This window comes from Oreochromis aureus, linkage group 11, assembly GCF_013358895.1.
Source record: "Oreochromis aureus strain Israel breed Guangdong linkage group 11, ZZ_aureus, whole genome shotgun sequence".
Classification (NCBI taxonomy): Eukaryota; Metazoa; Chordata; class Actinopteri; order Cichliformes; family Cichlidae; genus Oreochromis; species Oreochromis aureus.
This window is the reverse complement of record NC_052952.1, coordinates 22,007,692-22,076,908: the sequence shown is the minus strand read 5'-3', so window position 1 is coordinate 22,076,908 and position 69,217 is coordinate 22,007,692. Positions and strand designations below refer to the sequence as shown.

The window sequence follows — 69,217 nt, the reverse complement described above, 5'->3', positions numbered from 1 at the left end:
ATCGTGTAGAAGTTTGAGCCAAAATTACTGTCACCCGTAAGAAAATGTGCGTATTGGCTCCGACTGACAGGCTCACCTGGTCGCGTGATATGTTTCATTCCTAAAACACAGTATTTTGTGCTAACGCTACAATACATTTTCTCTTAATATTAATGGTCCATTTGTATATTGAAATATGCACCAAACATTTAATATTCTTAGCAATAAATTGGAGGAATTCATTTGCAGTAAGTGAACAGGTGTGGCCTTGGTGTTGGGTTATAAATTGTGCTAAATCTGGCTTTTGCTAGTAGCAGGATAAGCACCGAAGAGCAGGCCAGACACTGTTGGGGGTTAATCAGGGAACAAAATGACCACCTGTTTTTGCAAAGTGATGAGGAAAGTCTCACTCGGCTGATTGGTGCATTTGTACGGGGACTATTTTGGGGGTGGCTTCCTGATTGCTCTCCTGGAGGATGGCGGCTTGAACAAGGTAATGTGGTTGTTCTGATGATTACACAGGATAACTACACTGGAGTTACTGCCCGCTGGCAGAGGGACCACAATTAAATGTCTGCTTTAGGAAGTGGACACTTACTGTAAATCCGCGGCCTCTCTTCTGTGTTTTTCACATGTATCCTCTCACAGATCAGTCATGCCACACACAAGCAGGCACGCTTAATCGCAAACAAACAAATAACTACAAGTGCTTTGGCTCGGATGCTGATAAATACACCTGGAAGCATTGTATGTGGACACATACAGCCAAGAGCAGCCATGTGTGCACTCGCACAGTCAGTCATATGGAAGGCACACATATACACACACACACACACAGATCCCACTTTCACACAAGCATGTACACACACTTCCTGTGTGTGGCTTCTGCCAGCTTTCTCCCCCTGCATGCCGACTGTGTGTCTGGCATCGGGGTTAAGGTCTGGAGCCACACACAAGCTGTGCGCTCTGCCTGGCTTTTACACACTCTGAATGGGCTTTATGAATGGCTAGGACTCAATGACTGAGTCAACACCAGGGGCCACACTCAACCCAATCCGACAACGGGTTTTGGAGATAAGTCAGAAACGACATTCTCCCAGCACAGCCAGGAAGCATGTTTAAATTAATATGCCACCAGGTTTTCTTTTGTTTTGCACTGCAAACATTGTGCTGTGGAGTGTGTCAAACCACAGATGTGTGGCTTGTTTGCCATTTCTGGCTGAGCCTAAGTGCTTTTAAACAACACTACGAGTGTGCATAGGGTGCAAGTGTGCACATGTGTTTGTGTTCTCATTGTCCCGTCAAAGCTGCTGGATCCGATCGCTGCAATGAATCCAGCTCTCGACATTGCGTGGAGCCGGTGACTTTTACAGCTGAACTGACAAATAACGAGCGATCACTCCTCACAAGTCCTCACCACTGCTCTATCATCAGGTCCAGCACTCGATTGACATTTAGATCTGAATCCAGGCTCAAGTCTGGCTCGACAAAGGGAGCTGCTGGGGGGGTCAGAGGGCGGAGGCCGGATGACAGTGTTTCAAGCCAGTCAGCAGCGTCGAACGGTGTTGGAGCCCGTCGTTTCCGTGACCTCCTGGTGGATGGCAATGGGGAGGTACAGATGGGCGGTGGAGGAGGAAGTGGGACTACCTGGCTCGGGTTTATTACAGCAGGGGATGGAGGAAGCTCCAACAAGAGAGAGGAGCAAAGAGGTGAAAGCAGGGAGTTGTCGTCCTTGTGGTGCTGCTGGGAAGCCTGGGACTGATCATTTTGAAGAGGGGAAGGAGAACGGGCTGAGTGGGCAGGAGATTTATGGTCAGACACGTTGACGGAGTCTGAAAGAGAGCCAGTACAAAGAATTAGACGATGAAAGCAATACGAGTGTTAGTCAAAAGGAATTCTTTATTAATTGTGTGAGACTCACCGACAGAAGTAATAGGCTCATCTAGAATGTCATCAATGGACTGCCGAGGGTCCATCTGTTTGCCAAAGAAAAGAGAAATACTTCATTTCACAGAACAAAAGATACTCCTTGTGATCTCCTGTTCATCCAAAGACTCCTGACCTGTGCTTTCTGGATAGCCTCCTGTAGCTCTTCCTCCAAGCTGCGAACAGAGGGTAAGGTCTGAATAGGACTTGCTGTAATCTGCACTGGCAGTTCAAAGTCATTGCCAATTGCATCACAGGGCTGGCAGCAAAACACCTGATTAGAAAGAAGAGATAAATTGTTTGACAGGTGGCGTATGCGCATGTTTGCATGTTTGAGAAATGCTCCTAGATGGAAGGCTGTTTAGTGTGCCACTGTGCAGAATAATTTATATCCATTTATCCAGGACGTGTGTGCTCTGTTTTGTATGTTTACCTGTGTAAACAACACCTCTGCGTGTGCACCTGTTTCTTGCTTCCCTTTAGAGCATCCCGGATCCTGTTGCAGGAACGGATGGAGGGATCCTCCACAAGACTGGTGGAAAAAGATTTTTATAAAGCAGTCACATCATTAAACGATCATTTCTCGTATCAACATCTGTCACACCAGAAATCTGAGTCTGTCTGTCCTCACCTCATTGCCAGAACATGTGGAGCGGTCTCTGGGCCTGCTCCTTATTCTCTCCCTCATCTCTAGCTCCACACTCAGCTCCTGCTGCTGTTGCTGCTGCTCCTTCTCAGTTCTCCAGGGAGTCCCACACTGTAGGGGTGAGGAGGATGACATGGGAAGACTGGGACTTGGAGTTCCCGAGGCAGTGCTGGCAGGAGCTAAGAAGACCGTGTTGGTGAGACTGCACGGTTCCCCCGCCAAACTGACTGATGCAGCATTTGTGAAACCATTTGGGACAGTGTTTAGAATTCCATTTGGAACTCTATTTGGAGCGCTGCTGAGAATCCCATTAGGAATTGCCCTATCCTGGATATAAAGCTGCTGGTTCGGGCTGCTGCTGGGCGAGTCTAGCCCAGAGCTGGAGCTGGAGCCAGGACTCTGGCTGGATGGCAATGAGGGGCAGGGGGTGAGTGGCTCTGGGCTGGTACCCAGCTGACAGAGGGGAGCCGGGGTGAGGCAAGCACTGGGAAGCTGGAAAGGACGAAGACGCTGCAATAGGGCAGGCTTTGTGCCGGAGACAGGAAGGCCGCGCTTACGCAGCTGCTGCCGTAACTCTGACACCTGAGGAAGAAGAAATGGAGGCTACTGTTGGAAAGATACTAGTGTAGGTACTTGGTGTCCTTTATTTGTGGATCATTTCTCAAACATTTTAAGCCATTTCAGCGTCTCTGTTCTCTGAGAAACATGGTTCATGGTTTCTTACTGTTAAATCAACCAGATTAGCAGGGAGAAGCTCAGGCTTCGATGGAGGGTTTGTGTCAGTAGGGGTGTGGTTGGTTGTGGCAGGAACAGGTTGGGGATTCTGTGGTATGGCTCCCGAAGACTTCAGATCACCAGATTCCCCACTAAAAGAACGACAGGAGCATGAACTCAAGTAAAGATCAGCTGAGTAGGATCATAATAAAATACCTGACACTGTATCACCCATTAATCTGTTTGTGTACCTGGGTACAACAGTGATCTGTTCTTGTGGTTGTTGCTGCTGCTGCTGCTGCTGCTGGTTCTGGAGGATTTGAAGCTGAAGGAAGACCTGCTGCTGTTTCAGAAGATCAGAATAGGCTGGGTCTAAAGACTGGGTAGGGTTAGGGCTCTTCTGTTTGGCTCCCACCCCTGAAAATACGTAAATATTCTGGCTAAACTCAATCACTTTATCACCTGAGCAAACCTTGATCTGACGAATGAGTGTTGCTCTTTAAGTAAACCAATTATATTGGTACCTCCTGTCCCAGCCCCTCCTCTCTGGTCTGGAGGAATGTACTGATGATATTTGAGTTTCCTCATTTTGGGCTTGGTGTCCCGCGGTTTCCGTGGGCGGGGGAGATGGGTGAAGTTAAGGGAGTGAGGCAGAGTTGAGGTGCAGGGGTTGTTGGGAGGCCGAGCTGTCTATAAAGACACATTTAGAAAACTTGTGAGTTATTTCAAGAACACTATAAACCATATGAGACTAAAAAAAACAAAAAACCAAACGAATCATTTCACATATGACATCATTAGCTGCACGCTACAAGAAAAGCTACATGAAATGCATAAATGCCTCACAAATCCCCCAGATGACAGCATGCGCAGGCTCCGACATATAACCAAGCTGCTCATGTGTGAATGCGTTAACCTCTGGGGCAAACACTGAGGTCCCCCAGAAGTGCAAATTGACATTAATGAATGCAGAGCAGTTTACAGCAGAGCATTGTTTCTGAAAAAAAACAAAAACACAGGAGTGACCATCCTGTTAGGTTAAAGACCTCTACATTCGTCTTTTATCTCTCATGTTGTACACCTGCTGTGAGTACCACTACAGCAAGCACATACACACAGGCGTAAGACGTAAACACTGTTTCCTAGATGAAAATTTTACATATGACAAACAGAAAATAATCAACTCACCAAATAGCACCCACGTAGGATTTTTGTTAGCTCTATGTAGCAAAATGCACATTTTTACACTTATCTTTTCAGAGCATGCAGAAGGTACGTGTTTTTTACACTTATGTATCATTGTTAGAAATTTTAAAAGTGGACTATAAGTAAAAAATAAAGAACACAAAAGAGAAACAATATAAGCAGAGAGTATTACATGCAAAGTAGCAATATTAGCGACATGACCCAGGTTATTCAATTATGAAACTGGTCTGAGGTCAAGGTCCATGATTTAGACTTTTAGGGTCAAAGGCGTAGAGAAGGGTTAATGTTTTGACAATGATGCAGTTTATGTCTCCCCCTCTCTGTGGATGTTTTATTACATCCATTCCCACATACAGTAAAGATCTGTGGTATATATGACAGCTCGAAGTGTACCAGCAAGAGTGAAAGTTTGCAAGATGCTCGTGAGACCAGCTGTTACATATGAGGTGTAGCCAGAGGCGGGTGAATTAAAAGTCCTGAGATTTGCATTTGGAGTGACAAAGATGGACAGGATTTTAAAAAGTGAGTACATCAGAGGGACAGCTTAGTTTGGATGGTTCAAGGACAAAGCACAAGAGGTGAGATTAAGTTGGTCTGGACACTTTCAGAGGGGAGATACTGGGTACACTGTCGGAGGAATGTTGGGAAAGCTGGAGGAGCTGGGTGAGTAGGAAAAAGGCAGAGGCAGAGAGGTTTATGGATGAGAGAGGACACGCAGGTGGTTGGCGTGACAGAAGGAGATGCAGACAAAGATGCAGAAGATTGGAAGGAATGGAAACAGATGATCTGCTGTGAATGAGAGCAACCGAAAACAGAAAATAGAAGAAAAAAAGGAAAGCGTCCATGACAGTTGCTCAGCATGTGTCCTTTATGGAGTACAAACTGTTGGAGATGCATGAATTGCATAAGATTTTAAAAATGAGGGTTTTTTTTTTTTATCATGCTATGTCGTGCATTTTGTTTTGTGGCTTGTGATAATTTAAGAATTTAAGACAGCAACTCAGAAGTTCAAAAATGTTACTTTTCCACAAACCGTCCTTTTTCAGCACCAAGATGTGCACGGCTTTTCTTCTTTGTTTTCATGTAGCTTAAAGCAGCGGGGCTTGTATGTGGAGGAGCATGCATTAACCCCAGCTTACCTTTGGCAGCAGGGGTGTGGTCTGAGAGGTCAGATACATCCCAGTCGGCCTCCCAGTCATTGCCATGGAGTTTGAGTCACTCAGCTTTACGCTCATAGGTTGTCTGATGCCCTCGGTTCCCGGGAGCACTGCCAAACCAGGCTGAAGGCAGAGTATCAGATTATTAGAGCTGACATATGAAGCTATTTATAAACTCAACAGTTACTGAATATATGCTTTAATATGTTTGTCCGTGGTTATAACTGAGAGCTCATATTAGACATTTTATCCAAAATATGTGTGTTTTTATTAAAACTATATACTCAGTGCCATTCCCTCACCTGAGCATGACAGGGACCGTGGTTAAGGGTCGGGACCAGAGCCGAGCAGTCGCTCAGTAATTGGTCACCTGAGAGCCTCGGCAATGAAGAAAAAGCTGGTGATTGGTGAGTGCTGTGCTGCTCCGTGGGTGAGGATGAGGAGGAGATGTCATCTTCGAAGACATCAGCAGTCAGAGGGAGGGAGGCAGGACCTGAGGAAATGAAAAGCAAATGGAAGTAAGGTCAAAAGACAAGGCTGGGGGGGGGGAAAAGTGTGCAGTGGTTCATGCAGATGCGTGTTGACTCACCGTTCTCCAGGGGCGGCGTGCGTTCGAGCTGCTGCTCCACAGGTCCAGGCGGGCGCTGGATCCTCTCAGTGAGGTCCTGCGCCTGGCGAGCTTTCTTCTGCCTGTGGGCCCCACACGCAGTCCGCTCTACGGGTGGGAGAAAGTGGGAGGGATGGTGCAGAGGAGAACGGGACAGATGGGAGATCAGTAGAAAGAGGCAAGATAGGAGAAAGAGAAGCAACAGGATTTCAGAACATATGCAATGTGAGCGTGCACAACAGCTTTGCCACAGGCGATCAGTCCCGATTCAAAGCAGCAGAGGCATCAAAAACAAGTAAACACTGCTGCCCATGGGGAAATGTATTCCCTTGGAAAGGAACGCAACACACACGCACATACACGCGCAATCACACATTTTTAAAATGTCACAGAAGGACTATTAAGGAAATTAGACATTTTGAAAAGCCAGATGCTATAATCATAGTACTTTAAAATTAAAAGGCAGGTTAGAGGAGAAGGAGGTGAGTGGCATGATGAGAGAGGGAGATGTCAGTAATAGCTGAAAATGATGACTCTGATTCCTGGATTGACAGGTTTATCACGTGCTGTCAATCCCTGATATGTCCTACCGGCTGCATGTGAAGCAGCGTTACAGTGTGCTACAAGGTCACATTTCAATCTCTCTGACAGCTGATGAAACACAAAGCCCTTTGTGAGATTTACACACTTCACATCTTTGCACTACTACTACTACTGTACGACAGGGAGCGGAGAACAGCACAGATATGATATAACGCAGACAGAGAGAAATGGACAGGAGGGGAAGTGTGTTACAGTGAGCTACGCTGGGAGCAAAGCAAGGAGGAGACAGCAACATTACTGTGGGCATGGTATCACCTTGTGCAGTTTCAGCGTTCAGACCACCAGGAGGCAACTTCTGAGTGGCACCGTCATCAGTTAGACGCTGCATCAGGAAACAGTGGGTCAAACCAACAGCCAAGGCCGAGAGGAAAGTTGAATAAAACTTTATTGTCAGTGCACCCTTATGACATATTATTACACCAGGATTGTTGGAAGGTGTTGGGAGATTTTCTATTGAAACTAGTGCAAATTAGTTTTCTTTAGGTGAGAAGAGACTTAATCATGAATTATATTTCTTATGATTTCACAGCAGTAACCTGACATTTGGACTCTTACTAATATAATCACCAACCAAGATTCATAAAGATATTTAGAGGGTTCAAATGTGTTGGGTGCTTCAAAATCAGTGTTTGATGTGAAGTGTGAGAATGTCCTGCTGCTGTATATATGTTTTTGTTTTTTTTTAAAAGACAGTATTCAACTCACCAGAGCTTCACTCTGGTCTTTCTCAGCTTTTTGAGGCGGACATGTGGATTTCAGCCCTGTTCCAATCAGACAGACATGCAGTTAAAGATGAAATGTGACAAAGCAGAGTTTAAAAAAAAAAAAAAGATCATTTGTTTTTCTTAATCCAAACATCCAAACTCTCATATTAGACTATTTCAGAGAACAGTAGCCTAGAAGAATAGAAACTCAGGTGATGGGGTGCATCAACAAAGCAGCGTCAGCTTTCAAATGATCCTTCCAAGTTACAGCATGAAGCATCTCAGACACTCTTTTGTGTTGGCAGGCATCAAAAACAGAGTAACCTGCAGCCAGGAGGGAAGTGAAGCAAGGTGCCTGCCTGTCGGATGGGGATTGTTTTTGTCTGCTTTTTAATACATTTCTGCACTCGGCACTTTGAATTCTGTGCATGACACAATTTATTTATGCTCACATCTTCAGATAATGATTGTTGATTGTTCCAGCTTTATATATTTATCCTCGTGTCTTAATTGCGTGTGAACTTTTCCCCTTTCTAATAAAGTGCATATCTACTGACAGCAATAGACTTTTTAAAGTAAAAATAAAAATGTGCTTTTACATATGGAGTAATATCTACATTCACCAGCCACTTTTTTAGGTACACATACTCAGCTGCATGCTAATGCAAATATTTAATGATCTAATGGCATGGCAGCTACTAAATGCTTATGAGCTTCCTTTGTAAGTTCAAACTGAGCATCAGAATGAGGAAGTCCTTGATGAGCAGGTGTGAGTTTTTCAGAAACTGCTGATCTGCTGGGATTTTACTGCACAACCATCTCTATAGTTTACAGATACTGGTCTGAAAAGGAGAAACGATCCAGTGAGTGGCAGTTCTCTGGGTCTCAATTTCTGCTGCCACATTCAGATGATAGGATCAGAACTTGGCATAAACAACATGAAAGTATGGATCCATCCTGACTCGTATCAGTGGTTCAGACTGCTGGTGGTAGTGTAATGGTGTGGTGGACATTTTCTTGGCACACTTTTGAGCTAAATAGCAACAGAGCATTGTTTAAATCCCACAGACTACCCGAGTATTGTTGCTGACCATTTCAACCCAGTACTAGTATTTACGTGAAGGTGTATTTAGTAAAGTAGCTGGTATATTTTTTTTATTTTGTTTATGGTATTAAAAAATACTCTTATTTTCTTATTTTATCCATTTTTTGGGTAATGCTGGAATTATTCATCTAGATAAAATACAACAACATTAAAAGTGAAGGAGCAAAAAACTAAAGTACCTTCAATATATTGTAATTTAAAAGGCATGAGTGGGAACTCACACCTCCTTTTAACTGTGTTTCCAGGCTTTAGAAAACCAAACCCATTCATCTGATTAATTACTTATCCAAGGGGAGGGCTCGAGCCTAGCCTAACCATAATGAGGTGAAAGGCAGGTTACAGCCAGGTCAGGTCACCAGTTTGTCTAAAGGCTAAGAAATACCTAAAAAAAAAATAATAATAAGTTTTCTAGATTCATGTACAAAAAAAGGTTTTTAATATATAAATAAATTCAGCATTAATCCAACCATTTTGCTGTTACAAAAAACGAAAAGGTCAGTATAGTAAAATCTAAAAAAAAAAAATTAAAAAACTGGGCAAATCAATGAGCAATCGCCTTCCACTGAAAAGAAGTGACTTGAAGATCATTAATATGAAATGCACCCTGCAGTCATAGTGTACATGGATCAATCACAATGTTAATGATACACGTAGACTAACCTGAGTCTGCATTGATTTCACTCAGCCTTCGGTTCTGAATCCTCAGCTGCAGGACTGAAAGACAAGATTGAGCTGTGTTACCAAGAAAATGATTAAGTATTACACTGATGGAACAGTACATTAGTTTCATTTCATTGAAGGCAAAATTACATATCTGGAATAAGAAATCAGACTGACGTAGGAAGCTCGGAGTTAAGCAATGCTACACAGCACGCTCACTGTTAAATGATATGGCCTTCAAACTCATGTTACCCCATGACTTTGCAGTGCTTGTAGATTATATATCTCCTTGAATGCTGGCACGCACATATCAACATACACACACAAACAGGTGAAGCAAGGAAGGGCTGTGCCCGTGACACAAAGTCCCCACCCTCCGCCTCGCATGATACGTTTCAGTAAGCATTGAGACCTGAGAGACCTGACAAGGGGAGGGTAGGAGAGGACTGCTCGGGGGGGGTTGAGGGCAATAACTATTTATCTCTCAGTATGTCTATTTCTGTTGGTCCCATCCCCCCCTTCAGCTGTCCCGTTCTCTCCACAAGCCTCTCATGCGTGCCCTCCTCCTCACATCACTCTCATTTATGCTGCTAACTATACTCTTCCTGCTCTTTCCTGCCTTTCTAACTTTAAAGTTTAAAAGTTTTCAAGATCTGTATTTAAAGCAGCCTTACGTATCAGTCCCCTGGGTTTAAAACAGGATAGGGAAGCAGTGTTACGGTAGTTTAACTGTTCCCGAAGGTCCAAATAAATATAATCTAATACATTTTCCCTTTTTGCACCAAAAACTCAGCAATTCTATTAAAATCTTTACAAATTTCTGCAGAGATGCTCCAGATGAAGAGCCGACAGCTTTAAAGCTGTGAAAAACAAAGACAAAGAGTTATCAGGTACTTTGTTTTAAGTTGCCACAAGCTATAAATAATCACTGTTATTTTCTTCAGTTGGATGTCATCATCCAATATGTGCAAGTTTGAATTAAGTGCAATCATAATGCTGGCTGACAAAGAGATCAACAAGTTGGATATAGTGGTAGATAAAATATATTCCTCCAGCTCAGTTATGTGTATGTACACTTTCTAACAGAGCAGCTGCTTATAGAATCACGTTTTCCAGCAGGTGTTTGCACACCTAGGGGACTGTCTGTGTCATTTTCTCGCCGTTCTATTTTGCCAGCCGTTTACGACAGCTGCGTGGGAACTCAGCAGCAGCCGCTGCAACTTGTTGGGGAAACTAGCATCGTGTAGCTTGGGAAGGGTTGCCTAATGCTGTTTGTCACAGACTGCTGGCTGCCTCCTGAACGGTTCACAGTTAGGTTATTATCACACCTATCACTGACAATGATATTTACATTTTGGTAGGAATGCATGAAGACATCATTCTCCTTTAAACTCAGGCCATTTGTGCCTATTTTACGTTTGGGATTTCTGCTTTTGTGCAAACCCTTAATGGCTGATTTGATGTGGACGAGAGTCAGACAAAAGGTTTTGTGCACCTCTTCCTACTTTAGCAATTCTGAGGATAATTGTGGGGTCGTTTGCTTTTGCTGCTTTACAACTGTCATTCAAATCTGATCAAACCACACTCACCATCATGGTGAAGCAGCTTAGCTGAGCTTTTCACTGTTACATTTTTAACATAATAATAATTATAATAATAATTGTAACTCTGAGGGGTTTTTTATAGGTAAGGTCTGATTGTTTGTCATTTGGACATGAATTATTATAAGACATAGATTTGAAATCTGGTTTTCAGAACCTTCAAATAATGAGGACTTTTCTGGTAAAGACCCACAGTCAGGTTTTTTTCCATAAGGACAACAAACCAGCCGTTTCCTGATTGAAGTGTCAGACAGTAACATTCAGAGATCTTTATCCTCAGGGTCAGCGGATTTACTTCTGTTCAAGACATCTCCATATGTTTGTCTGTAGGGAGCAATCACTAAATCCATTCGCCATGATCAATAACCTTCGCTGGATTGATCACATGATCAACAGTGTGACTGACTAGCCAATAATCTTTGCAAACATTTCAACTCAAAATATTGATGATCATGCATGTGCGCCTGAGATGAAAAGCCATTGTTGTGGGAAAATGAGTCCTTCTCTCCTTTAATTGGCATGAGCTCAAATCCTCACCTGAGCGGAACTTGTTCCGGATGAGAAGCGACCTCTCGGAGGCCAGCAGTGTCATGGTGGAGGGGGGAGACGCTGGGGGCACGAGAGAGAGGAAGTGGAGCAGAGAGAAAGAGGAAATTCCTGGTGTCACCCTACCAGGAGGAATGGACTCCGTTCCTTCTGTCTCTCGCTGTTGGGAATGCAGAAGAGCGGAGGAAGCAGAGGAGAGAGGGAGACAGATGCTTGTTAATCCACTGATAGACATAAACCAATATTGATAGAGGCACACAAAGCATAGCGAAGATACATTGAGGAGGAAATAGAGACGAAAAGCTTCTCAGACCTACAGGCAGACTGAACTTTATGGTTAGCCGCTCTGGCAACAGCAGGCCTCCCTATAGACAGCCTGTCATAATCACACAGAGAGTCACAAGGCCCACCCACAGAGACAGAACTAACGACACAGAGAATTAAACAGACGGGAGGCTTTTAGAGAGAGACAGGGCAAGGAGCCAGACGAAGAAGACTAGGAGAAAAAGTCAAGTTCACGTGAGCGAGGGAAACAGAAACCCCAGCAGATACTTGGACGTCAGGGCTGGAGGACACTGATTGCGACGGACAAACACGAACTCGCAACACCTACAGCATGGAGCCGGGGACGGCAGACCAAAAATGTGCCTTCCGCTAAAAAGAAGATGAGCTGACTCTGAAATAGAGAGAGAGCTGGGAATCTACATGAGCTGCATTAGTGCACACACACACACAACCTATTAACAATATTGATTTGAACTGGCCAGCCACAAAACACCCAAAGGAAGCCTGTTTGAAGGGACTCTACAAACACACACACAAACAAAACCACACACACACTCTGGAATAGCTGAGGTTATGCATACTAAATCACCGCAGAGCTCTCCCTATTCCCAATCCGATAAATGCACACACTTCACTTATTTACAGCCTAAAGAGTCCAAAAGAAGGCCTCTCGTTCATTAATGCAATCAAATAACAAGCAATTGATTGAGATTTCACGTCTGGCACAGGCATTGTTTCACAGCAGGGTGCTGAGTCACAAGAAGGAACTGAAAAACACCGAGAGAATAAAAGCAAGAGAATGAAAGAGAATACTTACAGGAAAAGAGAGAATTGAGACCCTCGGGGGAAATTGGAGTGGATTTAAGATTAAATTGAGAGAGGTGCGAGATGGAGGAAGAGAGGGAAGAGAGAACTTCGTAGTGCGTTTAATGACGATTTCTTTCTTTCATGTTCTTTTCATATCCTTAGTTTTGTTTTGTTTTTCCTGAAGGTGAAACGCAAGGAGGGAAAGGATCTGCGGTTCCTTCGTCCTCCTTCCGATAGAAGTTCACCCTCTCTACCTCTGCCTCGCTCTCTCTGCCCCTCTCCCCCCCCGTCTGCCCCAAAGCATCCTGGATCATCAGTGCCAACTGTGAGCGACTGTCAAACTTCACCCCTCCCCTGCAGTGACCTCACCCCCACCAAGCCCCCCACCCCTCTCTTTTTGCTTGGAGCAATTTACCCCCTTGACATCTGCAGACTGACAGAGTGAGGAACAGATTACAGGACAATAAGTACTTCTGTGTTTGTTGCACTTGACTTTAACATATAAGAGGATAGAGCAGTCGATTTAATGTTAGGAGCTGGACTGACGCATGATGTGATGATAGAAAAGTGTAAGGAGGATTTCTTTAAGAAGGGGGTAGTTTATTATAAAGCAGCTAGAAGAACAGTGTTTTGGACTCTCTTCAAGTCGTGTACTGAAGCACGACTGCAGGCTCATATGCTCCTGTCAAGACACCTTTAGGTCACCCCCCTTAAAGTGATTTACTGTTCTGTGTATGTGCAAGTGTGCAAGTGTGTGAGTGTGTGTATGAGACGCCACACAGAGAGTCACAGGTCAGTAAGTTAGTGACCGTCAGCATACACTATACAGTGTGGTTCCAGCAAAACCAGCCAAGTTTCACCTCAAAAACAAGCAGTGTTTGCCAGTGCGTGCATGCTGTCTACACATGTATACATACGTGTGTGTACATGCATGTGTGTATATATGTGTGGCTAATGCTGCAGAGGGGAGGGGGGAAAAGTGGGGGAAGTGAGGTTGAAGCAGAGACACCTGTTCAGTCCCTTTGACAGACAGGCGGGTGTGTGCTGGTTCAGCAGGTCATGGAGAGGAAGGGAGGCAGAGAGGGGAGGTAGAGAGGCGGAGGAAGAGGCGACGGGTAAAAGTTGGTGAGGAAAGGAGGCCAACACACATGACGGAAGTCTTACTGGTGAGGACAGGAAGTGTGGTGACAGGGAGACAGTGGGTTGAAGCTCCTTTTATCTGATACGGAGAGAAAGACACCAACACGGAGATCCACTAATCAGAGAACACGGAGCAGAGATAGCACTGCATGGGCCAATTACGGTTGCCATGGAACAAAATGGAACAACTAATGGAAGACAAAATGAATGGGAACCTTAATTTAATAGATGTTATAGACAGAGCGCTCTTTCAGGTGCCATTTGCACAGTACGTCTGTGTTTGTCATCATTATAAAATCTCACCTTTGACAGCTTTTCCTCTCATGCCCCGTAAAAAGCATTTTACACACTGCTCCGACACACACATACACATATATATAAACACTGACAGCATGCCATGTTATTGTAGGGAAGGTGATGTAATTGCTTTTTCCTCTGGTTCCCCCATCACAGCTTCACCCTCTGCTCTGCAGCAGGGACTCCCTCTCTGATTAACACCTGTTACCCTCCTTCTCTGTCACACACACATATGCACAGACACACTCCACAGTGTTAATCCTGCACTGTGTCTGGTGAGCGAATTAGCTTGCACGCTGTTAACCCTTCCCTCTTGATATCATATTTCTCTGTGCTATTCTGGGCTTACCCATCTTTTTTATGTGGCTAATGAGCTAAAACTCACTTTGTCTATCATTTGGCTTGTAAAATTCATTCACTGATTTCATATTTTAGTCGTAACCGCCTCCTCAGTCTGTTATATTTGCAGAGCTTGAGTGATGCAGCTCTCAAGAGAGTGGCTGTCTTCTGCCTTTCACCCTGGTGTAAGTATCTCTCCACCATTTGAGAGGCTTGACATAGAGAATGAGCCAGACGTGCAGCACATCCTAAGTGTAAGTGTGCCCTCGCGTGGCTGAACTGTGCAATGACAGTCATATACATTGGATTAAAAAAAAAAAAAAAAAAGCTTTCATGGTTTGTTTAGCTTTACATCATTTTGGCTCTCAGTGACAATAATGGGCTGTCTGTGATGCAACAGAGCAGATATACAACAAACATATCAAAGTGCCAAATGTATCAAAGGGAATAAAAAGCTGAGACACACACGCCGAGCTCACTTCATTACATCTGCTGCCTCTCTCTGGTCGTTCATCATTGGATCTATTCTAGTCCGTCTCTCCACTCCTCCTCTACCTTTATCACTTCAATCACTTGGCGATGTGCCTTGTGCCACTCAGGCCTGCTGCCCGTTCCACTTCACGCAGCACAAACACAGCCACACACACACAAGGAAATTTCAAACACGGACTCTACAGATTTCTGTCCTCCGTCTGTCTATCATCCATCTGTCTGTCAGTCACTGCACTTTGAAGCTCGGTGCAATCTGGATAGTTAGCAGCCAGCACACACAGAGAAGCGCGCATACTGTACAGTGCACACACATCTCCAGCTGGACTGCTGAGCTCACACATTCAACTGGTTGAATATTCATCATCTCCATCGCGCGCTGAGGACCTTGTAAGCTCAGCAACGCAACAGCCCAGTGGTGTCAATTAAAGGGCTCGAATCTGTTTTGTGTCCAGTTGTTCTTTCTCGTTCTGATAGAAGGGCACCGATTTAAGTGAACCCTCGAAGTGACCTTCACAGTAGGTAAGCAGCACTTCAATTGGCTTCTTCAACAAAAAAGTGAGGAGCTGTTAGGTGACATGGTTTTTTTATAAAATGGAGGAGATGGGTCATCTAGTCTACAGTTTTGAAGTCAGCTAATAGCAATATTTAAAAAAATAAACTTTCAATAGCAATATCTAATTAACCAATCACACTGCATCAAGTCAGTGCATTTAGTCAAGTAGACAGTTACGTAGATGACCTGCTGAAGTTCAATCTGAGCATCAGAATGTGGAAAAAAGAAGATTTAAGATTGGGTGCCACATCTGTCAGCTAAGAACAGGAAACTGAGGCTACAATTCACACAGGCTCAAGACGAGAAAAACACATCGCCTGCTCTGATGAGTCTCCATTTCTGCTGTGATATTAAGATGGTAGGGTGAGAATTTGATCTAAACAACACAAAGATATGGATAAAGCGTGCCTTATAGTTCAGACTGCTGCTGCTGGTGCAATAGTGTGGAGGATATTTTCTATTTAAACACCTGAGTATTGTTGCTGATCATGTCCAGATATTCAGATGGCCTCTCCAGTCACCAGATCTCAGTCCAGTAGAGCACCTTTGAGATGTGATGGAACGGGAGATTCACATCATGGATGTGAAGCAAATCTTTATCAAAGCATCTGCGTGATGCTGTCATGTCAACATGGAGCAAAATATCTGAGGAATGTTTCCACCACCTTGTTGAATCCGTGTCATGAAGACATTTCAACAGGCAAACGGGTACTATCAAGGTGTGCCTAATGAAATGACTAATTAATGGTCACATGAAAAATTTTCCAGCATTAAAAAAGTTTTAAAATTTTGGTTTCCAAGGACAATCATTATTTGATTTTATGTCATTTTGTTCTCAATCAGAAATGTATGTAAGTAAAATTTTTCAACTTGAGTACTTCATTCATCGAGATTTGATGTGTGATTTAAGTGTTCCCTTAATTTTTTTGACAGGTTCGTATTTTTCCAGTCTGCCTGTCTGCCTGTAATCATTCTTCCTGTCCATACTGGCACTGAAGTCATTGCTTCTCGATATTAGGCCGGCAGAACAGATGGAGTACAAAACACGGTCCTCTTTTGTGCCAAACTGACCTCTAAAACTCTAAAATATGAGGCTTCCTCAGGATGAATTTGTACAAATCCAGCTGATGTTTGCTCTAGTTAAAAGGTTTTTAACACTTTAGCTTCCATGGACAGAGTGTCCTTGTTGGCCTTTGGCAGAAAAGTAGTAATACAAAGAGGGAATTTGGTTCCTGAACATACTGTAAGCCACCTCTTTCATTAAAATTCAGATTTCTGAGTCATATTAAATTCAGCCTAACGTCAGAGCTCTTACAGCGAGCTGTGATTGTGGATTTTATTCCCCATCTCTACACTGAAGTGCCATTAAGAGGGATCCTCTCACAGGCATGAACAAGGGGAGCAATTAAAGTTACTTACAGTCCTAACCCACGATGTGAATGGGATTTGTTAGCATTGTTTTAAGACAAACTTGAAAATTGTAAACTGAAGCTGCACTGATAGCGGTGCAATTTCTGCAGAAAATATGGTAATAAAGTGGTATTATTTTTTTCAAAGTCTCCTTGTAATTAAAAAAAATTCAAAGAGGTAAAGCTAAAATATCTGCTTTTTAATGCTCGGCTATCTGCGAGCACAGGGCATTTCACAGGAGTAAATTAACCACTCTTAATAAACTCCTCGGTTAACCTTTGATCCTCACACTCTGCACACCTTTCTCCTTCCACTGACCCTCTGTGAAAGTGAATTTCCCAAACGAAAACACAATGGTGCTCAGCACAAGCCTTTCAGGAGGCCAACGCTGCTCAAACAGCACAATGGCCGGCGTAGAAATGAAGAATGGGACGCCCATGACGACCCAGTCAGGTCATTTGAGCGATACAGTATTTAATAACTTATCTCCAGTTTACCTCTCCATGGTTTAAATGGAGCAGAAAATTGAGAGAGTGCAAAAAACCGGCTCCAAGGTCCGGCTTCCAAACTCAATTACTCCCTGGAGGCTGTCCAAGTGGTCAGCCTGCACACCCAAGCAGATCCACGAATCTTAATGTTTTTTTTTCCTTAATCATAGGAAATCATGGAAAGTCTCCTCTGTGGTGATTAATCTGGCAAAAATGGATCAAATTAACTAAGAGGAATTACTTCATGCTGTGTAAAGACTTGAAAGGGGAGGCCGTGTTGCGCAATCCACAATGTGATAAATGGTCTGGTTCTTATATAGTGCTTTTCTACTCTACCTGAGCACTCAAAGCATTTTATACACCCTGCCTCATTCACCCATTCATACAAGCACTTTTTTCTATGCTTAAGTGCTTTCTGTCTAACATTCATACCCCAGTGGATGCATCGGAGAGCGACTTGGGTTTAGCATGCAGACTGGAGCAGCCAAGGATCGCACCACCAACCTTCATACTACCAGCTTTACCTCTTGAGCAATAATAAGTCCCTACACAGCAAGGTGGAAGGAGATAGAGAACAGTAAAACTTTAGGACCTCTAGTACGAGCTATGATAGCAGAAAGGAAACTAAAAAGTGAACAAAAAATTTAAAAAAAACAAAAAACACTAGAATAAAGTTGGCCTTTAGATTTTGCCAGAAAGTAATCAAAAAATGTGACTTAGAGGGAGAAATAAACATAATGACTCAGATTTTACCCCCCAAAAGATGCCAGATTTAAAGTATGGACTAGTAAAGACCTAACAGCCTACTGTTGCTTTATAGACAGAGGAACTTTACAGAAAAAGAAAAAAAAATGGTTTGGAGAGGATAAATTAAATCATAAGGAGGGGTTGAGAAAAAAGCAGAAACCGATATACTGAATGTCTTCCTATCAACAAACAAACAAGAAAGCAGATATAAAATAATATCGAGGCTTTGCAATTCTTAGAAGTAAGCATCCAACGTATTACAGACAAATGGAAAAGTGAAGTGAAGATAGTTGTATCTGCAGAAGAATGGGAAAATATTGGGGAATTATGCTTTTCATATCCCTGGAGGCCATTTGAGTGGAAAAACGTTATAAGATTTTTTTATTAGCGCTGCCCAGAGAAAGTACCAAGGTGTAGGAAGGAATTGTTGGAGGATATGTGGCTCATCAGTGGGTAATCATTGCCATTTATTCTGGGAGTGTTCAAAACTCAGGCTACTTTAGAGTGAAATCCATTTGATGCTCTGACAGTGAATTTAAGTGCCTCGGCACAAAGATCCAAACTCAAGAAGGCAAATACTGAATGAGAGTACTAACTGTAGGAGGGTAAAAGCTGTTCTTCCCTGACAAAAAAGTGATCAGACACAAACTGAAGATTTGTTCAAACTTAACGGGAATATTCTCCTTTTCCCTAAAAGTGCAGCAGGATAAGTTCATGGAACTGTGATCAAAATGGATTGCATTTATCACCCGACTTCAACCAGACTTAGCTTAACTGGAAGCGACAGTTTTATTATCACTGTGATGAAAACTGTGACGCTTGAAACTTGTATCTAAATCGCAACAAGCACAGAGAAAGGACGGGGTGATGTCTTTCTGCTATAATGTATTATAATTAGTAAAATATTAGAGAAATAACAGGGAAATTAATACAATGTAGAGTTTTTTTCTTTTGTTTTTGGCAAAAGTCTGCAAGTAACACTCAATTGTAATAGTTTATATTATATTAAAATTGTCTTAGATTATAATTTAATGGATGTATGATTGAAGCTGTATGCGGGTGTATTCTGGTTTTGTGTTGTAGCTTCACACATAAAAAGGAATTTGTTTTGGTTTTTTAAAAACGGGGCATCTGGAGCTCAGGAAGCAGAACTATGTGTTCATTAACTGGAAGGTCAGTGGTTTGATCTCCAGCCCCTCCAGCCTGCAGGTCACACAGACACACACTCTATACAGACGCACAAAACAGTGGGAGCGATATGTAAATACAGTCTGGTTATACTATTTAAAGTGGAGGAAAAGAAAGAGCAGAAACAGAGAGTTATCTTTGTGAAAATTTAATACCAATAAATTAACAATATTCAAAATTTAAACAAAAAAAAAATCTGAATATAGAGTTTATATTAGAATAACTCAAAAAACATTTGGTCAAACTCTTACAGGATGTGGATTAAATACAGAAGATCAACAGCGGCAACGAAATTAAAATTAAGCGTTTTCATACACAATGTAAAAAAAATAACTTTGAGTTCAAAGAAAACGAGTGCAAATTACTCACAGTGTGTCTGACGGTAGGAAAGATTATATCTTTCATATGAGATAGTGCAGAAGTGCAGCTCTTACAAGTAGTACTCTTTATACACACGACTAGAGCAGAGGATTGTTTAGAGTTCATAAGCTATCTTTCTTTTTCGAGCACTTTAGGGTTTCATCGTGGATTGCATGGGAACGCAACTTCATGAGGGCTTGTTAGCGTTTTAATTAATGTTATGAATTCACACACACACACACACATAAAGAAAACATGACTTCAAGAATGAGTTTTCCCTTAATTCAAAATCACATCTGACTTTGAAGGCTGCGTTTTGGCCCTTAAAATGGAATGGGAGTAATATACATTCATATAAATAAATTAACATTAAAAACAATAAATATGAAAGTGCTCCCTTCTTTGATTCTTAGTCAATAAAAAGAAAAGATCAGAGTCTAACTGTAGTTAGATATGATCAACAGCACTTCTCCCCTAACTCCCTTTACTTTAAAGTGTTACGTTTCCATCTCAGACTCTGAGTTATCCAAATTAGACACAGTGGAGCTGTACCATTCAGCGCTCTCCTCTTCCTCCTGGACTCCTGACGCACCACCGCCTCCTCCGTCTCCTCGGCTGCCTCCTCTGTCTCTTCTCTCGTTAAGCATTTCCATGGCTACTTGGTGGTAGGGGTGCTTGCGTTTGGTGTGCCGCCGGAGGGTGTTGCGCTCGGCAAAGCGCGTGTGGCAAAGCTGGCATTGGTAGGGCTTCTCTCCGGTGTGCACCCTTTGATGGCGCTGGAGCTCACCTGCCTCCCTGAAGCGCTTGGCACAGATGGGGCACACAAAGTTCCTCTGGCCTGTGTGGATGTGCTTGTGTCTCTGTTTAAAACAAGGATGAACATCCGAATGATTACTCAAAGGCCTATAAACAACATTTTAAGTGACATTTATATGCAAGTAAAAGGGCTTGTGGGAGGCAGTGAACCAAAAATGAACTATCATAACCCAAGAATCTAACTGATGTACTTTTTCTCTGGTCTGTAATGTTGTTTATTTTTATTTTTTATTTTGCTGTGATGGCAAATTCTGGAGCTATCCTCTGTCGCGATGTCTGCTTTCTTTTTACCAATAAAGAACTAAAGGGCTTTGTGGTTCTCAAACCATCAAACTGAAACAAATACATGAGAAATTTCATGTAAAACTATTTTCTTTCTGCTGTCTACATCTGCCAACCAAAAGACGCAAACAGCTGACTAAAATTATAGCTCAGCTGGTGGGGGGTGAAGCCATTAATGTTTACAATCTGTCATGCTGACATGAGCAGGAATTATAACAGTTCCTACATGAAAATGCTCATAACAAGGAATTTGGAGTAATCAGCCCATAATTTTGAAAAAGAGGCATGACTGCTGAGGTTTCTATGCATCTTTGGTGCTTTGAGCACCACAAGGCAAAGTCTGTGTGTCCATATGCTGGAACATGTATACTTTGTTTTATGCAAACTATGAAGCACTTTGGACTGTGTGTTTTAAAAAGTTCTATACAAATAAAGCTATTGTTGTTGTTACAGAGAACAGAACAAAAAGGCAGCCAACATCCCCCAAAAAAGCTTTGAATGTCCTTGAAGAAGCCTGGAAAACTTTGAAGAATAAAGGTAGTGATACCAAAAAATAATTTTTTGTTTTTCCTTATATGCTGCATGCTTGCACATGTTTCAGTAAATCTCTGTACCCCTTTTCCTAGCATAACATAAAGAAATGAGGAGTGGCTCCAGAGTTTTGTGGTGTACTGTACTGATATAATTAAACTGACTAGCTTTCATCTGTGGTTTAGTACCAAGCAGGTCAATGCACCAATGTCAGGTTTGTCTCCAGGAAATTGTGGCTGGTGCTTTTCGAATAAATCAGCTAATTGTTCATGAACAATATTTCCACATTTACACACATATTAAAGTTTGTTTTTGCTGCTCCCAAGTGGCCAACATATTCATTTGTTATTACTTGTCTTTAGGATGAAATGATGGTTATGATTAGCTTGTGCTGACCTGCAGATGGCTGGAGCGTTTGAAGGCTTTCCCGCATTGCTGGCAAACATGAGGCTTCTTCTGCGAATGGGTGATGGCATGGCGCTCAAGGTCGGAGAGGTAAAAGAAGACCCTCGGGCACAGCTGGCAGTACAGCACCCTTCGGGAGCCCGCGGTGTTGGATGACGGATCTGGAGAGAGTGGATCTAGCGGGTCAAGTTTACCAGGGGGCAGGATAGGTCCGATAGAAGGGGAGGTAGGAGCAGCCGTGTTAGAGAAATAAAGATGGTCATCCAGAGGTAAATGTTCAGAGTGAAGGTCTGATTTGGAGTCAGGTGATTGGGCGTCTAATTCTGAGGTGGGCTGAGATAAAGAGTCATAGGTCAAACTAGCAGACGGCGGTCTCGGAGACGATGCTGTAAAATTTGATGGCTTGTTGTTTTCATTTGAGACCTCTTGAGCAGATATGGCTTCATTTCCAGGGTTTGATTCAGAGTAACTGATCTGAGTTTGAATGAGAGGAACTGAGCTGTGGTCATCCTGCAGGGCAATAGTGGATGAAGGGACAGTGAGAGATGTGAGAACGGAGCCAGAATTTACGTTATTCATGCCAGACAGGATGACAGGGGGGTTATTGGGGCTGAGTCTGATGACAGGGTGAGACAGTGTAGGAAGAGGCGATCCCAATGTGCTGACCTGACCAGAGGACAGAGGAAGGGACACCGGAGCTGCGGCAGTAATCTGGGAGAGCTGGCCGGTCGAGGAGTCGAGGACAGCAATAGGGGTGGAGGTAGCGGTGGACTCACCAGAGGAAGAAGGTACAGAGGAAAGGAGAAGAAACATGGGAGTGGAAGCACCATGTGAAGTCTGAGTAACTGAAAGGGGAAGAGAGAGACCGAGTGGAGCCGAGGAGAGGTGAGAAGAGGAGGAGGACAGGAGGAGAACAGGAGCATTGCCTGCAGGATTTGCGACAAGTTGAATGGGTTGGGTGGAGACTGATATCCCAGAGGAAGGGGACAAAACAGAGCTGGCATCCTGAACAGCTTTACCGCTCGGCTCTGCAGCCACTGAAGGATTCGAGTTTGTAATCAAACTTGTGAAGACTTCTGGAGCTTTAGCCTGATCATCACCTAGTGATGAAGAATCACTGATAGGGGGTGGCGAGGGGTAAAAATCATCAGAAGGTGCATTTAGTGCATTATCTGTACTTTGGCTGGCACCTGCTAACGGTGCCAAAAGCGATGACTCCTTTCCTTCTGCTTCTTCTGAATTAGCATGATCAGACTGAGAATCCTCCGACCTGGAAGCATTGACTTGTGGCACTTTGAGTCCATCCGGATTGAGCGTATACGGAATTCCCTGGTCATCGATGAGAAGAAGGTTTTCAGTGTCACAGTCTATCGAAGAGAGAGAGGTCAAAACAGAGGTAGAAAAGAAAGAGGGAGACAGAAGAGCATCTTCAAAAGTATCTGTGCCGCCTCCCTCATCGTCCTCTTCTACTATGTCTCTGTCTCCTTCTCCCTCATATTCATCCACCTCCATGATCAAAGAGCTCTCACAGCCCGAGTCATCCAAGAAACGTCCGTATCTCCTCTCTCGGCTTTCCCTTTTCTTGGGCAAACTCAGGTCCAGCGGTTCTGTCTGCTCCTCCGTTTCAACCTCATTGAATGTTTTGCAACACTTCAAGTCCATTTCTCGCAAAATTAGAGGAACATTTTTCTGAATTTCCCTCTCTTTAGTTTCCTCTTTAATCCTCGGCTGACTTAAAAACCTAACTGTATTAGCAGGAAGAGGAGTTTCCGACCCATCAATGTGGACAATTTTAACATCCAAAACGTCTCTGTCTTTACACACTTTATCCCGTCTCTCTGCTTCTGTCTCAGGGAATGATTCGGCTTCTTCTTTAGTCTTCTGGTAAGTAACTTCCATGATTTCTCCTTCATTTTTAACAGCTGGCACACAGATTTCACGTTTCTTCATTGATTCAGCAGAGACCAACACGGGTCCCTGAAATTCTGAGAGAGCAAAGTCTTTGGTCAGGCTGATAGCAGAGTTTGTGATTGGCCTCTTGCACCGTGGAGGGACAACAATTTTGATTCTTATTGGCTGGCTGTGCAAAACAGGCACTCCAGACTTTACTGTAATTGGCTGTCTGAGCCCACCAATCTTAGTTGTTTCCTGAGAGGCTGGCTCAAAAGTCCCGCCCACCTCTGGCTTTTTCCCATTGATTGATAGAGCATCTTGTCTGATGGTCACTGCTGCCGTGACAGGGCATGGCTGGAGGTTACCTGGTACAGTACTGCGTGCAGTTTCGTCCTTTGGGTCCAATAAAGTCTCTGTCACTGGCCCTGATCCCTCTCCACACTGGCTGCCATTTTGGACATCCAGGCTGCCACTGGTCAGGACTGAAGCCAACTGAGAATCCATTTTGGGGCATACCTAGTTATATTTCTTTTAAATAAAAGTAAAATAATAGATTAGACACTAAAATAATGACAATTATAATAAAGAAAATGTGCATTTTTAATTATAGCATTTTGCTTATACCAGGAGAGGAAGATTATTAAATAAATATCCTTAGTTGGCTGGCTGGGAGAAGAAGAAAAAAGTCTGGGGATTATTGGGGTCAACTTTAGTGCGAAATGCCCAAACCCACTAGTGCTGTGATATTATAATCAGCGTGCAGACTATTCACCCTAAATCCTCGGGCCGAAACGATGAACGACTCGTATGACCCTCTTCCTCAACAGCAAACGTGCTGTCACTTTACATGATCCCAAATCTTAGCTCACAATTCCTAATCGGCGGATCACCGATAATGAAAAAAAAAACGCACCGGAGTACAGAAGGGTCCGAATGATGCGAGTGAAATTTCATTTCCCGGCTTACACTTCTTCCGTCCACATTCATCATACATGATGAAACCTTCCATTATAAAATTCGCATCAGAACATTAGTCATACGCGGTTAGGCTCGCAAGAACCAGCCTGTTCTAACCCCTTTCTGCTTATAAACCGAGAAGAACTATCCGCGGAGGACGCCATTACGCACAGTCCTAGGTCCGAAATGCCAACGTTATTATTATTCCGCGTGTGCGCCCTGACGGCTCTCGGACCTGGGACAACGCCGTCGCAAACGCGCGCGTCGGAGTAGAAAAAAAAACCCCCATGTATATTTACACACAGTCGTGGCGTGGAGCGGATCCTTCCCCTTGCACCGGAGCTTCCTCGGACCCACAGCCAGCCATTTTAGAGCCGAGGGTCCGAGATACCGCGAGCGCAGCTTTAGGACAAACTTTCCCGGTGAGCTGTCATTTATTCCAGCCGTGCTGTCAGAGCCGGCGTAACACGCACCGGACACGCTTTCGATACATTTAAAAACTGTATTTTAAACTATACTCCACCCATACTCTCGCTGCATAGGGACTGGCTTACCCAAGCTGTGGATATTTCCGGAGGACCAAATATGACTGTGCAGTGTAAAGGGTGATGCTGCGAATGCTGAGGGAGGGAGGGGTCAAGGGGAGTTGCTATGGTGTCGCAGCCTACCGGGTCCGACCAGTAGCCATGTTCAGCCTATGAGTACTGTTGAACCTGCAGCCTGCAAAGAAAGGCTCTCTGTGCTCCCAAGAATCAAAGAGAAGGGGGCAAAGCAGGAGAGAGGTAAAGTGGAATCACACAGGAGGGCTTTATTTGCCATCAAAGAGCTGGAGAGCAAAGCATTTTGACAATATTTTATTTCAAATCTCTCATGTTAAAAACTTACAAGCTTCGAGACTTGATGCGTCGGGCTCAACAGAAGAAAAAAAGATCACACAGTGAAACATCACAGAGTCGAGTCATTATGAATTAGGCTACATGAAGGTATCGTCAGGGGTATAGCTGGTACTACTGTATTATACACACACACTGTCATGATTGCATATGGATTGCACCTATGGTACAATTTGGTTGAATTACTTCACAGTTATGCCTGCAGTTGAATAGTATTCAGGGCAAAGAGAGAAAAGTTGAGAGCAGTGGTGAAACTCCGTGAGGCCAAAAGAAAGACATCTTAGGCTGCTGATCCACAAAAGCTGTGAAATAAAAAAAATAGTCCCTGCATCTAACATGCCATAACTGTAGCCCTCATGGTTACAGAGAAGCTGCAGAGCAGTCAGGGAGGAGGTGTACGGAGGGCGTGTGTTTTGGAAGTGTTCGAACTGTGGCACAGTGACTATCATGAGCGCTGGGTGGGTCGAGATCAGACGTGCAGGTCATTACTCCACATCGCCGGGCTCGCATGCTTCAATTTCCGAGACCAGCCGATGAGGAAAGAGTTTATACTGCAACCATGTTGGCTCTGAAGAACGATAAGATTGCACAACTATTAGAAATACTTCATGGCGTTACAGATGTTAGTTACAGATGACAAAGAGCCGGGCACGGCGGCTGGTGCAGGTTTACCAAGGTAGCAGGCTGGTGTCTGCAGCTTTCCGTTAAAGCAGGTCTGGGTTGCGGTGAAGCTGCATTGCTTACGAGGATGTTTGCAGAAGAACGTCACGTTTTCCCCGTGGGGAACCATGGCATCTGTAACATCAAACGGCCAGCGTTTCACGCCACCAATCATCACGCGGCTTCGCTCAGCAGGAATGAGACAACGAGCTGTGAGGATGACCAACAAGGTATGAAAGTATCATATAAACATCAGACACATAATGCTGTGTTTATTAATTGCCGTGTGTAGGTGCACATTTATTTGAGTTTCTAGGACTTTATGCAAAGGTGTCTCTCTACATTTTACTTCAGCTTTGTTAAACAGTCAGGATATTAGTTTGGATCGTTCCTCACCTCTACAGTGCGGGGGCGATGCACTCCAGCTGCCATTGGACAGACAGGTGATCATCTGGGCTCCATCCAGGAGGAAGTTCTTTTTGCACAGGTAGTGGATGTCAAAGCCCACTTCATACTCAGTCTTCTGGACAGCCACTACATAGCCCTGCTCCACCTCTGTAGGAGGCTGGCAGTACACTTCTAGTGAAGAGAGCAGGTTTATCAGTAAACTTAATCAGAATATTTTCTGACATTTAAAACACAGGAGCAGAGTTACTATTTCACAGGACAAATGCACAGTTGCTCAATTTTTCACCATTGTTTAAAACCTTGAAACTCCACTGAAGTAACCTTGCTCTTATCTTTAACATGTTTTAATAAATGGCAGGCCCAGCCATACTCCCGTTGGCCTGATTCGAGAACTATCCTCAAAGAATTTTCCATTTCTGTTAAACAGGCCATGAAATCCCAGGTTTGACCACACGATGGCAGAGAAGCACTGCAAAACGGAGCAGCAGCTCCTGAAAGATGCATGCCTGACAGCGTCTGTGTGTCTCTGTCTGGCTCCTCTGATTCAGTATTTCTTAAATATCAGCTCTCAGAAATGCATGCATGCTACAAATAATGGAAAAACAAACCATTTCTGAGCCGATGTTATTTTCAGACTCAGTTTGATCATTCGCTACTCAAGCATTTTCTGCTAACCTGCTAAAAATGGATGAAGTTACACTGAGAGTGAAGAAAATGTAGCACACATGCATGTCCACACATGATGGTTAGTAAGCACAGGACACCCCGCACGCTTACTTTTACAGATGGGGTGAGGATACTGCCAGGTCTGATTCTCCTGGCAGAAATTTTCCCTGCTCCCCACTATATCCGCCCTGCAGGAGAAAAAGGAAAGAGTGATGGAGACAGATGGTGGTGCGACATGTACAGTACTGACTAAATGTGATGGAGAAAAAGGTGTAAATGTTTCCTTTTTCCACCGTCTCTCTTTGAGAGTGACTAAATTTTGTGTGCACAGTTCTCTGGCTGACACATCCACTCAGGCTCATCTTATCCTGTGAGATGAGTCAGTGCGTAAAGGGGAGTCAATACAAGATTAGACTGTAATGACCTAGTTAGCTCAATGGAGAGATCGTCAGCTGGGAGATCAAAATGAATTCCCTGCCATTCATTGCTCATCACACCTCTGCTGTATTCAAGCCTTCCCTTCACTCCCTCCCTCTTCTTCACACTCCGTCTCCGTTCTCTCACTTCCTCCATTTCCATCTCTGTGGCATTTCAAGTTTTGAGACCCCCGCACATTCACACTCAGCATTAACCCTGCCCTCACCCAGACAGGCAGCTGTAGCGGATGGAAGTTCCTACTCCCTGGATGCTGAAGGTGTTGATCACTTCCTCGGGCAGAGGGCAAGTCTGGACAGCAGCAGGTTCAGGTGATTCTGATAGTCAAAGAAGAAAAGAGGCAGTGAATGGCAGGTTAAACATGTTATCTATAAAATACACTCACTGCCCACTTCATTAGGTACATCAGTTTACATGCTTGATAATGCAAATATGTAATTAGCCAATCACATGGCAGTAAGCCAGTGCATTTGATCATGTAGACGTGATCGAGTCGACCTGCTGAAGTTCAAATGGCGTCAGAATATGGAAGAAAGGTGTTTTAAGTGACTCTGTATCTGGTCTGTTTATTTCAGAAACTGCTGGTCTACTGTGATTTTCCACCATAACCATCTCTAGAGTTTACAGAGAATGGTCTGAAAAAGAGAAAATATCCAGTCGTAGCCAGTTCTCTGGGTGAAAATGTCTTGTTGATGCCAAAGGTCAGAGGAGAATAGTTCAAGCTGATAGTAAAACAACAGTAACTCAAATAACCATGTGTTACAACTGAGATATGCAGAAGAGCCTCTCTCAACACACAGCACACCGGACTTTGAAGCAGATGGGCTACAGCAGCAGCTGACCATAACATGTACTGCTCCTGTTGCCTAAGAAGAGGAAACTGTGGCTTCAGTTCACACAGGCTCACCAACGCTAGACTGTAGAAGACTGACAAAAATGTTGCTTGATCTGATGAGTCTCGACTCTTGCTGCAACATTTCTTGCCTTGTATCAGCACTTCGGGCTGGTGGTGGGGGTATGATGTTCCAGAGGGGTATTTTCTTGGCACACTTTGGGTGTGCTGACCATTCTTTAAATGCCAAAGTGTACCAAAGTATTGTTGCTAAACATGTCCATCCCTTTATCGCTGCAGCACCAGTGGGATGCTGTCACATCAATATGGACCAAATTTTTTGAGGAATGTTTCCAGCACCTTCATAAATCTATGCCACGAAGGATTAAGGCAGCTTTGAATGTTAAAGGGGGTCCAGCTCAGTACTAGCAAGATGTAACTGTCATGGTCCCCGTGCCTCGCTGGTCGACCCTCTATTAGGCAATATGTTTGTGGTTTTTTGCTCTCTCCCCCTCTCGCCACGGCGATGCTCATTGCGGGCTCCCGCTGCTGGCCCACACACCTGCTCTCATCACCGCACCGGCCGCTGATCCCAGCTGATTACTGCACTTCTTAAGATGGCGAGTCTGCGCTAGTCTTCGCTGGATCGTTGAGCTATCAGCGTCAGTCAAACTTGTGTATCTGCCAACCTGTATCTTGAAAGCCCTTTGTTATTATCCCGCTAACCAGACCTTTTGTGTTTAGATCGTTTCTGGAACCGGATTCTGAGAGGAGTGACTGAGGAGGAGGAGCTTTTGTACAGAAAGTGTGGAGCACCTTTTCCCCTAACCCTGTTTCCCACGGACCCTGGCGACCCTTTCCCCTGCACATTGTATATAGCCACTTGGTGATTGTGTTCACTGTAAATAAACACACTGTTCTTCGCTTAAAGGAATACCCTGGCCTGCGCCTGAGTCTCTTTCGGAAACCTTATCAGTAACCACAAAATGATAAGTCAGTGTACAAAGTCAAAATACACACAGTCACCCTTGTCATTCTCCAAATACAGTTTCTTTTCTGTATCTACTGGTACACTGACTCTGAACTACACTTCATTGGCAAATATTGCACTTTTTATGAAAAACATTATTATTATTGTGTTGTTGTTGCAGGATTTTTCAGTGGCAGAAAAGACCCAGTCTACTCTACTCCACTTATCTGCTAACTAACTATAATCATAGGCATTACAGATTGCAAGAGTACATATAAACATCTAAAGATCAGACTGGACAAAAGTGTTTACGATCCACTACAGTCATTGCAAGAGTAAAACATGCAATAGCATACATGTCTTCATGCATTCGTTTCCAATACATTAAGTATATTAAGTGGATGATAATAATGACTCACAATGACCCAAAAAAGCACTCAATTGAGTGACATAAATGTGATATGTGTGAGTATAGTTCGGTTAGTTTTGGGCAATGATGACCTAATAGCTAGTTATAGGAAAACATCGTAGTTTGGGTTAAAATATCTGCATCCTAAGGAGCCACTGCAACAAAAAGCCCTGAATGCAAACTCGTCCCATGTGTGAAGGAAATCGAGAAAAAACCTGAAGGAAATGAAACAGGAAGAGAAACAGAAAGCAGGACCAGCCATCATGTTATCTCATTTGACTTGCATTAACCAAGGTTTCCATATAGTTTGTGACCCACAGAGGCGTTTGACCCAGTGTCTTGTTTTATTTAAGTTGAAACAGGCCTTCTTAGATAATAAATCAAAGTTCGACGAGCAGGTGAAACGCCGCCCCGCACGTCCCCGAGCTCACGGCTCTAACTGTGATTGTATAACACCTGGCATTGTTCATTCCTAGATGTTTGAGTGCCTCACGCTTGTGGAAATATAAATATCAAGAGTGGTGCTTGGAGAGAGGCTGGAGTGACCTGAGCTGCATCAAGCGCGGGGTTTCAAAACTGAACACGGCTTTGAAAGGCAGAGACAGCGCTCGCCCGAGGGCTATCTTGGTATCTGAAACCGAGAAACGTTAATGTGAGAATGTAAAGGGACCTATGGGAGAGGGAGAGTTACGACTCTGTTTGGCTGCAGTTGAGAGCCCGAAGCTGAGTTCTGTTTTCACATACCGCCCTGCTCCTACCTTGTACCGCTGCCACCCACACAGGCTGCAGCACCAAAGTGCTATAAAGCAGGTATACCAAATTCATCTTTTAAAAACTGTAAAACTGTTTTTTTGGGGGGGTTTTTTATTCAATGAAACAGCGTTAAATATGCACCAATTAGACCGAGATCAAAGATGTAACGGTACACCACGATTCCCATATACTTTAGACCTCTTTATACTATGGGTTTTTTTCCCAATAAAAATATACACAGAGACAGATCCACACAACACAAGCTGAAAAGCCTAGAGCTGCACACTTGTCCTTGGCTCCTATTGTAGAGAGAGACCTTATCAGAGGCCTCGGATGGAAGCGGATGAGAGGAGAAAGAGATGAGAGGAAAAGAGGATGAGAAGAAAGAGCAGAGGAGAAGAGAACTGGGAACAGAAAGGCCTCGAGCAGCGTGAACAAGAGAGCTTTCTGACTGTAATCTGTCGCCCACACACACAAACACACACAAACACAGTCGTGTATCCCTGACTTCACAGCGCATTGACACACATTCATTTCCTGGAGACTTATTTCAACCTCAACTATAACTACTATTTGCCTAATCCTCACCTAAACCCAACCTTACTCTACCCCTCACATCTATATGTTAAATTAGATTGATTTAAAATGCATTGATTTGATTTTTGTCCCCATAATGAAGGCATGTCCCCAGCATGAGTAATGCTTGGACGACACACACATCTACCTCTCTACGTGTTGTTAAACGCACACCCTCACTCACAGCAGACCCGCATTCACACTCGCTCTCGCTGGCGCAGCGTGCACGCAGCTCCGTGCCACTTTGACAGTGATCTGCCGCCCACTGCCTCTCAGCAGGCATGAAGGAGCTCGGCTCACACTCTAACACACATGCAAAGGACACACAATACAAACACTCTCACACGCTCTAAACCCACCTACCTTCTGCCTGTCTCTCAGAAGGAGGATACTCTACGAGCGAGCTGAGAATTGTATCCTTATTTCATCTCTGAATTGGTGAAAAAATCCTGAGGGTGAGACTGAAACGCAGCAGGGTTGAGGATTTCTAGGAAAGCGTGTAGCTGCAGGTGGGCGATTAATGTAACAGGCCTCAGACCTTTAAAGCTGAATTACATTGTTATCATGAGCGTTGACAGGTTGACCTAAGCAATAGTACTGATCAGATCTGAGGAGATACTAAGAAGAACCTTATGTTGCACGCTGCAACTTTATAGAGGAGAAGTATTGAGGATGCCTTTTGTTTGAAATCAATTCAGAATCAACGCTTATTTTTCTACATTTCACGAGACAGAAACATAAAATATGCAGCCCACAGTGCTTGTGGTGGCAGTGCAGTAGTCTTCAAGTGGGTTTGCTTTTGTTTTAAATTTGGATATGTAATAATTTAAATAAGCAATGTATTTTTTATAAACTCTGGTGTCTGTTGTCATTTTACATTGCCGTTCACAAGCCTGATTCGAACAACATGGTTACCTTGGGGCAGAGAAGCACTTTGGTTGTAAATTAACACGAATCGAAGGCCTTTGAACTTGCTCTCTTTGAATTGACTACAGCTGTTATGTGCATTTGTTCTTCCCTCTCCCTCTCTCTTGTTAGCACACTTGCCTTAGCACAAGAAGGTTCTGGGTTCAAACCTTCCTGAGGCTTTTCTGTGCAGAGTTTGCATGTTCTCTGTGTGTCTGCGTGGGTTCGGCTCCGAGGACGCTGTCTTCCTCCCACAGAGCAAAGACAGGCATGTTAGGTTTCAAATGTATGGTTAAATGTGGCCTGCAGTCTAAAACGCTTTAAGTGGTCAGTAAGACCAGAAGAGTACTATATAAATGCCTTTCCATTTCCAATACGCTGGTCACATGTTTATTATAGATCCAGTACCAACCTATATCTTTAAACACAGCATGAGCAAAGTTTTAGTTGAACCTGTCTTTATGCGTGATTACACTTTGAGGCCGTAATTAGTCTTTTTGCCTTGTTGGTTTTTGTGGTAGGTTTATTTTGTCTAGCCTTACATTATAATTTTGACCATATGTAGACTGCATATTGCCCTCTAGCAGCAGCATAAATACAACTGAAACAAGCAAAAAACGTTACAAACACAGTTTCCAAAAACACACACATGAGCTGCAGACAAGAAGCAAGTCTGCTATAGTGAGCACATTTTCATCTCAGCTCTTGTGTATGGTAGCCCCGTTGCTATGGAAGCCACTGTAATAAATAAATTGCCATCTATAAGTTAAAATTTCAGGTTATTATCTCAAATTTGTGACGTATTGACTCACAACTTCTGAGGAAATCGGCATTTTTGAGATAATAACCTTAAATTTTGACTCAGCTCTGTGTGGCAAAAAAATTAATAAATGAAAGATAAATCTCAGCGTAGGAAACACGGAATCATCTGTTTATAGCACCAAACACACTGCCTACCTTTCTGCTTTCTGTGTGGCAGCTCCTTCCAGCAGGTACTGGAGAGGAGGTGTGGTTTGTTCCCAATCAGCATCACTGGAAACACCTGAGCCCAGTGTGCCAATGATCTGTAAAAGCCCTCAGAGCTCAATTACTGTTTCTCTCCTTTGTAAGACGCTGTTTTTGGTTGTAATTGCTCCTTAGTTTGTTTTCTTGCACTAAATAATGTTGCATCAACCGCCAACAGGACTGAGTTCGTACACCATAGTTAGTTTTAATTCTTTCTTTATGTTTCTTTTATTAAAAATAAAATGTTTCTTTGTTGGCATTTGTGTCCTTCTCCATTTCTGTCATGGCTGTGCAACATCGGTGATGTAATATTTTGACGTTAAGTGCTTGTGATTTATTTTTAGAAGGCAAGATTCCTACAAAGGCTGCCATTAGTTTTATTTATCCATCCACCCATTCTCTTCCACTTATCCTTTTCAGGGTCGTGGAGGGCTGGACCCTATCCCAGCTGTCTTAGGACAAAAGGCAGGGTACAACCTGGACAGGTTGCCAGTCTGTTGCAGGGCTAACACATAGACACAGGCAACCATTCGCACTCACATTCACACCTATGGGCAATTTAGAGTTTTTCAGTTAACCTAACCCCACTAACTGTGTGTCTTTGGACTGTGGGAGGAAGCCAGAGAACCCTGCAGACATGGGGAGAACATGCGGGTGTGTTTTGTACCATCTGAGACAGTAACACAATAACTAATGAGTGATAAGAAATGTATGATCCATTTAGAAGACTAACTAGCTGATTAGCAATATTAGCTCTATCTAGCTTGAATTCTTTCTCTGGTGTTTTCACATCTGTTTTAATGACTCGCTCACACTGTTTTTCTGTAACACAATTTTTGCCACTAATTCAAATGTCAGTAAGTAAACAGTTGTAATTCTTCCACTTTCTGAGTTGGTCCATAAATTCCAAATTATTTGCCCTTACATGTAACGTGACATTCATGAATCTTATGCACGAATCCAAAGTTTGGATTATTCAAAATGACCCATGAAGTAAAAAAGTAAATGCTCTGGGAAGTTCTACATTTTGTTTTCTAAAAAAAAAAAAAAAAACCATGCTGATTTGAGCTGCTTGTTTATCTTTGTGTTGTACTTGTTTACCTCTAAATGTTGCACACGTATATGTTCTTGCACATATATTTTTGTAAGATAAGAAACGTGTAAGACATACTGTATGCATGCACAGATACAGCTGTGTATTCAGCTTTTGTCTCCTTTTTAAAGTTCTCGACAGTTCAACGGTAAAATCTTCAGACCCACTCTGAATAACCGAGGCTCTGGTTGCTATGGTGATGGGGAGAATAGGTCCCAGTTGTGCAATGTCTACGTTGACACAAATCACAGAGGGGTTTCTGGATTTCTCTCTCCGTCTCACATATACACCCACAAACAGCTGTGCGTGTTCACTGCATAGACCTCCAGCTGACCACTACCTGTCAGGAAGAAACCCGAAAGAACCAAAGAACATTTTCCCGTGACCTCAAACCTACCTGTGCAGATGGGCTCATCGCCACTCCACTGTCGGTCACCCTGACAACGGCGAATAGTGGCATCCAAGCCGCTGGGCAATGTGAATCCTGGCTTGCAGCGCACTTCAAGCAGGGCAGAAAACGAGTGAGTGGGAGAGAGGAGGCGAGCTTCTGAGTTTTCACTGTGGGGTAGAGGCCAGGGACAAGTACGACCTGAGGATGAAAGAGATGGTCCAGAGGGAGGAGAGAGGAGAGAAAACAAGAGGCAGGGAACAAAACAATTCAGAGAATGTGCAGGAGACAAATGAAAAGAGCATAAATGAGGCTGTATAATGAGTCGGGATACACGCACAGTGCTCCCTTTTACAGCACAGAAGCATAATCAAAAGCTTGTGTTCAGCACTGGCATAAGGCTTTTATTTTATTTTCCATCAAGAAACACACACACGCACTGATGTATGTTGGCACAGCTGCGTATGCATTTGCACACACACACACACACACACACCCTTTTAATGGCTGAGCCCACAATGTGAGAACTGACAGCACACATGCATACAAATAGTTACCTGGAGCCACACAGCTGAGACCACACTGGCCGTCACACAGACACTGGCGTTTGCTGCCACAGTCACTGTCAGCTTTGCAGGGTCGCGGACACGTCCTCCTTCCCTCCTCCCCCACAAGCCTCTCCGGACATGACTCTGTTGTGATACCCACACACTATTACACAGTAATTGCCCCTTTGTTTACTCCTATTTCATTCATGGCCCCCCCATAAAAAAAAGGGAAAAAAAAGTCAAACGCTGTGTCGTAAAGAGATTTTGTTTGCCAATTCTGCTCTGTTTTCTCTGTGAAGGAAAGCAAATTCAGTGTGGGTGGCCGGGCAAACACTTGCCACCCAGGTTGCAGAATGAAGAGGTATTTCGATGGCAGGCTTTGCTGCTCTGTGCCTTTCAGCTATCAATCTTGTTCTTTACTGAAAACTCAGCGTGTTTGTATGAGAAACTTTATTTAAAATGCAATTCATGCAATTCTGAGTCATACTCCAGTCGAATCATAAAAACCACAGTGAATTACTGTACATAAACGTCAACATGACCTTGTCATTTGAGACGGAAAGGGGAGGGGATGTGGGGGAAACAAACTCGGTGCCCCATTTTTCGATTCTCAGAATGAAAATGTGTGCGCTGCTGTATTCACTCTGCCCAAAAGCACATGTGCACACAAACATGAATGCGCAGCACATGATCGTTCCAGACATGGCGTACATATTTAGCACCTATGATATTATATAACTAATTAGTCACTATGAAATGCAGGCCAGTATTATGGAAGACTTGGAACTGTTCATGTGAAGGTAAACAATGATCCAAAACAGATTTGCAATCACAAACTACTGACTAGAAAGCCATACATTTATGATGTAGGCTACGTGCAAAATATACATACAAAATAAACATTAAAATAAAATCTTAGTTTCTTAATTAGTACACTGTGACCAACATTTGCCAAGCCATTAGTCCACTTTTAAAGTGCTAACTCCAACTGACTAATTCCGTACGTCTGTACCCGAGCCATGTGCACATTTAAACTTCAAGCTACAACTTAGAGAAAGATGAAGCATTTCAGGGAAAATCCTAATGGCATCACTAAAGAGCATTGAGTCCAGCTGTGTTAACTGTATATGCAGGGATCAGTGCTCTTCCAGGTGAAAGTGATGGAGGGCTTACCTGAATCCTGCAGGGATACGGTTCCAGTCAGAGCCCACAGGGACAGCAGCAGCAGTGCACAGTCCATCTTTGGAGCGGGGCCTCAGACGATATGAGCAATGGACAGGCAGATGCAGCATTTTTAAGGAAGGGGGGAACAAAGGGTGGGAGAGGGGGAGAAAGAGGGAGAGGTCCAAAGAGAAAGAGAGGGAGAGGTGGAGAGAGAGAGAGGGTACAGCCCAGGAGCACACATCTGGTTCGTGTTGAGGAGGAGAAAAGTGAGGAAAATTCCACTCTGAAGGACCTTTCACCCATTTCTGTTGAGACAACAGATAAAGGGGGTGACATATACATAACTACTGTCCACACAGAGAATAAACAAACAGGAAATGCTATAAAAGGAAGAAACTGATAGATTTTACTTGATATATTGAATGCAATATATATATGTGTGTGTGTGTGTGTGTGTGTGTGTGTGTGTGTGTGTGTGTGTGTGTGTGTGTGTGTGTGTGCACCAAAGTAGGTCAGTGTGGCTTTTTTAATGCTTTATGTTAAGCATAGCCCATCATATAAACTTTTCTTTTATCTTACCTTATATATTCTAACTCAGTTTCTTAAACGTAGTGTACATTTAATTATAAAATGGATAAAATACTCTTTAAATTTATTTACAGGAACCAGAACTCCCTCAGTTGGGCAAGACTTGGTATTTGAACTGTTTTGCCTATTAAGGAATGTACACAATGTGAACAAACAGGGAGGATATCAAAACAACATGGTGCATTTCACCACGTATCACATTCTGGTTATCAGGCTTAAGTAAAAAAAAAAGTCATAGTTCCCCTGAATTTTTAACCTTTGTCGTCTTGCCTTCAAAACTGGGCTTTGATTCAATTCTGGATTAGTTGAAGCAACCACAAACAGCGCAGTGATGAATGAGAACAATCTTTTATTTGTGTTTTTTTGGGGGGGAGGAGGAAATCTCATACTACATCCAAACAACCAGCACTGACTGGTGGGCTGGGCATCATCGACACTACTGATGCAGCAGGGCAGTTGATCAGTTAAGAGTCACTATAAGAGTTATCAACCACATTGGTGAAGATATAGGAGACTAAAATCCTGTTAGGAGAGCAAACAATCACTGAATGAGGTGATAAAGGCAGATAAACCAACAAGGAGCGTATCAGTAGTGTGCACAGTCCATGCACAGGTGAGGAAACGGTCATGATGAAAGGTCAAGTAGGTCTGAGTGAACATCATGTTCAAGTTACTGAGCCACGTTTGTGAAATCCACGGTCAAAGAAAACAGAAGTCTCTGTAGAAGAAGTGGATAAATGTGGGTCCGAAAACAGGTGCAAATAGCCGAGACTGGGGTTGTTTTGTTTTGTTTTTCCATTTGAAAAGTCTTTCTGAGGAACACTGAAGATCAAAGATGTTTCAAGGTGCAACAGATCATCCAAAGAAAGAAAAAAAAAACATTCAGTAATACAGAACAACAACAATAAGAGGGATAATCATAATAATCATAACAATAATAATAGCTGTAATGGTAACTACTCATCATGGTCATTGGAGGATTAAAATCACACTATTACTAGTCGTCCCTCCCCCAGGGAACATAACATAGTGTACCATGCCCCTGTGTAGGTGTTGTGGGTACACAGAGAAGTTCATAGAAAGTTCATAGAAAGGAAGGAGCAATAACAGGATTGAAAAAGCACTAAATAGCAACAAGTTTTGTGGATCAACATAGGATCAACATTTTGGCTTTTATTTCTCCCAGAAATCTGAGAAATTAACACATTCCACTCAATGGGGGTACTCAACCCATCTCCTGGAATACATCAAATACACAAAATAGTAGAGGCCTATCCAATATACACAACAATTCCCCTCCCTTCCCCCCACCACATCCCTGTAATAATGCTAATTAAAGTGTGTTCAGTAAAGTAACAACGTGTGTTTTTACAGGGACGATTGATTACTACTGCAGAATATGTTACAACACTGAGATTGAACTGCTCTGTGCACCTTTCAGGTGCAAAAGAGTCACAAAGACAAAATGCATTGGGAAGAGTTGCACATAACTGTCAAAGGACTAGCTGCAAGTGGGAGCAGACAGAAATAGAGACGTCGGATATAGAAACAGGGGAGCAATTCAAAGAGAGGATGAAGAGGAGCGGAGTTACCCAGGGCATCACAACGGGCTTCCACAGGCTCGGGAAATATCTAAAAACACCAGAGCAGATTTAAAGCACTTCCACTGGGATAGTGAAAAAGTAAAAGAGCAATACACAGAAATATGGGCTAGAGGAAGATGTACCAGTCTCATAAAGTTAAAACCAAGGTAAAAAGAGCTAATATTGTTAGCAGCGGGAAGAGGGGTGAAGTTGTTCTAGTAGAAAATAATATACGAGACTGGCCAAGAGGACAGAGCTGGACTGTATACATGGTGTCTCTCATTCTGTCTCCCTCAAGCATCCCCAGTGACAGAAACATAAAAGGAAACAAATTAAGTGCTTGAGTAAAATCCACAAAATGTTGAACTACACGTCTTTAAGATAATTTTGCTCTCTATATTACAATTGTTACATGCCTTCTCAACCCTGCTGCTGCATCCTGGCTATAATTATAAACACAAAAAAACAAAAACAAAACCATCGATGGCTGACAACCTGTTAAGCATCTCCTGACTCAACTATGATAAAAAGATATTTACCGCAGCTTTCCCCCATCTCTGTGTCCCCATCATGTAGAAAATATACAAAATTATTCTGTAATTTGCTCTCCCTCTAATTTTTCTGAAGTATTATAAAAATATACAATTCTCCGATAACAAAACTCTTAAAAGTCACATCTTTCATCTGTTAAATTATTCTCTCTGTCCGCCACTTTTAAGAGCCGACACCTCAACGAAACAAGACACCTGAGCTTCAATGCACAAACCTTCTCCTTGTCTTATACATTCATCATCAACATCATCATCATCGTCATCATCATAATCATAATCAGCTTGACCCCCTTTATGTCCATCAGGTTACCCCAGAAATTTAGAGTCTTAGATTGAATCCAGCTTATATTTCTCCTCGTCCTGATTCTTCTCCGCACTGCCATCACTGGTCAGCGAGACGGTTCTCGTATTTACTAAGTATGTTACGACACCGGCCCAGTTCCTTCCTCATCTCAGCCACTTCCTGTCGGAGGGCGGCGTTCTCTCGCTCCAGGTAGGCGGCGCGCACTGATATCTGGTTCTCCTTGAGACGGCGGGCGTCCCGGGAGCGCTTTGCCGCTTCATTGTTTTTGTGTCTCCTGGTCCAGTACTTCTCATCCTAAAAAAGGACCGAAGAAAAAAAAACAGCACATATGGATTATTCAGCATCCACCAATGCAATCCACTTATTTTTATTGGGGAATTTTAGGATTATTAGGTACAAAATGTATAAAGAAAAGAGTCAGTGACCGTTCTGACTTGTTTCTTAAGAAGTGTGTAGTGCTTTTTCTAGCCTGACTTCTACAGCTATGTGGGTGTTTGGCAACGAAAAGACACTTCTTTGTTGTTGTTGTTTATTTGCATACCACATCCTCGGAATTTGGTTACTGGTTACTGTTTGACAGCAAGTAAAGTAAGCAAACAACCTGCATGTGCCACACACAGCTGCTAAAAAGCTGAATTGCTGTCTCGCTTTTTTTTTTCTGGCTGTAGAATATTTTATGGACTTCCATATTTATGGAGTGAGGATTGCACAGTTTATAATTCTTTATACTCAGTTACAAGTCATCATCATTATTAACTTATACTGGGCTTTTTGTTTATGTAATCTTTGTTTTTATTTTGTAGCTTGTATATTATCGGATGACTTTCATTGTAAAATTGTTCTGCCTTTTACACTGTTTTCATTAAACTGAAGCGCTAACAATGTAAAATATGAATGCAGACCCAGGCATGTGCTCATTTCTGATAAAAATAAATTTATCAGGTAAACAGCTTAGCTCTCTCCAGTATTTTCCTCAACTGATCATTTTGTTTTCCATGATTATAGCTGGATAATTGCCCCATTAGTCATCAGATAAATAAATCTCAAACAATGTGGACAGTGTATTAACCATTTGAGCCTCTTAAGGCTTTATCTCTGGTAAATCTGGATGGCATTTTCACTATTTTATGACATTAAAATCATTCGATACAAATTTTAAAAATAACTAATTTAATTACTGTTTAGCTGCTTTCAAACTACTTCAGTCTCAGGGCATAAACTGCATGTAAGCCACTTGCATCAATGCTGTGAATACCTCAGCAGCCTCACCTTCATGTTATCGGGTACCAGGATCTTGCGTGCCTTCTTGATCATCGGCTGGGGCTTGAGCTCATCCTCGCTGAAGGAGTGCCTTCGGGGATCAAAGTTCTGCTCTTCTGACGTGGTGGACATAGCCATGTCTGAAGAATCCATGTCAAACATTCCAATCACATCTGGCCCATTCCCAGTGGGTGTGAGCAGAGGTGGACAGGAGGATGAAGAGGAAGAAGAGGGTGACTCACAAGAGTCATTCATTCTCCTCTGACTCCCTAGAATTAAAAAGAAGAGAAATCTAAGTACACTAAACACTTTCACAGTTTTAGTGGAAGACTTTTTGACACTTTTTGACAGATCAGCCACAAAAATAAAAAAAATATGCAGCACTCCATGATAACCACCAGATGGCAGCAGAGAGCTACGTTCTTAATAAAACAAACATTGCTTTGGCCTTAACTGAGAGCTGGCTGGTATTCAGTCAGCTTTCACTGACAGATAAAGGATTTCATATTCAAGGTAATGTTTAAAGTATACTACAATAGCAAATGCAATACAATTCAATAATGTAATCTACAAATTTTTAGTGCACAGATTTGTGGATGTAACTAAGCAACGAGCTGTTTAAAGCAATACCCAAATTAATTAATTGAAAAGCCAATGCTAGCTGTCTCAGTAAGATTTTAGCCATCTTGTGCCAAAAACATAGCTTCAATGCAACTTGGAACAGATTACCTACATCTCTAAGACACTAATGGGGGAGTGGAACCTTTTTTGTTCAAGATTTTCCCTTATTTGTTTTGTCAGAAATGGAGGAAAGCATTTGATTATTTTTTTAAAAAAGAAAGGGTTTGCTTTGCTGAGATCTGTTCACTGATCTCTTAACCTCTATGGGTGGAGGTACTATCTATCTTTTTATCAGGATGGAAAGACTTCAACATGAGATAAAGGTAACCTCTCAGAAAAGCTGTGCCATTTCAGAAATGGGTGCAGATTTCCTCTTCATTTCTTATCCATCTGTATAATTTATTATGCATCTGCCATCTGTCGATAATGGGAAACTAACATCAAATTAGTCCTTTGTATGTCCCACTGTGTGTGCTACTGATAAAATAAAAACATAACCACAGTCTTGATGTGAATCCTCTGGTCCACAGGCCACTGCTTTAAGAATATATAACACACAACCACCACTACACAAAACCTCTTGGCCCAAAGCATAACCGTGACAAGTTTTATCACATGAACTGCTGAGAATGTACTTGTGGACCAAAGCTAACAACCAGAACAAATGCAGATAGAAAAATCTATAAGTGGAAATGTTATATAATGTGTTCTCCCTCCTCTCCAATCCAGTTTCTTTAAGTGGGGCCAGCATAGGGTGATGTGTCAGCCCACCCCCCTGTAGGGCCAATGCACCTTTCTCAACTGGCTTTTCTTTCAAAGAGCACAAGCCTCCATTTAACTTATATGTGAATCCAGACAGCTCAGTCATCATCCTTGTTGTGAATGTATAAGCCTGTCCACATGCAAGTGAGGCAATTTAACAGAGATGTCAACTTGACTCAAAGCTCCTCTATGTGTTAGCTAGATACCTAACAAAGTATCTACTTAACACAGCACTGCAGCCTCCCAAATATGGACAAATATCAAACCCAGGGTGAATATAATGAATATTTAATGTGGTTTAATAGAAAAACAATCCCGCAGGTTGTTGGTCTGTATGTTCTGCCAGCTGCTAACTATATTACCTGTGGATCTGTAGTATAACAGAACCTACAGCATGAATAATGGCTATATAATAGACAGGTAATGTGAGGCCATATTTTGACACCAGGTGAACACTGTTCACTCACACTCCCTTGGCAATGCCTCCGTACTACAATAAAACTATTTAAAGTGGTAGATGCACCCTGGCACAATCAGCAGTCAGATCTACGTATTGCTGAAAGCTCTTGTGGATATGGTTAACCAAGTGTCGTGCTGCTTAAACCCAACAGCAGGAACTAGGTAGTGCCACCACCTGTTGTGGTGCTTTGTTGGAATGAAAACCTAAAGACCCTGCAGTTTACTATCACCTCTGACTTTCGGGCAGCTCTGGAACGCAGATTTGCCAAGGAGATTTGGTGCATTTTTCGTTCACATGTTTCCACCGTTAAATAACAGCAGGATTTCATTTTTGATTACATGGCCCGACATGTGCCCTCACACTTTCCAGAACTTGTACAACAGCATTCCAAGAAAGCCCGAAACCATTGCGAAGGTAAACAGGGGTCATACTCCTTGGTTACCTAATAATTGTGCATCGTTAGGCCGTCCAATAATTTAACTTAACGGGAGGCAAATAGCATCTAGACTATCTTGATGTAATTATAAGACTTTAAACAAAGGGACATTGATCAAAAATGCACAAGCCTTTATCATGCAGTATAAATGTCTTATCAGAGTTTATGAACGAGTGCTTTGTAACTGAAGGAGTGAATTAAAGGTCTTCAGTCAAGATCCCATAAAGTATAAAGCTCCCCTCTTGATATCAGTGCACTTATTGTCATTCATTGGTGATCATATGTTCGGTGTGAAGTCCAGCAGGCACAGGGAAACTCTTCCTGTTGCCCCCCCCCCCCCCTCTCCTCCTCCTTCTCCTTCTCCTCTGTGGACTCCTCCTACATGTCTGCTGGCCCTGCCTCTAGTTCTCTCACTCCAGTACTCCCAGCCTCTGCACGTGTAATGACGCGTGCACATGGCTGTGGCGTGTGAAGTGGGGAGAGATTTAAAGACACGCAACCGCAAACACTCCACACACACTGCTGTCTCTCTCTCTCTCTCTCTGTGTACTGTTTTGACCCTGCTGCACAATCATTATTGGCCGGGAGTGAATGCTGATTGTGTTGTACACTGCAGTGCACAGATCACATGCCAAACTACACCAAACTCTCTTGTCATAGCTATGAAGTTGACTCATCAAATAGCTCAGGACTCCTTATTTTGCTTTACCTATTTCTTTTCAGGTTCTTCACTGCTCTTCAGCTTTTTGTTTTTCTCCCAATCAGTTTTTACCTTGCAGCCATGCAACCAAATGGTCATGGTTTCATGGTTAAGGTGCAAATTTTAAACTCTGTTTTCTTTTTAAAGCTTACTTTGTTTACATAACCATGTGATCTCACGGCCTCAGCTTGACCCCACAGGACAGAGAAATGTATGATCGTCACTGTGAAGCAAGAACAGCTGAAGTCCTGAATCATTAGCCCACACTCCACATAACCCTGTTTACATCACAACTATTGTTATTAAACTGAAAGGTCTGCTAGTCGACCAGCAGCAGGTGAAACTTTGTCAACTCTGAAAAGCTTGGAAACCATTTTCCACGACTGTTGCTGTGAGGTGATCTTGACAATCCCTAGATAATAACCAGTCTCTGCACTGGCCATAACAAACTAGTCGATATTAGTCAACTCACCATGCAGGCAGTCGGTTCCTCCTGGAAGATTCTGTGGCTGAGCCACCTCCAGACCGATGAGAGATGGAGAAGAAGAGGTAGAAGGTGGTGAGGATGAAGATCCAGGTGGGGATGAGGGTGGTAGGCACTGGGAGCTCTGGTTGGGCACAGCTGACTGCGGGCTTTGTGAGGGGATCTGGGCTGAACAGGAGCTGTTGTTGTTGTTGTTGTTGTGCATGCTGCCCATTCCATTTTCAGTTAGAAACTCCTCCAAGTCCATATACTGAAGCTGGAAGAGGCCCCCATCCGCAGGCACAGTGCGATCCCACAAAAGAGGCCCCAGGAACTGGTTGAAGTTTCCTCCTCCATTTCCACCTCCTCCACAGCCATTACTGCTATTACTGTTGACTATTCCACTTCCATTCCTCATGGGGCACACTCCCAAGGAGTCCTCATCGAGGTCCAGTCTGTCTTTGTCTGCCAGACGAGAATAAAAAGCAGACTTATTAGTGGAATATAAAAATGACAACGCTTACTTTTGGTGTCACTTTAACAGCTTTCAGTGGACAAGAAGGTGGCCTTGGGATAGTTCATGCTTCGGCTGCTTTATGCTAAAAATCAGCTCTTCGTGTTTGCACAGAACTAAATGGCACGGCCAATTTATTCAAACGATGCACTTCTACAAAATCCCCTTCTCCGCCTATCTCTCATACAATTGCACACAGAAACACAGATGGGCCCAGATGGTAGCTGAATTGCAGCATTAACCAAGAGCCAAAACCGATTTGCTGTCATAACGTATACACAAACTCCAGAACAAATCTCACAATAGCCAGGGATACATTTGGCAGAGAAAAGGCACTCAGAACTCATGCTTGCATGGGTTTAGATTTACAGCTAAACCAAAGCATGTTATCACCCAGTGTAATCTAGATCCTAATTTGAAGTTTCATCAGGGATTATAATTCAGCTCATCTGGCCATGGTCACTGAGGAGTCATCCTGAGCACATGTGCTGGGGCATGAAACCTTTGTGGCCTTTACATATGAAAAATGACTAATAATGGTACATATTTTTATACAACAGTAATAGTGGATGGAAAAGATTTATCCATGCTTTTCCACTGCGTAGAGAAGAAGGCAGATTATGCTGGTAAAGCAACACTTTGACCTTTTATTAATTAAATTCATAGAAGCGTCTCACCTTTCGAATCGCATGGGTTCTTTAAACGCTGGTCTCCCTTCATGGGGTGCTGCAGGAGGGATTTTAGACCTGCCATAGAGTTGAGGTGCCCCCCTGTCAGGGAGCCTCCAGGTTGAGTACAGCTTCCAAACTGTGGGCTTGCCCCAGCTGGGAGGTCTGGGGTCGGAAGCTGGGAGAGTTGCCTGGACATCCTGGACCAGACGGGTCGCAGAAACACACCTGGGGCACTTGAAGGGGCGAGGCGAGCTGACAGGAGTACCTACCAATAGGACAAGCAGGCTGGATGACTGTGGCTGTGAGTACAGGAGGGGTGGGGTGGTGGGGAAATACAGAAAGGTAGTTTTGAGACTTATTTATGCAGAATAGAGCATCTGTTATATTGTAATTACAGTCATGACATTGGCATGGCATTATGTCAGAAACTTTAAATTACACACGCAAACTCTTACCTTTCACTTGTAGATATAAAGAGTTCCTTATTTCCCTGCAAAAATATTTTCCTCGAAGTACTCCATTGCCTTTGGATGTTGTAGATGAAGCTGTTATTCTCGGAGAACAGTGTGGGAGGGACAGTCAGACCATCTGATTAGGAATACTGTCCATAATAAAACTGCAAAGGCGTGAAAATCCCGCACACACACTTTGCACGCACAAGGAAAAAAATATTACAGCAAAAACTTGAAGAGCGATATCCCGAGTTAGTGGTGCGGTAATTTAAAAAGAAATAATTATAATAATGAAAGAAGATCGCAGAGAGAGACTTCCTCCGTCAAAACAAAACTGTCGTGGAGAAAGAGGAGCATTAAAAAAAAAGAGCCAGCGACGCGAGCTGTACGTGGTCAGATGACAAGTTGTATTGCTGCTTCTCTGCTGTCGCGCTCTGCTGTCCCTCGGTGGGGAGGGGGGTGGTTGGAGAGGTTGGAGGGGGTCGTTTCCTCTTTCTGTCTGTACTTTTTTTTTCCATCCGGTGGATCCAGTCACGGGCGCACGGGCTCGGGTCTGTGTTTGGGCCGCGCGACGTCCTCCTCCTCCTCCCGTTTCTCTCTCTTTCTCTCAGCTGGAATGGACACGGGCAGTTCACGTGACGTCACACCTCGAGAGAGGGGCGGGGCTCGGCTTTAACTGATCTCTCAATTTTCGCCTAAATTATTTATGAGGACACACCTACCCCTCGTGCCACACCTCGAGGGGAGCAGCAGGTTGTGTTGTTTTTCCCGACAGGTACAATCACAATTATTAGAAAGAAAATTAAAAATCAAACAAGGAGCAGGAAATATGTAAATTAGTCTAAGCGTCACCATGGTGACGGGAAAGAAACCGTGAGAAACAGCTAACTGTGCTGTAAGCTGGGGGTTAATGGCGCTTAGGCTCGCGCTCTCCGTTGGAGCATAATTTGGCTTTCTCTAATATTCAGGCACTGCTGCATGACTTTTCCAGCTTCCTTGTAATCCACGGAAAACGTGAGTGCGCCGTTTTTTCAGGCGAGAGGAACGCTTCTGCACGTTGCCTGCCGGCGTACAATAGCAGCTCAGGCTCACGTGTATGAGGCACGCGGAGACGAGGCCCGTCTGCTCACAGCTCGGGCACTGATAGGCCCGCGGAGAGCTGCTGCTCCGCCCATGCGCCGGAGCCGATTGGGCAGAAATAGGTCGGACAAGCCCGCCCGCTCGGATTCCCTCCCGGTGCATGCCACTGCCGCGTGAGACCGAGCAGCTCGAAATACAAAAAAAGCGCGAGGGTTGTCTTGTCTACTGTACAAGTTGAAAAGCACATGCAAAACAATGCGTGCCGCAGGAATTCACCCCCTTTGATTTTTTTTCCTCCAGAGTTTGACATGCAGAAGTTGACGTAAATAGATTACAGACAAGACAGCATACAAAAGACGCATTGAGTAATTGCATTTGAACAATATGCACTGAAAATAAATGACTGTAACTGGAGGCAGGAGCACTGGAGGAGGAGGAGGGAGCCCTGTGTTCAGCCCTGTCCCGAGAGTCCCTTTTTTTTAATTATTATTTTTCCGAATTAACCTATCAGACTCCAGTGTTGCCCAGCTGTGTTCTCCCAAGATTATAACCACGTGTCACCCCCACATAAAAAAATATCAGAGTGGATGAATCATCATATTTTGTGGCTGCAAGCAAGCCAGATCATCAGCATGAATTAAAACTCACAACACTTGAGTTCTTAAATTGAAAAATATATATCTGCAGACAACTCATACAAAATTTAATGCACAGAAATCTGCTTATAAACCACATTAATTTCCAGGGGGGAAAGGTGCTTTTAAATTAACTATGGGTTAATGAATCTGGTCGCTTCAACAATCTTTTTTTTTTTTTTTTTTTTTTTACTTTGTTTCATTAATCTGGAGCTAAACAGCAGACAGCCACACAGCACCAGCGTCTCCAGTCCACCCCCCTATCGCTGTAAAATCCATGTGACTGCCACACTCATCCCCACCAGGCCAAGAGCACACCATAAATGAGTTGCTTACTGCCATCTTGTGGAGCCAGAAGTGAGTTTTGTTTTTTTCTCCCTACAACAGTCATATGTGCAAGCTTTGATCAGTAAAAATCATTCTTTATCCTGGAGGAACCTGGCTGATAACATTAGTAAGTCTAAGCACTTTAATGAGCTTTATTGGTGTACCTACATCCTGATAACCACTTAATCCAAAGATTGATGTGAACGTCATCCCTGACTTTCACATCAAGTCATAAATGCACTTTCCATGCCCTGACAGAAACAACTCCCTCATGTTCGATAACTAGCAGTTTTTACCATTTCCTGGATACTGCAGTGAGTAACTCTGAATCAGAAATGAAAGGAAAACAAATTATTACACTTAAGGTTTATTCATTGCTGAAATATAATCAACTACTGACTTCTCAGTAAATAATGTGATAGAAATCTACTAAAACTATTATTTTTCTTTAGAAGAAAAAAAAAACAAGGCTTGACAGGGGTATGAACATTTCATATGTGTGAATAAAGTGACAAGATGTATTTTGAAATTATTTTTCTTTAAAAGAAAAAAAACGAGGCTTAACAGTAAGAATATGATTGCAACTCAGCAAAAAGTAAAAAGGTAGAAGGGGTAAGTATAAGATTGGCATGAAGACTGATTGGGTTACACACATAAATACATGGAATATTACATTTGTTTCTATCATGATAGGTCCTTGTTTTAACACACCGTGAAGTACTGTAGAAATAATCACTGCTAAAAAGAGCATACAAATAACATGAGATAAACATGTGTTACAGTCCACTTGTTTAACCTGTTTTCAATCTCTTGGTATAAAAGCTAGGAAGATCTCAAATAAATGAAGTAAAGTGAACATCATAAGCAAGGCTTCTTGTAAGTTTTTCGTCATTTTGGCAGGAGAGGGGTCCTTGTAATGCTAATTACCAGCAACGTTGACATTTTATCTATGTGTGATTAACTCACTAGGGAATATAGAGCAACTTTCAAATCAGGTTCACACTACAAACTTCTGGGGATATACTGAATAAACCATCACATACTGTAGGAGTGATTTCACAACCTCAGCAAAAAACTTGACCAGAGAACAAACATGCACTGACAAACTATCAACAAAGGTCTTTGTCCCCGTGTCCCTACTCCTAATAAATGCACTTTACAGTTTTAAAAAAATCCTCAGAGCCTCTAATTGAACAACAACAAGACAAAATACACAGCAGAGACGTTTATCATACAGCAAGAGGTGTAGCGGGGCTTCTAGTTATGGGTAAGAGATACATTAGCAGGTCATTTCACCTAAACTTGTCTAGTAACTGCACAGTGTCAGCCAAGCATAGTGTCAATGCACTTAAGGGGTTAATTAATGATCCTATGGAAACAGTCACGTCTTTGAAAACACCTTCCAACATAATCTGGAAGAATTTCTGGAGATATTTTATAGGACACTCTACAGTAGTTGTTAACACACTCATTCTAATAGTCAGCAGAGTAGATGCAACAGAGACACGAGGCAAATTTTCCTTAAGGCAGCAGATGCCTTTTCAAGTCCCTTTTTTTTTTCTCTCACTTCCTATTTTAGAACTGAAACATCCCTCTTGTATGCCACTCTCTTCAGAAACCAGGAAGCTCAGTATCTGTATGGTCCCTGTAGGAATGGCATCTCCTCATGACCCTCACGGGTCTGTCTTTCTCCCGGTCTTTTTGAAAGCTTCAGCCTCTTAGCATCTCCCCTCTGCAGTCCTTTAGCCCTGCGGCGGCAGGACACTTTGTGCCTGTGAAGAAGGGTAGCATTCCAAAAGCGAGCGGAGCAGCGTCGGCAGGAGAAAGTCCCTCTGGCACGGTGGGAGGCCCGATGAATGAAGACTGCCAAAGGCCTGTGAGACTGCTTCCCACACACACTGCACCTAAGTCGCTCCTGAGTGCTCAAGGCTTTTTGTGGGTGTTTAACTGCCATGTGGACAAGCAGCCCCGCTTTACGGGAAAACACAGAATTGGGGCATATTGGACAGCCAAAACGTTTCACAGGAACTTTGAGAGATGACAGGATCTGCACTTTCATTCCACCAGTGTTGACAAGCTTATATCCACCACCACCTGATCCTCCTCCTCGCCTAATTGTCAAACGAAGAGAGCCTTGTTTTTTATTCAACTGCCCTCTTATTGTACAACTGATCTTTCTCTTTCGTTTGATTCCATCAAATCTGACTAAATCTTGAGATTCCCATTTATTTCCCTTCCAATCTCTCCTGTTGGACTTTTTTTTTTTCTTCTTGTGTCGTCTCATGTCATCGTGTGACGACTGGACGTCGCAGTCGAGGGTTTGGTGGGGCTGGGTGCCTGACTGATGATGGGGATGATGGTGGGAGTGATGATGATGGTGATGCAGATGATGATGTTCAGTGGAGGGCAGTTCCGTGAGGGGCTGGAACGGGGCCGTGGTGTGAAGAGTTCGGCTACGGGATCCAGCTGGATATATGTGCTCTCCTTTAACTCCGGCTGGAGAATGCGGGTGTTGCGGGGGCATGACTGTAGAGTTGGGAGGAAGCGGCTGAGAGTAAGCTGGGGCCGCAGAGGCAGAAGACTGAGTAGCTGCAGCATCATAAAACAGGGGAGAATAACCAGCTGGTGGCTGTGGGGGTGCTTGTTGGTGGCTATGAGTGACAACACTTAGACTTTGCCCTCCGTGGCCTTCGTTGGAAGGTGCCATCTGAAGCAGTGCATTCGTGGCAGCCTCACTCTCAGAGGTTGACTGATTAACATCACTCCCACCTCGGTTGTCTCCAGACCCACTGTTGCCTTCTTGTGGGTTAGACTGTTCAGGGCGGGTCATGCCATGCTGAGACTGCCTGTGTCGAGTGAGGCTGTTAGAGTAAGCAAACGCTTTCCCACATACCTCACAGCAGAAGAGCTTTTCACCCCCACCTTCATGGACCGTCTGGTGATGGGCAGTCAAGTGAAAGTGGTGACGGAACGACTTCCAGCATATAGCGCAGGTGTAGAGTCGAGGTGGCGGCGGGGGCTGTGGTTGGGGTGGGGGAGGAGGCTGCGGCTGGGGGTTGGTGTCTTGAGGCTTGACGTCTTGGGAGTAGGGATAATAGGAGGAGGTGCTTGGTGCTTGGTTCTGGCTCCTGTCTTGGGCCACGCTACATTGAGGATTTGGGTTAAAGCTGTTAAGGTTCTCTGGAGCCGGTGTGGTGGGCACCTCTTCCATCTCCCCTTTCTGGTGGAGTTTACTGTGCCTCCTGAGGCTCTGGGAGTAACCAAACTCTTTCCCACAGATGCTGCATTTGTAATTCTTTGCCCCGGAGTGGACTGTTTGATGCTTGCTGAGGTGGAAAGCTTCTCTGAAATACTTCCCACAAACAGTGCAGTGATGGGGCTTCTCTCCTGTGTGGATGCGATCGTGCCTGCGCAGGGTCTCGCGGCGTGCAAATCCCTTACCACAGACACTACAGAGGTGAGTGCGTGGGAGCCCGCTGGGCCCCATTCTGGGGGCGTACTGCCTACGTTTGGGGGGCTGTCCGCCAGCTGCAGGATCTTTCTTAGCTCTTGGTTTGCGGGGACGTTTTGGTTTGGCAGTAGGATTCTGCGGGTTGCTGCTCATAGCCTCTTGACTCCCACCACCTCTGAAATTCTTATCCATACCAGACGTAGATGAAGGTGAGCCCAGAGGTCCTAAACCAAGACCACCTAGCAGACCTCCTATGATGTCTCCCCTGTCATCCCCTCTATTTCCACTGTTACTAGCTGCTGTTATAGCAGAGATTGCATTATTCACAGAGCTAGTGACATCATCTTCTGAGTCATCCAGTAGAGAAGAGAGGGGCAGGTGGGGCTGTTGCTGCGGATGGTGGTGCTGGTTGTGGGTCTGTGAATGTGGATGCAGTGTTGGCGCCAGGGGTGCCTTTCTCAGAGCTGGGCCCGCCATCCCACTTCCACATGGGGAGGCACCAGAGTAGCATGGAGATGGATTACCTTGAGAACGGTGGTCATCATGGTAGCCTGTGTAACGATTCCGAGAGTAGTCAGTGGGGTATTTACCATCTGCTCTGTCCCTGTCATTTGAATTCCCTCCCCTTCCAGACTGAAACAGACCATCACATCCTAAACCTGATTTTGGTTCTCCTTCCCTCACAATGATTACACCATCCTCTTCCTCAGTTTTCCCATAAATAACCCCTCTATTGCTTTGATAAGTTCCCCCTCCTCCATTACCTCCTCCACCCCCTCCCTCGACTCTGTCCTCACCATCAGTTCCTGTCTTGCTGCCCCGTTGTTTGGGTCCCCTACCTGGCTTGCCGCAGGTGCCTGAGGCAGCATGGTTGAGTAGAGAGGTGCTCTCACGGAAGGCACGACCACAGGCGGGACATCGGAATGGCTTTTCCTCATGTATCTTCTCATGCCGTGTCAGTGACTCTCTACGATTAAAAGCCCGAGAGCAGGTGGAGCAGCCATATGGGCGGGCTGATGAGTGTATAACACCATGTTGCAGGAGATGCCCTTTTTTCTTAAAGCCTTTGCCACAATCAGGGCAATGAAATATTTTGTCTGGGCTAGAACAAGAATTGGAAGAGGGTTGGGGAGGTTCTTGGGTCGAATGGGGAAGGCTTGGATCAGACTGTGTTTTTATGTGAACAGGGTTTGGGCCAGTAGTGGCAGTATTGCTAGTACCTGCTGCGGTTGGCTCATGCATGCGCATATGCCTGCGAAGGCTTGAAAGTTGAGGGAAGCTTTTGCCACACTCTCCACAGCTATAAACTGGCTCTGTGTCAGACTCTGTGGTGTTGGGTTGCATTGAGCTCTGGTTATCAGATTTAGAAAGGTGAGAATCATTAGTAACCAGTACTGAGGCAGCAGTGGAAGAGGGAGCAGAGGAGGAGGAAGAAGAAACTACTGATGAGGATGATGATGATGAGGCAAGCAGGGATGACGGTTCTCCACCCATGTTTGACATACCCACCCCGCTCCCAATTAAAGCTGGCGGCTGACCATGATTTAGCCCCCCGTTACTACTAGTGCTGGGATTACCACTGTGGCTACTGTGCCCATGGTTGCTAGTGCTACTACTGTTGTCAGATTTTCTCTGTGGCAAATAGCCGGCCATAGCTTTCTTCCTCCTACTGCTACTGCTGCTGCTATTACTACTTCCACCTCCGCTGCTTTCCCCTTTACCGTCATCCTTAGACAAGGATAAATGAAGCGGCAAAGGTAGGGGCAAACCTGCTTCCTGCTGCATCAGAGAAGCTATCTGATTTGACGAGAGTACAGGAATTCCCTGGAAGTCAAAGCCGCCCAGCGATGAGGGCTGAGAGCCTGGGTGGAGAGGGTGGTGAGGATGAGAATGAGAGTGAGGATGAGAAAGGGTGTGCGGTGGAAGCTGCTGCTGCTGGGGTGGTTGCTGTGGAGTCTGCTGTGGCTGGGGAGTAGAGTGGCCATGAGTGTGAGAAGAGTGCAAAGCAGGAGGCGGAGCAAGGCTAGTACTAGGCTCCCCACCTGTCTGACTTAAGCCAATCCCTAAATGGTTATGAGTTCCCTGTTGAACAAGAAACTGTTCTAAACTAGCATTAGCAGGCACCCCAGAAAGAAAATACTGATTAGCGGCTAACATGCAACTAAACTGTTGATGAAGGCTCCGTGCATCAGACTGGGCCCCAACCAACTGGTGTCCCAATGAGCTGACTGCACTGCTGCTAGAAGGGTTATTAGAGGTTGCCACAGAGGTTGAAGGGGAAGGAGAAGAAGAGGAGGGGCCAGGTGATGCCTGGGGGACAGAGAGGCCGGGATGCAGAGGAGGGGGGGGTGGAGGTGCTGATGTTACTAATCCTCCTAATCCCCCAGCGCTCCCACTACTGCTACTTCCCCCAGCAAAGTGCTCAAAGCGGCCTACACCTGGGTGTAACTGCTCCTGTGCTAGTGCTGCCTCAGACGGGTGGAAAGAGCGCAGGAACTGTGGATAGCCTGAAGAATGGCTTGAGCTGCTGCTGCTCATCTTGCTTGACTTTGAACGAGAGCTCTGAGATGAGGAAGGCTGTTGTTGTAAAGGTGGGGGAGGAGGGGCACTCATCTTGGCAAAAATGGAGGCAGAATCAGAAAAGGCGTTACCTCTAGACCCCTGCAGGGGGCCCAAGCCAAGTCCAGACAGAAGAGCTCCAGGGGACTCAGCCTGCTGCTGCTGCTGCTGCTGCTGGAGTTGATGCTGGTGAAGCTGCACTTGCTGCTGATGCTGTAGTTGTCGATCTAAACCAAGGCCTTTGAATTGGTGGGCCTGGTGCCCACTTAACATCTCTATAATGTCCAGATTGTATTTTCCAAATTGGAACATTTCCCACTCACTGGCACATGGGGATGCAGGTGCCAAACCTCCAGCACTAGGGGCGGCGAAAATGATCCCACCACTGACTGGTGAAAGACAAACTTAACCCTAAGGGTGATACTAACCTACGACTTCTTTTTCAAGAAATACTTAAATGATAGCTTAAAACTAAAAGTTCGTCTCTCCAGATTGTTTAGGTCTGGTGCTGCTACTCTCTGTTGATCATCCACTGCCCATGCACTACTTCCAAACTGAGAGGGGTAGCCGAGACGACAATCTGATGATCAGACGGTAAAACGTGTCTTTTGGCAGGTAGATAAGATCCACCTAATTTTAAAACTTGCTTAGAATAGTTTTTATTGAGAAGCAGTTCAAATGACGACTTCTTGTTTCCTTTACTGCGCTCCTTCACCTAAGCAAGATTCCTCATCGGTGTTCAGCCAAGAAGTTCCTACAGCTGAAAACACAAAATCAAAAATGGGTGAAAGTCATAGCATTACTACACAGTCTATAAATGTATTTAAAATTCACTTATGCCCCTTCTATAACAGTCCTTTAATCTATTGAGGTGAATTTGTATATGCTTAAATCTCAGCCTCAAATTAGACTGCAGCAATACACAGACTATAGTGAGGATGACACAACCCACCAACTTGACTAAGTAGCCTTTACTTTTAATAAATACGGCATTTATACCTAAAGTGAATACTTCTTATAAATGGAAACATTTAGTTGAGATGTGACCAATACACAACTACTGCTGTTAGACTGGAAAAGTGAAGATTTCTATTGGTATTAGGAAAAGAATCAATTAACAAATCAAGCTTAGCATTTCACAGCTACTGAGCAAACTAGTAAATACATTCAACATTTTACAATTTGTAATGACTTACCGGTATGTAGTTCTTGTGGACTGCAGCACAACTAGAATTGCTGCATAAAGGCCAATTCCTTTATTATTAGACTCATAATTGCTACGGAAGACAAAGTTATTTTTAAAGCATTTTTAGCGTCTATGCTTACAGGTGCACTGTATGAAACTAGGCAGATTTTTATCTAACCCTTTAACCCTAACATGCTGCAGCAGTTCGTGAAGAATCTCGTGTGTTTTACATTATGAATACAGCATGTGCGTCTCTCTAATAACAACAGTTACTCAGGAAGATGTAGAGAGAGAGAGAGACGTGTGGCAGTGTTCCACGAAAAACCACATCACACAGCAGATTTCTTGGTTCTGGTTAAGAGCAGGTGTGTGTGTGTAAAAACTGGTTGTTTTGACTTCTTAAAGCCTTACACTACACGGATTATATGTTATTTTTACTGATTACTTTAGTAAAGTGACTTCTCTCCACCAGTGGTGAAACAACAAAGACATTTTGCATTACTTTTAACCTACACTACTTAGACACTAGCGGACTTCTTGCTATATTTTACCACATCTTCTGTAAGAATTCGCAACTTCAGTAACAGTTCTCGCACTGTAACCTCTTTTACATAGTGCAAGAAAACATGAGAGTCGGGCGTTTATTGTAAACGTACAGTCAAATGAAAAACTGAGTACACAACATGATTCCGTAGCTTGTGGTGCCACCTTTAACAGTAATAACTTTAAGTAATCATCAGTATGCGCTCATCAGTCTCTCACATTATTGTGGAGAAAATTTCAGCACACTCTTTATTACAATGTGGCTTCGGTTTATTTAAGGTTTGCGGGCATTCATTTAAGCACAGCTCTCTTGAAGTTGTGCCACAGCATTTCAATCATGTTGAGCTCTGGACTTTGGGCCATTGCAACGCCTTGATTCTTTCCTTTTTAAGCTGGTGTGCTTGGGATCATCGTCCTGCTGCACGACCCAATTTCAGCCAAGGACAGATGGCCTCACATGTGACTCTAGAATACTTTGGTATACAGAGGAGGAGTTCATCAACTCAATGGCTGCGAGGTCTCCAAGTTTTGTACTTGAAAAACAAACCCAAATCTTCAGTCCTCCACCACTGTGTTTGACAGCTGGTATGAGGTGTCTGTGCTGATACTCTGTGTTTGTTTTCCACCAGGCAATGCGTAAACACACACCTGAATGCTCCAGACCAGCAAACTGCCAAAATGTCTGCTTTTACAGCTTCTTATCCTCTTAATTTCTATGGATACAGTAAGGGTGTACTTAGTTTTTCACAGGACTAGTACGACTCATTAAATCGCTCTTTTTCTCATGGCTGTATTTCAGAAGGTGTCAGGGTTTTCAGTAGAACTCACCCTTGTGATAAGAGAAACTTCAAAGATGCATGTTGAAGATACAAATTAATCAAATATATAATTTATGTTTAAAAGGACCTCATTTAATGAGGTTTTTCACTCTTAAAAATCCTTTTAAAGATATGTTTCTGTATAACTTGAATCATTAGACACATGGGACACAGCTAGCCAATTATCAAGACTTCACTTTCCAACATTAAACTATTCCATCATTTAAATGCAAATAAAACTGCCTTGCAAAAAAATAAAGTTTTCATTCAAATTTGGCAATAATCATGCATGTTTTAGCCCCAAAATGTACAAAACCAACAGTGCTGACTTAGTTATTTCAATGTTATTGTGTCATTTATCACACAATTTAAAAGGTAGTTTTAATCTTAAAGGTCCATGAGCAGGTTATAATATATATAAGGAAGATTAACAGTAATGATCAATTACCTGAGCGGGTATGATGGATGTAATTACACAGCAATAGTAGGTGTATAGTACCTTAATACAGATCAAGAGGGTGGCTGATCTGCAGATATATAGGTATATTTCTTATTAGCACTTTTATTTTTACTTCTTTACGCTTTATGTGAACAGACCTTAAACAGATTTTCTTTGTGCCTCTGGTAGCAATAAACTTAAACCAATCTAACCTCCACTACCAACAAGCTTGGACACAATCTGCATAGTTTATTAAAACAAGTAGGCATAAATGCACGTTGCAATAAAAAATATTATGAAGTTGTTCCCATTTATTCGAATCCTGGGATGGCTTAAAGTGAACTGTCTACAGCAGATTCACTCACTTTGCTCACCTCTTTAAAAAAATCTTACCGTTTCCTCTAATTGATGCGATGAAGCTAGAGGGGAGTGAGCTCCCCGGGCAGATGAGGAAGATAATCTATCGCACATTTGACTGCCTCTCATTTTATAATGCACCTCGGCAATCCTGTAAAGAAGGGCAGAAAATGCTCAAATTAACACAGTGTCGCTGTACAGTGTAAACATTAGCAGTCCGTTACAGGCGCCAGTTATAACGGATGCACTTGAGGTGGCATCCTGAAATAGTATTGGCTAACATTTGGAGGAAAGTGCGGGGAAGAAGAAAAAAAACACACACAGAGAAAACATTGGAGGCGCTTGCATGCAAAACTTCACGGTTCTCCTTAGCATCGTATTTTACACTGGCTCGGCGTGTTTAGCTGTTTGCTGCCACACACACACACACACACACAGTCTACAAAACCACATAACCGACCACCCGCTAATGTTAGCCGTCATTTTAAACCACAAAAATACAGGCACGCCGACTGCCGTTAACACTGTGATGCTAGCGTTAGCATATACATCTGCGTAACCTATAATCGGCAAATGTTTACCTACGCATCCAGTTGCAGGGCACAGTTGCAGACGGATGAGGCCTGTCACGCCTTCTTCTAACCGCCTAGCTAGCTATCGTCCGCTTCCATTTCTGCGTGCTGTTTTCCAGTCGTTAGCCAGAGCCATTTTCACTGATGCTGAGCTGGGTGAACGCTTGCACCGTTCCCCCCAAGAAATCGACGCCGACGGGTACCGCAGCCGCCTCCTCGCCATTTGATTACGACATGTTGCGCTGTCAGTGAGCTTTTGCTTGATGTTTCGGCGGCCGAGAAAAATTAGGATGCTCGGTGATAATATTTTTGGGTAAAAGTGAGTGACGTGTGCTCCCTTAACATTGGTCCTTTCCGGCCCTTGTAATATTTCCGGGTAGCAGCAGCGGGGCTCACAGACGGCGGTTTAGGGCTCACAGCGGATTCAGCACCTTTGGTTGCATGCTGGGCTAAAAGATGAGCATTTTCACATCGCCTGCTATACCAGGGTACAGACCCTGTGTCATTGCATTACAAGTTATCAGTATCCGTGAAGCACTTTACCCCCCCACAGGCTCCAATATGCATGCCTTGGAGGCCTAGAAATACTTATTATGTTATCCTACACAGGGCATTGAAAATATAAAGAAATTGAGTGAAAGTAAAATAAAATATTTTCCCACTGGTGATTTAAGCTGCTATGATTTTGTGGTTAAGCACAGGCCACACACTGTAGCTGAACAGAAGGCTACATATCAGGAGAATAAAGCCTGTGTGATCCCTAATATCCCAAAAATCACCAGAGTTATTAAATGTATTAGTTTTTATTCCATTTAGATTTTTTTAATGGATTTTTGTGTTTCAGTTTAATTTTTTATTAGCTTTAGGATTAGTTTAGTTATCGTTATTGTTATAATTATTAGGTATTAGGAAAAAAACAACACATCAGCACAACACATCATGCCATAGTCTCAGTAAACAGTGTATGTTGATGCTTATTTGGTTTGCAAAGAATAAACTCAAGAACATTTTCTGCTTATTTATATTTGATTGCAGTATTTTGTCAGTTAGGCTTTTTAAAAAGTCTAATTCTGAATTTAGGTAAATAAAATGTCAGGTGTGACAGTGATGCAGTGCCTAGCACTGTCACCTCTCAGCGGGATTGCCCGGGGTTTGAATCCACCAACTGGTCGGGCCTTTCTGTGCATGTTCCCCGTGTGTCTCTGGGTTCCTCCCACAGTCCAAAGACATCCATGTTCAGTTAATTGGTGTGATTGTAGGTGTGAATGGGAGTGTGAATTGTTGTCTGTTTCTCTAGACTGGCAACCTGCCCAGGGTGTTCCCTACCTTTGGTGCTATACAGCTGTGATAGGCTCCAGCTGTCCTGCAACCCTAAAATTGGATGAGCAGTTAAGAAGATGGTAAATGAGCCGGTACTTATGTAATGCTTTTCTGCTCTATTTGAGCACTCAAAGCATTATCTTACTGCAAGCCTCGTTCACACACAGGCTTTTTCTACACCAAAGCACTTTTAACATCAACTTAGGGTACAGTATCTTGCCCAAGGGTACTTCAACCTGCAGAGTAGGAGAGCCGTCAAACCAACAGCCCTCTGATTGGTAGATGACGTGCTCCATCTCAAGATCTACAGCCACAGGTGGATGGATGAAACTAAAATGTTTGTTCCCACATCATTTTATTTTTCTGCTTACTTTTTGTTAACGGTATAAATCTTGGCATGTATCTTTTTTGCAATTTTTTTAAAACGAGTGCACATTCACATTAATGAACCATTAAAAAAAAACACAAATATGTAGAAAAACTTAAGTGCAGTCTCAAAAACGTGTGCATTACAGATCAGAGTGACTCTACAGAAACGCTAAACATTCACACATTTAGTTTTTTGGACTAAGCTGTATTTAAAATCATTTGTCAGGATTTGGAAATGCTTTTAATTTTCTATATTTTCTATATTTCTATACAAATGTAGAGGGTGACAGAAGGGGATTCTAGGGTTAGGGTAAGATGGAGGGAGGTGAACTGAAGTTGCGACCCCTAACAGGAGCAGTCCAGTGTTTTACCTAATTTGTATGGATGTGTATTAAGGTGTATAAAAGCTGTACTGCTAATGATGATTAATATCTGCAAGAGGTGCTTCTTGAAATACTTTGCTCTCAGACTCCAAGCTTATTTGTGATTCCTAGGGTGTTTAAAAGTAGAATTCAGCTTCAGCTTTCAGGCCCCACATTATCGCTACTTTTAAGATCAGGCTTAAAGCTTTCCTCTTTAATGAAGCATATAGTTAGGGCCGGATCCTGAATCCTCCATTAGTTACACTGAAATAGGTCTAAGCTGCTGGGGGATTCCCATGATGCACTGAGTGTTTCTCCTTCAGTCACTTTTTTCACTCACTATGTGTTTACACACTCCTCTGCTGGAGGTTTCTTCCTGTTAAAAGTGAGTTTTTCCTTCCTATTGTCGCCAAAGCGCTTGCTCATAGGGGGTCATGTGATTGTCTGGGTCGTCTCTGTACTCTTTGTATTATTGTACCATCTTTACCTTAAAAATATAAAGCACTTTGAGTCAATTGTTGTTGTGATTTGGCACTATATAATGTAATGTAATTGAATACACTCAGCTTGCAGTTAATAGATAAGTAAAAACAGATCTGCAGTTGTAAGCTTTGCAGAGTCAAATAACTGACTGTATACTGAGTAAATAAGTCTTAAAGGCTTTTTTTCCCCCTCTATCTCAACAACAAATCTGCACAACACAGTTCAGTGTTTGATTGCCAACAATAGGTCGGGGTAACTAAGCTATTTAATAATGTTTAGTAGTTACCAAATCTGTGCAAAACAGTGAACTTAGGAAGCTCGTCCTCAGGCTAAATAATCATTTTATTATTCTTTTCAATGGATTCAGTTATCCAAATCACAAGAGGGGTGAGTAATTTCACGCCTCTCTGAGTTTTAACAGTTTTAACCAGCGTGGTTAAAACTGAGCAAAGAATCTCTTACGATCGGTGTTTGCAGTTTAGATATTCATGTAAATGTATCTAGCTCCTCGTTAACTTCTCATCATTTATAGGAAACAGGGTATCCTTTAATTTCTTTTTTACTGTTTTTACAATGTTTGCTGTTGCAGTGCAGATTAAAACTGAAATGACTCAGGTTGACATATGTTACAGAATGTACTACAGTACATAGTGCTACAAAATGCACTATAGTTAGCTTCAGACATTACTGGATGTGTTTTCAGGTTATCTTTTTCTTGCCATCTTTGTGTATTCGAGATCATCAGGTGTGCTGTGCTGAGATAGAGCTCATATACAGCAAATGTCGTCATTTGAATACTGTAGTCCGTATTATGACTCAGCTTAGTAAAGAGAATCTATTTTAGCTGTAAGTTTCGATCGCAGTTGCAAAAACCATCAACCGCTGTGAAGAAGCTGTCTTTTATGAGAATCTCCCCATCAAAGAGGAAGAAGAGCAAGAGCTGTTGAGTCTGTTGCAGCAGCAAAGCTCATTAGAGTTACCAACCTGAGAAGTCACCAATTAACACCACCTCAGATTAGATCCCACATCAATGCTTCCCAGTGCTGAAGTAGGAAAACCACATCAGCATCAACTCTTTGCGTGAATTAGACATAAATTGCTCCACAGAAACTACTGCTGAAGGAGAGCAATTAAGAGAATTGCTTGGGACAAACAACAAGAGGACTGGACATAAAGAACAATGGAAACAGAAAATATCTGTATGAGTAGTTTTCTCACTAAATGGTGAAGGGGTGGGGCTATAATTTAAATATCTTTTAAATAGAGTGAGTCAGATCACACGTGCAGGCTCTACAAGGTCTGTTTGACCATGAACAGTGATTGGGTGGCACATGAGATGACCTCTACAGTCATGTGACCTAAAACTAGCTGAGATGCTTTGGAATGAATTGAATGGCACCTGAAAAACCACCAGTGGGAATGCCTTCAACACCTGCAAAGCTGCAAAGCCTCCAGGTGATGATCTGAAGCAGACATTGCCAAATGTGAAAAAACTGTTATAAAGACAAACAGTAGTTACTTTGAAACTTTGAAGATGTCAACAAAATTATGAAACATATTTTGGTTCAGTTGAGTTTCTTTTCATTCCTGCATCCTGCATAATATGCACATGTAACTGTTTTTGGAAACAGTAAAAATAAAGGAAGAAAAATGAGTGAGTCACAGCGTTCAAACCTTTTCACAGGTACTTGTTTATTGTGTGTTAATATGAGTTTTGAGAGGCGTTGGACAGTTTGGGCAGTGCATTTACTGATATCTACAAACAGTCAGATGATATTATGTTCTGCTTTTTTTGTCGGTCCTGTGTAAGGCAACAGAAATAGCTTTAAGGGTGAGTTACAGTCTGAGCAAAGCCTTCTTGCACAGCTCATCCTGGAGCCACTGAACCTCCTGGTGGTGAAATGTGCAAACTACAACGACTCTGACGCATCAGAGGCAGATAGTGCCTAAATCAAACATAATCATTTTTGTGCCCTCTTGTGTAGCCCCTGCAAGAATTATTTCTGTGTCAGCACGGTGGCTGTTATCTGCCCCTTCATACATCTCAGTGCAATAAATGTATTCACAAGAGGTTTTAAATATGAGCTGCGGAGCCCTTGTTCCACCATAGGAATCCAGCACGTCCAGCAGTGATATAACTTTGCAGCCCAGACGGTCTCGAGCTGTAAATTATACGAAAACAATTCCACCTTTTTCATTTTATTTAAAAGTGCAGTTGTCCGCTCCCAGTAGCACTGCATAGCCATACTGTAGCTTATATAACATCTCACAGGCAGATGATATGGGATTTCATTATACAACCAGTCTGTGTGCTCACTAACCTACTGAACATTAAAAGGGCCTTTTTTTCCAAATATAGGCGGAGCTTTTAGTTTGACTCCTTATAAAACACCAGTTTGCCTTATGATTACTGTTATGATAACCCATATTTATTAACATACTGATGCTGAGCAAGCCACTGGTGTCAGATCTGGTTATTATCTTAAAAGTTTGACTCACAGATTGTTACAAATCAATAAATAAATACACTTCAGTGACAGAAGCAAGCTTCCATAGAAGTGTTTTATTTCTACTCCACTAGATTTTATCAGGTTACTAGTTACTTGCAGATTTTACGTGAGAAACAATAATCTGTCGCAGTTATATAATATATAGTGCAATGTTATACTGTAAATATGTCGGAGCAGATATTGTTTATGATAATAACACACTTGACATTTTCATCGTCGGAGACTGTTTTTATGTTGCACTATTAAGACGTTCGTGCAGGTAAGAGCTCTGAAAACAACTGAAAAGTAGCTCATTTATCTAAACTACAGAGCTCATTATTCACACCTTGGCTTAGATATGATTTCATTGTGCACCCAGTGAGCACACACATCAGTGTGATATATTGCTAAGTCTTAAATAGGTTTGAGAAAACAGGCACTCCAGGGTGTTTGTAGGTATTATGAAGTGCTTTAAAATGCAGAGGAACAATGTTTACCTCGGGGATTAATAAAGTATCATTTGAAACCCAAGTGCGATGCTGATAACTCGGTTTACAGTGTTAATGTATTTACAAGGAAACTGAATGCTGCTCATCTTTAACATGTCCCGTGCTGAGATGACTGGGAACGCAGAGGTTTTTTTCTTATGATTTAATGACAAAAGAAAAAGTTGGGAAGCACTTTAAAGTATGGTGCAGGTGAAGTCCTGAATTCACTCAGACAGAAGAGTTGAAAAGACGAGCATTAACGCAAGAAAAGAATCACAATTTTTTTCCCACCAACTTTATTATACAAATTCTTTGTAAGTCACTGTCGTATCCAAGGGGATCAATGCATTGAACAATAACAAAAGGGTCGTTTCGAAATTTATAGGCGTCAAAATAAATCCATGAATTTTTTTTTTCCCAATACTGGACACTGTCCCTGTCCGTTTCAGATGGCCATTAAAGAATCCGCACTCTAAATGAATTCATAATGGTTAAAAACACACACCATATTCATTCATTTCCTTCTGAAAAGGAGCTTTTCAGCCTCACTTGCCTGTCTATTCGCTCTCCTCTGTGAAAAAAGTAAATAACCCCTGTGGCCATCTAGGAGGGTGTGACAATAAAAAGACAACAAAATGTTATGAGTTTGGCACTGTACAGTTCATTAAATACTAACACAGAATTTTTCTGAATCTTCAAATTAATGCCGAAGAGATCACTTAAAATATTCTGATTGTACTAGCTATACAAAATACAATACTTGCACAAATTAGATTAACCATTTATAAAATTGTGATAATGAGCTTCGATGGATATGGCTTGTGAGATATTACAGACTTTGCTACAGACCTTTTGTGGCTCTATTAAAAAAGTCTAACACTACTGTATGTCACCTGTCCTATTTCCCTGAAAAAGACACTGCACTCAACGCAATCAGGTTTCCATTAGACGCCTGTTTTGTCTCCAACCTGTGTAATAAACATTCATTCGATACATACATACATTATGGCATCATGGGTTCAGCGTGTACAACCCATTTTTAAGTTACTGGGGCAGGCTGCCGCAGAAGAGACAGCAGACTGCATGTGATGTTGAAATCACTTCTGGCCCATCCCAAACTCATCTATCCCTCGCCGTCATCTACGCGTACGTTTAGAAGGCTGCAGATTATTCACTACCAGAGTGGAAACCTAAGTAATCACTTAAGATCAAGAAGTCATAAGGCCGATGTCTAGGCACAGTACATACAGCTGGAAAAATGGCCATATAGGCATCAATGACCCTAAAATCCAGGCATCCTGTAAAAATGCCTCTCAATGAAATGGAGCTGGCATGCATCAAGATTTGGAATGTCTTAAAAACTCGAGTTTATGACCAGATGTATGAAAAACCAACTAGTCGCGAGAATGCTAGTTATCTAAAAACAATAAACACTTAAATCCCACCAAGTAAAAGAACATCACATCGTAAGATAATTGTTAATAATAACCATAACAGTTATAATAATTATTAATAATAACACTCCATCATATTCATAACAACTACATTTAGCACTGTGTGTAGGAAGATTGTCCAAATGTGTTTCTGTTTATCAGCATTTCATCTCTGTAGCTTTTCCACATGACTGAACACAAAAGAAAGGAAAAGGAAAAGAAAGCCGGAGCAAGTTCGTTCTTTGATCGGCGTAATTACCGCCGATTTCTGTTTAAAAAAAGAAAAAGAAAAAGAAAAAAGAAAATCCTCTCTCAGTATAATACCTTCCATTGATTGGTCACACTTTCAGCCGTGCTTGTACAGAATGTAAACCTTGAGGACACGATACAAAGTGTGCTTGTATCTGGTGCAAATATCAGGGGCTAGATTTGTGCAAAGTTTAGTCTCTGATTCTCTTTGAACTGTGCTTAAATTTCTCTTGTTTTTTTGTACACATTAATACTTAATACATCATGACAATATCAACACAAAATCAATAGAAAGAGATAGCATTTTATATGGACCACAGATATCACATACTACAGTATATAGGATAGCCCTTAGTATTGAAAAGCGTTGTTATTGATGAAGATTTTTTTTTTCTCTTTTCTGTTTTTTTTTTTTCATATTGGCTGAAGTGCGTTATGATACAGCAAGGTCTTTGTCTTGAAGATGGGAAGGGCTTCCTAACCATCCGAGTCTCTTATATGGCACACTGGAGCCGTGCAGGAGAGGACCTCAGGTCGCCCTCACTCCTGACTCTGAGGGTTTCGGCTTGCTCTGAAGCCAATCCTTCTGTCTGTACAAAATGTTGCTGACTTTTTAATAACTTGTCACCTGGTGATAATAATTAAATGGTGATTGTCAGACCAGCTTCCTGTGTGGGATTTTCTTTGTATCTCCATAAATGGCTTGTAAGGACAGTTGTGTAAGTGCAACCTCTGCGTCATGGTCTATCGTTTGTGCTCTGTGGAGAAGCCTCTGCTCTTCGTTAGAGTGAGTTGCCTCTTTATTGGTAAACTGAACACATACGTCTGTTCTTTTATCTCTTGATTTTGTATGTTTATGTCAAGATTTTTTGGAACATCGTGACTGATGGCTCTATAATATTTGGTAGCCCGTTGTGTTTGGGTTTTCTTCAAACAGGTAGGTCCTGATCTATAGATGAAAACATTAAGAAAAACTCACCCATAATCTTATATCAGCTTACGCTCCCGTAGAGTAACAGTAATGAGAGTGTGAGTTCCTCTGGAGGTTTAATCTAAGGTCACATGGAAAAGTAGGCAACCCATGGAATCAGATCGGTAATGTGGATACGTCCTCAGTTCCCGTCGTGTCAGACTGCTGTGTGTCGCTCAGAAACAGAGCCTGTCTTGTCCTCTAGGTTATACAGGAAGCAAGAAAGAAAAAATCAGTTCTGTCTCACTGTGTCAGCACGAGGTCGGTGCAGAAGTGTTCACCAGGCACACAGTTCATCATTCAGCCTCGTCTGGTCCATCGGGCTCTTCATCTGAGAGTCAGTTTAATAAATCTTCGTCGGTGAGGGCCGAGCGGAGTGGCAGTCCAGGTAGTTGGCTCAGTTCTTTGAAATTCTGTGATAGGATATTCCACACGGGCCTCCGCTTCCTTTACCCTTTTTTTTTATTAATATCATCTGGTTTCCTATCTAATATGGCTCCTGAGTACTTTTTGAAAAAAATATATAAAAACTAAAGTATGAACGGCATTTCTGTTGGTTTATTTCACCCTCCCAGTCAGTCCTTCTACAAGTAATGGCACCGCTGTATATGGCAATACGGCAAATTCAGATACAAAATATGGCTGATGTAGGCTATCACATAACTGGAACAGATGTCCCCTACCTAATTTTTAGTTTTTATAAGTAAGTCATATTTAAGCTATTTAATTACAAGATAACACTAATTTGAATAGCCTAAACACATTATACTGTTACAATACTTTATACTTCTAGTTGTATTTCTTGTAGCTGAATGTCTAATAGTTAAATGCAGAAGGGTGATATATTCCTGTACCTTTAATCTAAACTCTACATTAGGCACTGACCTCACACCGTCACCTCATTTTTACTCCCCGTCCTGATCCCCTGACTGCCTCCTCCCCCGCCCCCTCCAGACCCCCCACCGCCCCCTCCGGGAATGAAATGTAGTTGCTCAATTGTGTTCTGCCGTTTCGCTGCGAAAGCCATCCTCCGGGCGCTGTGGCCCCCTAGTGTTCCCGTTCCCATGACTACTCCGGCTCCGGGCCCCTCCCCGGCCCAGCCCATGCCCCCGCTCATGTGCCCCGTCATAGGCGTGGTCCTCTCCTGCTCCCGTCCGGACGTGGGATGAGAGTTCATCTTGATCATGTGGTGCCGGTCGAGGGAAGGCGTTGCACAGACGTTCTGCTGGGACTGGGCCTTCTGCTGGCGAGGCAGGGTGGGGACGATCCCGCTTCCCGTGTGGGCGTACGGATCTACAACACCCATCCCACCGACGCCCATCCTTTCCTCCAAATGGTCTGGGGACATGAGCAGCCGTTCCTGTCTCTCCTGCCTGTCCTGCCTGTCCTGCCTGTCCTGGGTCTTCCTGGTGAGCGTCTGCGTGTTGGAGTTCTTATTGGAGGCAGCCATGGCTTTGTAGTACTGGTGTTGCTGGTTCTTGGAGAGCCGGGACAGGGTCCCGGTGTTTCCAGGGACGTCACCCATGTTGAGCAGCTGGTCGGTGGACTTAACTTTTCTCGGAGGTTTGGAGAGAGTGTCGTAGTTGGGGTTGTGCTGGGGCTCTGGGGGATCCAGAGGGTAAGGATTGGGAGTGGGTGAAGCAGGCATGCCAGAAGGTGGCGGTGGGATCCAGGGCCGAGCCGCATGTCTAGGGAGGGTCCCTCGCCCACTGAGGGTGTAGTCTCCACCCCAGTGGAGATGGTGCTGAGACGACTGCAGGGCCGGCTGGGCTGTGTGAGGCCGGCGCTTGGTGGTGCAGTACCCAGATGAGTACTCGTCAAGACCTTTCTCTGCAAGCCAAACAAAAGTTCTCTGAATTGTTTATCACCACAGTAAATAGCATGAGCACATAATGATGCATCGTGCATTTCACGGCACCCGTGTCAAGAGTGTCGCTCTGCTTCGGCACTTACAAAACAGCTGCAGAAAAAGCAGCATAAGGGGAGCGCAGCTTAGACGGAACATGTCTCATTCCTGGAAAAGCGCGATACTCACCGAGCCGTTTGAGTGAGGAGTATCTGTTGAGCTCAGGCTTGGTGGCACTCTCGTACGAGGGCGGCAGCTGGGCCAGGTTGTGCAGGGAGTGGTGGAAGGAAGGCTGCGATTTGGTGTTGTTGTGCTTACTGGAGAGCAGGGTGCCTCCAGCTGCCAGCTGAGCATTGTTCATCCGAGGTGTGCGTTCTGCAGAGACCAAAGGGAGAAGACGACGGTGTGTTAAATGAGATTTGCTCCTCTGGATATAGCGCGATGCACATAGCAGAGTGTGAATCTTCTAACATTCACTGAAAGCGACAGATTTGAACTCGCTTTCAGCACTAACACAAGCAACCAAAAATATGATAATCATTATTATTGTTGAAATGAATGAGTCTACTTTTGAGCTCCAAACGAAGCTGAATGAAGTAAATGAAGCATCCAAGTGATTACATGCAATTTACATGGGAGCCCGGCTTTCATCAGCTGCCTTACCGATAGTTGCAGTGTGCTTGGGACTGGAGCCTGATGAGTGGATGAAATTGTGTTGCAAATTGCCCACTGTAAATGAAAAGAACATGAAGTAATCAGCTCACAAAATGGATGTCAGGCAGTTGAGCGGTGTCTTCAACTAAAAGGAATAAGGAAACTTTACGTACGTATCTACCTAAATCAATTCATTTTCACATGATCACATAAGCACCCATCTCCACATTCTTGTGCAATTAACTACTTTAATAATGAAGTGGAGAATTAGAGACACAGAGGACCCCAAAATTATCATTTATAGATGACCATGGCCCTCGCAGAGAAATTAGCGAGGTTAAAGATTCATTTTTTAGCACATCACCACTGAAAATTCTTAATTTATTCTCTCTCATAAACAGCGGCAAAGATATCTTGATGGAGGAACACAGAAAAAAAAAAGCTGCATCCATTTACAGACGTGACGAGCACAAAGTGCCTCTGCATAAAGAGAGGATGCTGTTACAAAAGTGCACCTCTGATTGTGCTATTCACTAACGCTCTACGAGCCCTAGACTCTCACATCTGTTGTCTTTGCTGGGCAGCCCGGGGGCGTAGAGATTTTTCGGCGGTCTCCCCAGTGTCCCCTGGCCGTCTCCTACAGCCAGAGCCACGCTGTTGTTTCTCTCATCCTGCTGGACTGGGCTCGACTGGTGCCGCAACATGTCCACCAGGGCTCTAAAGATGCCATAAAAAAAGCAATACAGGAAACATGAGATAAAAATGGCAACAGGGTATGGGCACTAAATTCTTCCCCCCATGAATGCTGTTTTTGGATTGCAAATAAGCAAAATATCAGCCATCTATGTGAGGATGAAGGCTTAAATATAAATAAATGTGAACGTTAATCTTGTGGTCGGACAGGTTTGCACCGTCTTTCATAATCACCAGTTAACTGTGTGGATAAATTTAAGTACAATGATGAATAAATATGGAAAATGTGAAACCAAAATAACACGCAGGGCTTCCCTGAGGAGATCAACCAACACTTCGTTTTGGTCTACAACTGTCATCTTCCATGACTGATGCAACT

At 43.2% G+C, this 69,217-nt stretch overlaps 6 protein-coding genes across 12 annotated transcripts in view; all 6 read right to left on the bottom strand.

The window, feature by feature from the left end:
• Positions 1-12,760, bottom strand: part of si:dkeyp-69b9.3 (myocardin) — a 13,804-nt gene extending 1,044 nt beyond the window's left edge. Inside the window, exons 1-16 of the mRNA XM_031744146.2 lie at positions 12,557-12,760; positions 11,446-11,614; positions 9,308-9,361; positions 7,544-7,599; positions 7,094-7,160; positions 6,218-6,343; positions 5,931-6,121; positions 5,611-5,751; positions 3,790-3,955; positions 3,517-3,682; positions 3,276-3,417; positions 2,537-3,133; positions 2,339-2,437; positions 2,042-2,179; positions 1,901-1,955; positions 1-1,811 (exon numbers count right to left, since the gene is read on the bottom strand). The exon at positions 1-1,811 is cut by the window's left edge and continues 1,044 nt beyond it. Coding sequence (XP_031600006.2) covers positions 1,393-1,811; positions 1,901-1,955; positions 2,042-2,179; positions 2,339-2,437; positions 2,537-3,133; positions 3,276-3,417; positions 3,517-3,682; positions 3,790-3,955; positions 5,611-5,751; positions 5,931-6,121; positions 6,218-6,343; positions 7,094-7,160; positions 7,544-7,599; positions 9,308-9,361; positions 11,446-11,500 — 2,472 coding nt within the window. The 5' untranslated portion in view covers positions 11,501-11,614; positions 12,557-12,760 and the 3' untranslated portion in view covers positions 1-1,392. The remainder of the gene's footprint in view (positions 1,812-1,900; positions 1,956-2,041; positions 2,180-2,338; positions 2,438-2,536; positions 3,134-3,275; positions 3,418-3,516; positions 3,683-3,789; positions 3,956-5,610; positions 5,752-5,930; positions 6,122-6,217; positions 6,344-7,093; positions 7,161-7,543; positions 7,600-9,307; positions 9,362-11,445; positions 11,615-12,556) is intronic.
• A 6,610-nt stretch (positions 12,761-19,370) lies between these two features.
• LOC116323733 lies at positions 19,371-25,072 on the bottom strand. Of its 4 annotated transcripts, XM_039619921.1 has the most exons (4): positions 24,260-25,062; positions 24,112-24,153; positions 21,586-24,015; positions 19,371-20,420 (listed from the first exon to the last, which is right to left on the bottom strand). In XM_039619921.1, exons 3-4 carry the CDS (start codon positions 23,989-23,991, stop codon positions 20,058-20,060), a joined length of 2,769 nt encoding a protein of 922 aa, XP_039475855.1. In that variant the 5' UTR covers positions 23,992-24,015; positions 24,112-24,153; positions 24,260-25,062; the 3' UTR covers positions 19,371-20,057. The 4 variants fall into 4 exon arrangements, with proteins under 4 accessions (XP_039475855.1, XP_039475857.1, XP_039475858.1 ...); XM_039619923.1 differs by lacking the exon at positions 24,112-24,153 and having other exon boundaries at positions 24,999-25,072; XM_039619924.1 differs by lacking the exon at positions 24,112-24,153 and having other exon boundaries at positions 24,744-25,062.
• A 173-nt stretch (positions 25,073-25,245) lies between these two features.
• On the bottom strand, positions 25,246-36,315 carry ntd5 (ntl-dependent gene 5). Its single transcript, XM_031744145.2, has 8 exons — positions 36,160-36,315; positions 34,996-35,130; positions 34,448-34,639; positions 27,715-27,823; positions 27,183-27,259; positions 26,394-26,576; positions 26,010-26,207; positions 25,246-25,905 (listed from the first exon to the last, which is right to left on the bottom strand). The coding sequence occupies exons 1-8, from the start codon at positions 36,224-36,226 to the stop codon at positions 25,823-25,825; spliced, it is 1,044 nt and encodes a 347-aa protein (XP_031600005.1). The 5' UTR covers positions 36,227-36,315; the 3' UTR covers positions 25,246-25,822.
• A 752-nt stretch (positions 36,316-37,067) lies between these two features.
• On the bottom strand, positions 37,068-47,792 carry dbpb (D site albumin promoter binding protein b). Of its 2 annotated transcripts, none has more exons than XM_031744301.2 (5): positions 45,519-47,792; positions 45,070-45,362; positions 43,888-44,343; positions 40,446-40,705; positions 37,068-39,470 (listed from the first exon to the last, which is right to left on the bottom strand). In XM_031744301.2, exons 2-5 carry the CDS (start codon positions 45,257-45,259, stop codon positions 39,255-39,257), a joined length of 1,122 nt encoding a protein of 373 aa, XP_031600161.1. In that variant the 5' UTR covers positions 45,260-45,362; positions 45,519-47,792; the 3' UTR covers positions 37,068-39,254. The 2 variants fall into 2 exon arrangements, with proteins under 2 accessions (XP_031600161.1, XP_031600163.1); XM_031744303.2 differs by having other exon boundaries at positions 45,070-45,328.
• A 119-nt stretch (positions 47,793-47,911) lies between these two features.
• si:dkeyp-69b9.6 lies at positions 47,912-57,918 on the bottom strand. 3 transcript variants are annotated; one of them, XM_031744149.2, is made up of 4 exons: positions 57,492-57,918; positions 56,947-57,061; positions 51,848-54,327; positions 47,912-51,559 (listed from the first exon to the last, which is right to left on the bottom strand). In XM_031744149.2, the coding sequence occupies exons 3-4, from the start codon at positions 53,877-53,879 to the stop codon at positions 49,185-49,187; spliced, it is 4,407 nt and encodes a 1,468-aa protein (XP_031600009.2). In that variant the 5' UTR covers positions 53,880-54,327; positions 56,947-57,061; positions 57,492-57,918; the 3' UTR covers positions 47,912-49,184. The 3 variants fall into 3 exon arrangements, with proteins under 3 accessions (XP_031600009.2, XP_039475681.1, XP_039475682.1); XM_039619747.1 differs by having other exon boundaries at positions 47,912-54,327; positions 57,492-57,913; XM_039619748.1 differs by having other exon boundaries at positions 47,912-54,327; positions 57,496-57,913.
• Positions 57,919-66,531: 8,613 nt separating this feature from the next.
• LOC116323883 (protein shisa-7) overlaps positions 66,532-69,217 on the bottom strand; it is a 9,083-nt gene continuing 6,397 nt past the window's right edge. Inside the window, exons 4-7 of the mRNA XM_031744360.2 lie at positions 68,708-68,862; positions 68,155-68,220; positions 67,681-67,866; positions 66,532-67,475 (exon numbers count right to left, since the gene is read on the bottom strand). Coding sequence (XP_031600220.1) covers positions 66,532-67,475; positions 67,681-67,866; positions 68,155-68,220; positions 68,708-68,862 — 1,351 coding nt within the window. The remainder of the gene's footprint in view (positions 67,476-67,680; positions 67,867-68,154; positions 68,221-68,707; positions 68,863-69,217) is intronic.

Excerpts from the sequence above, each read along its gene's own strand:
- LOC116323733 (XM_039619923.1), bottom strand. The coding sequence starts at position 23,991 with ATGGATTCTCAGTTGGCTTCAGTCCTGACCAGTGGCAGCCTGGATGTC. Across the intron at positions 20,421-21,585 it reads AACGCTCCAGCCATCTGCAG|AGACACAAGCACATCCACAC; the intron begins GTCAGCACAAGC and ends TGTTTTAAACAG.
- ntd5 (XM_031744145.2), bottom strand. The coding sequence starts at position 36,226 with ATGGACTGTGCACTGCTGCTGCTGTCCCTGTGGGCTCTGACTGGAACC. Across the intron at positions 35,131-36,159 it reads CGTATCCCTGCAGGATTCAG|AGTCATGTCCGGAGAGGCTT; the intron begins GTAAGCCCTCCA and ends GTATCACAACAG. Across the intron at positions 27,260-27,714 it reads CGCTACAGCTGCCTGTCTGG|GGCGGATATAGTGGGGAGCA; the intron begins GTGAGGGCAGGG and ends TTTCTCCTGCAG.
- dbpb (XM_031744301.2), bottom strand. The coding sequence starts at position 45,259 with ATGTCCAGGCAACTCTCCCAGCTTCCGACCCCAGACCTCCCAGCTGGG. Across the intron at positions 44,344-45,069 it reads GAACCCATGCGATTCGAAAG|ACAAAGACAGACTGGACCTC; the intron begins GTGAGACGCTTC and ends CTCGTCTGGCAG. Across the intron at positions 39,471-40,445 it reads TGGTACCCGATAACATGAAG|GATGAGAAGTACTGGACCAG; the intron begins GTGAGGCTGCTG and ends GTCCTTTTTTAG.
- si:dkeyp-69b9.6 (XM_039619747.1), bottom strand. The coding sequence starts at position 53,879 with ATGTTCCAATTTGGAAAATACAATCTGGACATTATAGAGATGTTAAGT.